This window comes from Girardinichthys multiradiatus, chromosome 10 (assembly GCF_021462225.1).
Source record: "Girardinichthys multiradiatus isolate DD_20200921_A chromosome 10, DD_fGirMul_XY1, whole genome shotgun sequence".
Classification (NCBI taxonomy): Eukaryota; Metazoa; Chordata; class Actinopteri; order Cyprinodontiformes; family Goodeidae; genus Girardinichthys; species Girardinichthys multiradiatus.
Window position 1 is genome coordinate 30,371,166 of NC_061803.1, and position 72,089 is coordinate 30,443,254.

Below are 72,089 nucleotides of genomic sequence, written 5' to 3' on the forward strand. Positions count from 1 at the left end.
TATTCCTAATTGGCGATCTAGTTGCCTTGGAGACCTGGGAGATTATTTCAGCCACCGGCATTCGTAATCAGTCATCTACCACATATGATGACTATAGAAAAGGGTTGGAACATGGATCAGCTCTGCATTTGCTGCACCATGATAGACTGAATTAGTATCCACATAACTGCACCAATCTGCCTTTTACTCTCCTACTCTGTCATACCTACATTCTTGAAAAACCCTTAAACCCCTTTAGTTGGAGCTTGGAGTGGAAGCACTGATTATTCATAACGAAAAGAGTCAGTTCAGGTGAATTAAGCATCTGATCCATATGGATCCATGGTTTTTCCCTTTAGAGGTGCTTCACGAGGTACTGCTTGACCCAGACCCTAAACCAGATCCAAAAATCACAAGAGGGATAATTAATTCTGTATATTTTAGAGGGATAACTTTGTTTCCCTCCGGCATTTCTGCAAATCGATTTTAGCTCTGCAAGAGTTACCATTAATGTGCCGCTGACAGACCTCATGAAATAACAAGATGCATCAAGTAAGACCTAAAAAGAACCCATTGACAATCTTTACCTTGGATCAACCTGAATATGTATAAGTATTCATATTTTACCTGGCCAGATCGTAACCAGGTTATGACTTGAGCTTCAAAATGCAAAGAAACAGGAAGAGACAAATGAAATGGGCAATTTATTGAAAATGAAATTAAACTTAATTGGGGAGTCAATTGATTAAAGGTTTAAAACCATTAGCCAAAAAAAAAAACACACAAAAACTGAACATGAAGCAGAATAAAAATTGTCAGAAAAGGAGTTAGCAGACCCTCTGCTCTTTTTGATCATTCAAGAAAACTGTTCGATGCTTGCTTAAACAGTTTTAGATGATTGGTGAAACGTTGCTCCATGTGATGCAGGTGGCTTTACGAAGGCCTTCCACAGTTTGGACCAGAGATCAATTTCTGTAAATCTGTCTTTCCATCCATCCCCAAATATCTTCTATGGAGTTTAGGTCAGAGGAACAAGGACGAACATAATTTCCCTGGAGGAACTCCTTTGTCAGAGAAGTGTTTTGTACGGCAACATCGTCCCGTCGAAAAACCCAGTCATTACCACACAGACGAGGGGCCTAAGTCTATAAGGATGCACCATCTCAACATGGTTTGATGACTCTGCTCAACCAGAGCCCCCTATTGTTTCACTGAAGTAAAAAGCTTCCCAGATCATAACGTGGTCTCGTCATCTATCCTGCTAGAAAACATCTCAAGTAGGATGTCTTTGTCGTGCCAATAAAGCTGGAAGCCACCAGGGTCGTTGAGATATATATATATATATATATATATATATATATATATATATATATAAATTTTTTTTTCAATTATAAGTGTCTAAAGACAATCACTGAACTTTAAAAAGAAAGTTTGCTGAGAAATACTTCTGGGTACTTGTTCTCCTACACAAATCACATGCCAGCAATGGGATAGACCTTTGTTATTTAGTAAACCTGGCAGTTTTGACAACTATACTATTTCATACAGCAAATGTGGTGGGTGGATAAAGCCTGTCTTTCTTAGACATTCTTTTTTGTTCTCTGCAGAACTCCATTTATCTCCTTCTGTGTGTGCACAAGGAGTGTGAAGCACAAGGAGAAATAAATGTGTCCAACAGCCATTTAAACAATTACTGTATTGCATCTATCACTCTTCTATTATGGAAGGCATTCTTGCACTCATGTGTGATCATTTTTAATAGCCTTGAAGCACTGTTGGATGATACGTTGCACACTGTTTTTTCAGCATGCTCCTGGTTTTAGGCTTATCCAAAAATAAGCTTCTTTTCCACTTTTTTGTTTAGTCCAGTGATCCAATTTACAATAAAAAACCCCAGGCTTCTCAATCAAACAGAAAAAGTGCAGCCTTAATTGTTTTGTAGTTACGATAGCTTCAATTATTGTTGGGCAAACCCTCTCTCTCCCTTTCTCTCATTGAGACAAGCTCTGCCTCCAGAAAAAAAAATCATTGAGGTTATTAGAGTTGCCTTGGCTAATATAAGGTCAAGTTATCTGCTGGAAGTAGTTAAAAAATTCTGTTTTTCTTCTTAGCTTTTGATTCTACACTATAATCGACTGGATTTTTAAGACATTTTTACAGAGCTTACACAGCAGGAGATTTTAGAACACCCCATCTTTTGAATAATTTAAGTGACTTAACTCTGTATTATCATACGGAAGACAGGCTTCTTTGATATCGCTTCTGTAGAAGGACCGCTCCTTATATAACTCCTCTGTCAAAGACAAAGTATGCCCATTGGGCCCAGTGACACCAGCATAAAATGATTAATTAAGAAACATCTTTCGGTGACAGACATTTCAATTATTGTTTGCAAACTGAAAATGTTCAGGGTAACATGGTGCAGTGAGATGTAATCTCAAGATAACACACTATTTTTTACAGAACTTCAATAAACACCTTTCTTTTTTTAATTCATAGTGTATGCTTGAGTTTTATAAAACATTTACATTTTCTTTTTAAGCATCTGGCATCAAGCAGTCTTTTGATGAAGAAATACCCGTGTTGTGCCAACTGCAGTAAGAAATGTTTCTTACTGCCGGGAGAACTTTTTTAATCAACTGAGGATGACCTGTGCAGTTTAAAATTTAAATAACAGAAATAATGGTACAACAGTAGTACCAATAGAAATCAATTGAAGAGTTTTGCCAAATAGCTTTCTTTATTTCTGGTTTTCAGGGTGTTTTTTTTTTTGGTTTGTCAGCCTCTAAGTAGCTCCTCACCACTGATGCAAAATAAAAATACTTGAACTAGTCCACTCTGTGATTAGGTTGTATATCTGAAAACCACAGTAAATATTTTACTCTTCTGCCTTGTCATCAGGGGTTCTGCAAGTTTGCAAGACTTTTTAAGACCTTTCTAATACTACGATGAATAAACAGAGGAACATAAATTACAAAAAAAATTTGAAGTAACTTAATAACCTTAATAATTTCAATTTTATATACTTGCAAACTGAAGTAAGTAAAACTTTTACATCAAGGTTATCAAACACTGTATGACACAGTACTCAGTGAAGTTTTACCTAAGTTTTAGCCAGCTGCTGAAATTGCTGTATTTAAACCTAACGTGCTTTCCCAAAGAAACTCATAAGTGGAACATTTGGCAATAAATTCCTTCTGACACGGGCCTTGTAGATTGCCCACAACGTAACATCTGAATTTCCCAGCCAGAAATACAGCACAAGGAACAAATAAATCCTGATCTAAATGCATCACTAAGATTAGAGCTATCAACACTGACTCTTTGACCAAAAACTCAGTGCACTGATACTGTAAACAACAACTAAGGTTGAAATAATTTTTTTAATTAGTCCATTGCCAAAATATTTAAGATAAAATCTTTAAACCTGGGTGGCACAGTTGGTAGCACTGTTGCCTTGCAGCAAGTAGGTTCTGGGTTCGACTCCTGGCCGGGGGTCTTTCTGAGCTGTCCACTGATCACCACCTGGTGGTGAGTTGGATCCGCTGGAAGAGGAGAAAGCCAGACATACTTGGCAGGCCCAAGCACATAGTGAGGGTCTGCTGGGAACGTCTGGCAGAGCCCTTGGCCAGGGATGTATTCAACTCCCACCTCTGGGAGAGCTTTGACCAGATTCCGAGGGATGTTGGAGACATAGAGTCTGAGTGGACCATTTTCTCCACATCTATTGTCGATGCTGCTGCCCGTAGCTGTGGCCGTAAGTCTGCGGTGCCTGTCACGGCGGCAATCCCCGAACCAGGTGGTGGAAACTGGCAGTAAGGGACGCTGTCAAGGTGAAGAAGAAGTCCTATCGGCTGTGGTTGGCTTGTGGGACTCCTGAGGCGGCTGACGAGTACTGTGAGGCCAAGCATGCCGCGGCCCGGGCGGTGGCAGAGGCGAAAACTCGGGACCGGGAGGAGTTCGGTGAGGCCATGGAGAAGGACTACCGGTTGTCCTCGAAGCGATTCTGGCAAACCGTCCGGTGCCTCAGAAGGGGGAAGCAGTGCTTTGCCAACACTGTTTACATTGGGGGTGGGAGGCTGCTGACCTCGACTGGGGACATTATCGGGCGGTGGAAGGAGTACTTCGAGGATCTCCTCACTCCTGCCATCACACATTCCCTGGTGGAAACAGAGGCTTGGGACTCGGGGTTAGACTCTTTCATCACCCAGGATGAAGTCACCGAGGTGGTTAAAAAGCTCCGTGGTGGCAGGGCTTCGGGGGTGGATGAGGTGTTCCCTGAGTACCTCAAGCCTCTGGATGTTGTGAGGCTGTCATAGTTGACACGCCTCTTCAACATTGCATGGCGGTCAGGGACAGTGCCTCTGGACTGGCAGACTGGGGTGCTGGTCCCCCTTCATAAGAAGAGTGACCGGAGGGTGTGTTCCAACTACAGGGGGATTACACTCCTCAGCTTCCCTGGTAAGGCCTACGCCATGGTACGGGAGAGGAGAGTCCGGCCGATAGTCGAACCTGAGCTTCAGGAGGAGCAGTGTGGTTTTCCTACCAGCTGTGGAACATTGGACCAGCTCTATATAGTCTGGAGAGTACTCGAGGGTTTATGGGAGTTTTCCCAACCGGTCCACATGTGTTTTGTGGACCTGGAGAAGGCATTCGACTGTGTCCCTCGGGATGCCCTGTGGGGAGTGCTCCAGGAGCATGGAATTGGGGGCTCTTGATTAGGAGCCATCCGGTCTCTGTACAAGCGGAGCAGGAGTTTGGTCCGCATTGCACTAAGTCGAACCTGTTCCCGGTGCATGTGGACTCCGGCAGGGCTGCTCTTTGTCACCGGTCCTGTTAATAACTTTTATGGATAGGATTTCTAGGCACAGCCAAGGGCCGGAGGGAGTCTGGTTTTGGTACCAGTGGATTTCATCTTTTTGCAGATGACGTGGTCCTGCTGGCCCCCTCTGGCCAAGACCTACAACATGCACTGGGGCAGTTCGCAGCCAAGTGTGAAGCGGCTGGGATGAAGATCAGCTCCTCCAAGTCCGAGGCCATGGTTCCTGACCGGAAAAGGGTGGCTTGTCCTCTTCAGGTTGGAGGGGAGTTCCTGCCTCAAATGGAGGAGTTCATGTATCTCGGGGTCTTGTTCACGAGTGAGGGAAGAATGGAGCGGGAGATCGACAGACGGATCGGTGCAGCTGCCGCAGTAATGGGGGCGCTGTGCCGGTCCGTTGTGGTGAAGAGAAAGCTGAGTCTTAAAGCGAAGCTCTTGATTTACTGATTTACCGGTTGGTCTACGTTCCTACCCTTATCTATGGCCATGAACTTTGGGTCATGACCGAAAAAACGAGATCCTGGATCCAAGCAACTGAAATGAGCTCCCTCCGTAGGGTGGCTGGGCACTCCCTTAGAGATAGGGTGAGGAGCTCGGCCATCCGGGAGGGGCTCGGAGTAGAACCGCTGCTCCTCCACATCGAGAGGAGCCAGTTGAGGTGCATCTATACTGGATGCCTCCTGGACGCCTTCCTCGGGAGGTGTTCCAGGACACGCTGGGGGGACTATGTCTCTCGGCTGGTCTGGAGGAGATGTCTAGGGAGAGGGACGTCTGGGTGCCTCTGTTGAGTCTGCTGCCCCCGCGACCCGGTCCCGATAAAGCGGAAGACGACGACAAAATAATCTGATAGTAGAAGCTTCAAAATTACACCTTGTTGGGACCCCAGTCATGGGTTACAACATTAAAGGCCAGTAAGAGGTTCGGCTGGGCCAGCTAAAAGCCCTTCCCCACAGCTGCAGAGTTTAGCTGCAAGTTAACCCTTTGTTTACCCACACATTAATGTTTTCCTTAACGCCCAGGACAGGTTCTCCTCAGCATGGTTCACGTAAGGCGTAGTGTTTGGGCAGAGAAGATTAGTTTACAGTTAAATAATCTAAATAACGTTCGTTTAATGACCTTTGTTTTTGTTTGTGTTGAGAAACTCAGCTAATGTGTTCTGTGTTGTGTTTTTAAGTTAAGACAAAATTTATTTAAAGGGTGGTTTTTAAACACAGACCAGCCAAAACGCACCGTCCACGCTTATGCATTTAAGCTCTTTTATTAGTGGTATTTTAAAGGTATGTGTTTGATTCTAATGACAAGCTCTAAGCTTCTTTTGTTAGCTCCAACCGCTAACGGCTAAGAACACATGCTCGCCCACTTTATGAGTCAGCTGAAGATCATTTATCCAGAAAGGTTGTTAGGTTCCAGTCTAGGAAATAATATTTCCCTAAATATTGTTTTACTAAACGTGATAACTAATTAAACACCATTAAGACCCATTTATCCAAAAGTTAAAATCATATAGAAATACAAGAGCAGCTAATTGAGGAGACTGTAGCATACCATTTAGGAAAAGCTCTTTCGGTCATTTTGCCTTTTCAGTTTGTACATCGCACTCTTGGAACACAGTACCATTAGAACTAAGGAACATTTATTCACTGTATGTTTTCGGTAAACCCCTTAAACAGTGGCTTTTGAATTACCAAAATTGCACTCATGACCAAAATAACGTGTTTTATGAATTAACTGTCTTGTTGTGTCTATGCAAGTTTTGATTTTTTATAGAATGTTTAGAGTGTTTATAGAATGTTCTTAAATTAGCTAACCTGTTTTAATATTAACTAACCTTGTTATCTTTGGCAAATGTTATGTCCTGTTGTAAATGTGTGTTCATGTGCTCGTCTTTTGTGGTTTTTTTTTTTTTTACCATCAACCTGCCACGGGACTGCAGATGAAAATTAGCCCTTGTAGTTAAATCTGGCAAATTTACATGACAGTCTAATGCACTCTTGTTAATTAATATGGGCTGTGCCTTATTAAATACAAATAAACATAAATAAACATAAACATCATAATGCTTCTGTTTACATTAGTGTGGTTGGTATCTCTGCTTTGTAGTCAATACAATACTTATCTTGCTACACCGCCCACAATCCAATACATTAAAATGCATGAGCAACAACCACTAGCTTGATATGATTTAACTGATTTGCTTATCAGCTATTCAGTAACTCAGTAAGTAGAAAATGTATTTTCTAGATAATGAACATTGAGAATGATCTTAGCTAACAGAGAGCTGTCTTTATAATGACTCACAAATGGGAAAATCTAGTTTGACTGGATGCAGAAAGTAGTCTCTAGTTCTTAGCAATCTGCCATTTTCTCAGCTCTACTACATATTGTTATAGCTCAGTTTTATTCGTATCAATGTGACTGTCATTCCTTGCTCTCATTTGGAGCACACAACAGGCTAGCTGCCACACATCAGAAAATGGCTAGTTGTGGTTAAATAAGATTCAGAGGCAGTGGGTGTCCATGCATCACAGGTTAAATCTATCCTACCTGCTTTTAATTATCCCATCACTTTGTTTTAGTCTCAGTTTGTGAGAATTTCTGTGTTCTGAGTGCTCCATAACACAAACACCCTGCTTCTTAACAACTGTCGGTGATGGTCACAAATCCTTTGCAGGACAGGTTGCCGTGAACTTTTTAATTAGCTTCCTCTGTTCCAAGAGAGTTAGAGGGGAGCTTAGATGTGACTTGCTCAATGCTACTCCAGTTTACGATGGCAGGTAAGATCAGCTGTTTTTCTGAAAGTACAAACAAAAAACCGAACTTGATTATCCTCTTCGTGTCTCCATTCCACCAACATATAATTCTAATTTTCTTTAGTGAGTAAAAGTTCTAAAGTAAAGTGAGTACCTTGTCCTTAAAGTTTTATGATTTCAAAATCAGTCATAATCAGTTTTAAGTAATTTTTTAGAGACGCCAGAGAATGATCCGGCCCGGAGTAGTCAGAATTTTGGAATAAAGCATAAAAAACCACCATACCACCACACCGCATTCCGCCAACCATTGACACCAGAGAGAGATATTTAGCTTTGTGAAAATATTTTTGGACTTTTTAAAGAAGTTCATACTCTTTTAAAACTACAGCTGGCAAGCTATGTGCCGCATGTTTGTCAAAACACATTAATACATATTTTTACCAGAATTACTACTTTTAGGACATCGCGATCACTTAATTCTTGAAAAAATGTTGATCCACTAATAATCTGAAATTTGTAAATGTGATATAGGCATTTATTCTTCACTGTGGCAAAACTCTTCCTCCCAAATGGAAATTGTTTTGTTGGGGATATTTTGCTGTTTGTTTTTGGATGATACAAAACACCACAAACTACCCATTGTAGCTGCACCTCTAGCTTGTCTCAACACTATGAGGGATGCAAACTTTGACGCTGGAAACAACTGACATTTTTATTATGCCAGATATGCTGGTTCTCCTCAGGTTCCCCAGCTTCCTCTTGACTGATAGGCTTATCGGTCACTATAAAATGCTATAAGTTATGGATGCATGTTTGTTTGTCCTGCGTGTCTCTGTGTTCTCCTGTAATGGACTGGTAACCAGTCAAACTTGAAATTAGTTGAAATCTGATTGTGGTGCTCAGCGATGCACGGGGTATTTATTAAGCTGCTCCAGACAGTAGTAGCTGGTAGCTGGTCAATATGAAAAAAGAGCTTATTCACATCCCCGCTCTGCTCTCTGAAACATGGCATATTTTAACACATTTCTCCCCCTTGTTATTGCCCTCCTCTGTCTGTTACTAGTACATTTAGTTGAGAAAGATGTTTTACCATAGCTTATAGCACTGCAGCTTTGTACATAAGACAAATCCATTTTCAAATGTTTTTGAAATAAATATTTTTTTGGTGCACATGATTAGAACATTAAAACATTAATCTGCAGTTTAAAAGAGGTTTGCCTTCTTTAAACCTCAGATGCTTAGTTTGGTGAGCTCCTGACTGTTGAAGTGAGACTGAACACAATGATGAGATCAAGAGCTATCTGAAGCCTTCAGAAAGAAGAATGGAGCAGAGGCCAAAACGTCTGGAAAAATTACATCTAGGCAGATAAGACTAGATTTGAACGGTTTGGAAACCAGAGCAGATGACATGTTTGGCATTCCAGCAAAATAACTTTACCATACTAAAATTACATGGATATGCAAACATTTTCTCATAAAGAATTAAATATTTAAGGGCTTCACCTAATTATGCAACATGACTGTATCTATCCCTAAGGCCTGCATCAAGCTGTACTCAGGCCACAGTCATTTTCATACACCACACCCTTTATTCCTCTTAAGAGCCAAAACAATGTTGTTGTGTTCAGTTCCTTTAAACAGTCAGCTATTTTTAATAACTGTACAGTATTATGTTTTTATGTAATACATTTCCCCATATGCACAGTTTCCTGTTCTCTTGTTTTTATATTTTCTTTACCTTGTGTGTAATTTTACCTTGTTTTCTGCATGTTTGCATTTGCATTTCACTTTCCTGCTGGTACACCTAAATTTACCCACTGTGGGACAATAAAGGATAACTCTATTCTATTCTATTCTATTCTATTCTATTCTATTCTATTCTGAGTTGTACTTTTCGTGGAGGCAGGGAGGTCAGATTTTGAAGCACGACAGGAATTTCTCATTCGATCAAACCTGTTATAAAAGAGACTCAATCCGCAATGGCCTTCTTCAAATCACAGTAAATAACCTGCTGTCTCCCTAAGACATCAAAACAATGTCTAAATGAAAGCCTCCTGGCAGCTCAAAGAGGGTAAAATCTGTTCTCTACATTATATTTTTTCAATGAGAAATATTTTCCCATAGGGATGTATTTGTTTGAATTAAATTATATTATGGAAACCTTTTCTGACAATTAGTGAGTAAAGCAAACATTTGAAATAAGATGATTTAGGCTGGCTTAATCGGTGTAAGACATGATTGTGAGTGTTTTTTAAATGAATTTCAGGATTTGGAGATATAAAGTTTAATCCACAATACCTAAAATCAAAACAATAGAAAATATTCCCCACTGGTGTTTCTAATCGGCCAAGAAAAATATCCAACACAAATTCCCTCATTAGTTACTGTGGTTTTCTCTCTTTTCTTCTTAGTTTAATAGGGTATCCTGAATATTTATATCTGAAGATTTGGAATTTAGACGGATGAATTCTGAGGATCCCAATTAAGTGTTAATTGAAAATGAATTGAGAATAAACAGCAACAGAGGGCTGGGCAACAGTCCACTTTAACTAAAACTGGCTTTAGCTACCTAGAACATCATTGATCAGTAAGGAAATAGTGCTAGCTTAAGAGATATTAGTTAGATATAGTCAGGCTACATTCACAGCATGAGCTTTGGAAACAATCTCATAGAGAGGGTTTTGGCTGTGTTCCACTGTGGCATTCATTGCCTTTGGATGAGTAGTTTCAAGCAGGGGTAACTTATTTGTAGCCAGGCAGCTCAACAACCAAATTTTACTTGATGGGCAAGGAGATGTTTTTCCTACAACTTTGTGTGAGGGACAAAGATCTAACTGTTGTTTGAGTATACATTATATGCACCTAGCAACAGTTCAAAGTACCCAGATTTCTTGACGTCCCTAGGGAGATTTCTAAAAACCACTCTATCTGAAGACTTTATTGCCATATTTGGGGATCCCGGCAGTGTTGTCTTTGTCACAAATTTTATTTATAACTGCTATGGACAGGGATGTAGTTTATTGTGAAATGGCTGGCATGGATATTCATTCCTCCAAGTCTAAGGCCGTGGTCCTCATCTGGAATAGGGTGGATTGGAAACTTCAGCTTGGGATTTTAGTTATTGTCCCAAGGAGAGCAATTTAACCATCTCAGGATCTTGCTTATCAATTGATAGGTAAATAGACACTTTGCCTGTGAGACATGAGGTAGTGAGAGCTGAGCTGAAAAGTGAAGGTTTTAGTTTCCCAGTTGACCTATGTTCCAATGCTAACTTGTGTTTTGGTGTAACCAAATCAGATTTTCAGGCCAGCTTGTCCTTTTCGCCTCTGCTCACAAATTTATTATGAGACTGAGATCAGACCCCTTGTGATGGCCACATTAAAATATTGACTTTGTTTTCCTTAAGCCACTTTGTAATTTGTTATGTGATATGCTTTGGCTTAATGTACCTTTAGAAGACCCAAGCTTTATCTTCATTTAAGGTTACCTATCCTTTTAAATAGGTTGATACCGTATCTCTATATAACTTAATTATGTGTATAAAAACATAATCTTTGGCATAACCTGTGGAGTAAGCAGGGTTTCCACTTACAGCATGAAACCGGTAGAGCACCAGAAACGTACAAAAGTAAGAGACCACTCCAAAGAATACAAAATAGGTAGGTTGAGGTAAATCAACAGGTGTGCATCTACGGTCATATTCAATAAATTAGAGTATCATCATAATTAACAGAAGGCTTCAAAGGTTTGAAAATATCAGTCTGTGTGTAACTAATCTAATGTGTTTTACTGAGGTAATTGAGTTACTGAAATAAATTAATGTTACAGTCATATTCTAATTTGAAGATGATTGTATTTAACTCTAATGTTTTGAATTAACCTATCAGAAGCTCATAGCCATGGCATCATCATCTGGGCTTTCCTAAATTGTTTTAAAGCATAGTAATGTTAGTGTATGCAAACTTCTGAATTGGAAGAAAGTTAAAAAACTAATTATCTGTGTCATTATTTTGGCAAAGAGAAAATCTTGTAATAATCCCATAGTGATCCAAAGCAGGCCAAATCTAGTCTTATTTGACGTCAGAGACTGAAGAAAACAACATATGCATTTTCTAGACAATGTATGTAAATACACCTCCAGCAGGCCACAAATGTGCATTTGTCTGTGTAATGGAAATTCTTGCAGTAAGCATTCCAAAGTGTATGACCTTTGGGTTACCTCACTCCTCTGAGCATCTGTGTTAGGGGAGGAAGCTGTAAAAGCCATTATCAGAAGTTTAATGGTTAAAACCCAGTTAGGATGATGTGTTGGGAAGGACAGATGGGTTCCTAGATAACTTTGTCTCCTCTGAACCCGAGAAGGGTCTGGGGTCATAAAACACAGACTCTTTGAAGTTGAGATAACACTGTCATGTTCTGGTATAAATACTGTGTGTAAATGTTAATCGGGGCTCTGCTTAACTGACTTGCTCGGTGACAGAGTCATTCAAACGCTGAATGCCTTTGAATAAAACTTATAAAGACAAAGTCTGGATTTTCTCTTGTTATGAGTCAACTTCTACCCACTTTGATAAGAAAATTCCACAACATCTGCACAAACGGTTACAAACCGACTCCATGAGGATGGTATGAGGGCCCGACGTCCACAAATGGGGGTTGTGTTCAAAGCCCAACACCGTGCAGGACGCTTGGCACTTGCCAGAGACCAGGATTGGCAAATTAGCCACTGGTGTCCTGTGCTCTTCACAGATGAAAGCAGGTTCACACTCAGCACATGTGACAGATGTGACAGAGTCTGGAGACACTGTGGAGAGTGATCTGCTGCCTGAAACATCCTTCAGCATGACTGGTAATGGTGTGGGGTGATGTGGGGTGGCATTTCTGTGGAGGGCCGCACAGCCCTTCAGGTGCTCGCCAGAGATAGCCTGACTGCCATTAGGTACTGAGATGACCTTATTTCCTTGGGAAGACAGTAGGTTGCGAAGCTATTATATCTGTTTCATGTGCTTTAATCAACAGACATAAATTTGAGTCATGTCCTATCAGAACTGATCCTTATACCATTTCAGGATCTTTGGTCCCAGATCCCTTTGTGTTAACTCTAAATCTTACTGCTTTATCTGAGGAAGGTTTCACTGTTCTGACTACGGAACAGCAGGCCATTAGAACGATGAGTTTACAAATAGAATTGCTTTGGATTATCTGTTAGTTGAGAGGTGTGTTGGTTTTGCAGAATTTTCCTTTAGTTGTGATTATCTTGTAATCAGAAGAAAGGAGTTGTAATGGAAATTCTTGCAGTAAGCATTCCAAAGTGTATGACCTTTGGGTTACCTCACTCCTCTGAGCATCTGTGTTAGGGGAGGAAGCTGTAAAAGCCATTATCAGAAGTTTAATGGTTAAAACCCAGTTAGGATGATGTGTTGGGAAGGACAGATGGGTTCCTAGATAACTTTGTCACCTCTGAACCCGAGAAGGGTCTGGGGTCATAAAACACAGACTCTTTGAAGTTGAGATAACACTGTCATGTTCTGGTATAAATACTGTGTGTAAATGTTAATCGGGGCTCTACTTAACTGACTTGCTCGGTGACAGAGTCATTCAAACGCTGAATGCCTTTGAATAAAACTTATAAAGACAAAGTCCGGATTTTCTCTTGTTATGGGTCAACTTCTACCCACTTTGATAAGAAAATTCCACAACATCTGCACAAACGGTTACAAACCGACTCCATGAGGATGGTATGAGGGCCCAACGTCCACAAATGGGGGTTGTGTTCACAGCCCAACACCGTGCAGGACGCTTGGCACTTGCCAGAGACCAGGATTGGCAAATTCGCCACTGGTGTCCTGTGCTCTTCACAGATGAAAGCAGGTTCACACTCAGCACATGTGACAGATGTGACAGAGTCTGGAGACACTGTGGAGAGTGATCTGCTGCCTGAAACATCTTTCAGCATGACTGGTAATGGTGTGGGGTGATGTGGGGTGGCATTTCTGTGGAGGGCCGCACAGCCCTTCAGGTGCTCGCCAGAGATAGCCTGACTGCCATTAGGTACTGAGATGAGATCCTCAGACCCCTTGTGAGACCATATGCTGGTGCGGTTGGCCCTGGGTTCCTCCTACTGCAGGACAATTCTAGACTTTATGTGGCTGGATTGTCAGCAGTTCCTGCAAGATGAAGACATTGAAGCTATGGACTGGCCCGCCCGATCCCCAGACCTGAATCCGATTGAGCACATCTGGGACATCATGTCTCGCTCCATCCACCAACGTCACGTTGCACCACAGACTGTCCAGGAGTTGGCGGATGCTTTAGTCTAGGTCTGGGAGGAGATCCCTCAGGAGACCAGCCGCCGTCTCATCAGAAGCATGCCCAGGCGTTGTAGGGAGGTCATACAGACAAGTGGAGGCCACACACAATACTGAGCCTAATTTTGACTTGTTTTAAGAACATTACATCAAAGTTGGATCAGCCTGTAATGTGTTTTCCCACTTTAATTTTGTGTGTGACTCCAAATCCAGTCCTCCATTGGTTAATAAATTTGATTTCCGTTCATGATTTTTGTGTGATTTTGTTGTCAGCACATTCAACTTTGTACAGAACAAAGTATTCAATGAGAATATTTCATTCATTCAGATCTAGAATGTGTTATTTGAATGTTCCCTTTATTTTTTTGAGCAGTGTACATTACCTTGTTTCGCCATAAATTAGTCAGTAGATTTATTATATTATACACAACCAGTCAAAGGTTTGGATGCACCCTTGTCATTCAATGGCTTTTTATAGTTTTTATTACTTTCTACATAGTAGATACATAGTGAAGACATCAAAACTATCAAGCGAGTATATATAATTATGTAGCAAACATAATTCTATATACTTGCTTGATAGCAAGTATATACCCCTTTGCACTGATTATTGCTTTGCACATTCTCGGCATCCTATCTTTGAGCTATAAAAGATAGTCACCTGTAATGGTTTTTTTTAAGGAGTTCCCAAATGTAGTAATACAAATATACTAGATAAACCATTGAATGAGAAGGAATGTCCAAACCTTTCACTCAGTGCATGATCAGCACTTGTGTTTCTATTAATTGCACCCAACTATTTTCCATCTACTTCCTTTCACCTCAGTTGTATTTGTGTTCCTGTTTTCTGTCCCTTTGTTGTCGGGTGGTCTGCTTTAGTCCCTCATGTCATCTCCCTGGTCCCTGTGTATCCTTCTTGGCTGTAAGTTTATCATCAGTTTATTAAAAGATATCTTTTCCATCACGCCCCTGTCGATGTCCTGTTACTGCTTTGGTCCTCCACAAACCCAAAACATGACACTCAGCTGCCTACATATGTATTTTTTATGCAGGCAGCTGAGTGTCATGTTTTGGGTTTGTTTGTTTGACTTGGTTTTAAACAGTTTTGATGTCTTTTTAACACTTTTCCTAATGTATATACCAAATATTGTTTGAACTGTTCCTCTGGTGAAGTTCAGTTTTTAGAAATGGAATTATTGTAACAATATTAACCCACCAGAAGCTTAAGAAAACTTTAGTAGGATTTTTGTACATGCCACTTATTGCTAGCATGTACAACACTTTCTAAGTTAAATATGATTTTTTAAAGTAGTTTTAGTGATGCAATAGTACAGTTGTTATTACTTTAATGCCTTTTGTATTTTACTCCTAGCACAATTCCTTTTACATTTGACATTTTGCTGAAAGGAAACTTCTTAAAAGATGTTAGATAACATGCTTCTGACAGAAAACATCTTTCATCTTCATTTTCTTGTGACCTCCTGCTGGTTTTCACAAGAAACACTTACCAAGAAATGTGGTCGGGACAGCTTTAGAGTGTAAACACTAAGATGCCAGACTATCGCCCTGTTAAATTTTTAGAAGATCATTTGTAATATATTTATGTCCTTTAGTTGTGTTCTTCCAGATGGCTCAAGTAAAGATCATTTTTATGTTGCTTCTTAAACTAATTTAAACTAAGCTGCTTCCCCTGTCGCCACATCCTTATAACAGATTTTGCTTTGTGAAATGAGGCCTCACTGCAGGACTTGGCTCTTTAGAAAAGATGCTCACATTTGAAGCTGTTTTGTCTCACTCAGAACATTGTGAAATGCAAAAAGAGCGAAATTTGGAGTGGAAATGTTTCACAGACAGTAACAAAGCTGACCATTAATACAGTATCAGTACTACTACTAGCATAAAAGATTTCATATTTCAATATTATACATGATATAAAAAGGAACAATTCTTTGAAATACAACAAATCTGCAAGGGCTAAGGAGAAAACTCAAAACATTTGTGGCTTTTTGCTGGCGTTATTCACTCATTATTCTGCAGGAAATAGCTCTTATAAAGCAAAGTGAAACCTTTAAAAAATAATGAGTGACACAAGTCCATGGGTCAATAGCTGTTTTAGTATTAAATTAATTACAGTAAGGTTTCTGAGTCACTGGTATTAAGTCAACCAAAGGGTGAAATTTATCAAACAGCATGAAGCTGGGGGATTTAGGAAAGCACAGAAGTAATTACACGAGATGCTCTAGTTCATAACTTCATATTTTCTGGGCACCGGAAAAGTAAAAGAAGATGAGCTGTTTAATTCAAAGGATAAAGAGATAGTTGTATTGGGGGTCACAGGAAGGTCTTCCCACACTTCAGCTAGCTTCTCTAAACGCAAACAATTTAAGATCTTTTTCATAAAATCCAAGTTCAGGCTATTTTGGAAATACACTGACATCAATGGCATTCCTTTTCAAGCAAACACATTGATTTGTTTGCAGTGAGGTTCATAGTTGTAGTCAGATAAAATGAAAACAGCTAGCTATGGAGTTTGTGTTTCTGGCTTAGCTGAAGGCCACTGCAGGGTTTGTTGTTAGTGAATATTACATTGGATTTTGAACATTGTTAGAAGAAAGGAAACCTATTTCATAGTCTCTGATGGTACAGAATTCTATATCAGCTAAAGGCTGACAGGAGAAAAAATTGTTACCCAGGTATACCCAGCCCTGATCATTATGACGCACTCATTTTGTTTTTCTTTCAGCATCAAAATGTATCCCTGTCCAACATGCTAAATTATATCCTCAGCATGCAAACAAGTTTTCCAAGTTCTACAAATGTCCTAATTATTTAAATAAGTTTTGTTTACAGCAAAAACACATCGAAAAATTAAGGGCTGCTAAAAGAATTGAATTTTGACCTTAATCCAATAGAAATATTGCATTGTTAATTTGTAGCCTTCCAGTTATAGCGCTCTACAGTTCAGAACTAACAGCCTCCTACATGTAATTTATCAACACTAGATTCAAAACCACATCTCAAGCTGTTTCAACATCCTATACTTTAGTTGTGACCTGTGTTCCCCAGTGAGTTGCGGTTTTCCCCCAGCCACATTTTTTAAGTTTCTTTGAGCAAGACACTGAACCCCCACATTGCTTACCGATACCGTGTTGATGTCTGCATGTGTAAATGTTGAGTGCTGATGAATAAATATGACTGATGGTGAATTAGTACATTTGGCATGGGGCTGCAATAAAACTAGTACTTGAATTGAACAAGCTGTCTTTACTAAAACAAAGTGGTTTGTACTAAAAATCTCTATGTAGTAACTGAAACAAAGATCGCAGCCAATAACTTTTCTTAGGTTCTGTTTGTAGTTGCATCACAAGGCTGGAGTTTTACAAGATCTCCTGGTGGGCCTTTTGCATCCTAAATAGTAAAGTCATGATTGTGATGGGATTCATGTTTATTGTTTTAAAACTTGTCGCTTGTTCTTACTCAAACTGCTCTGCATATTGATGCTTAATTAGAAGCATATTACATCAGACTTTTCTTAAGATTACTAAGAGTGCTCCAATCTTAAATGTGCAAGGATCCATGAGACAGTTATGAAAACTGGATTTGTCACCCCAAAAATGTAACAAATGCCAGCAAAGCTTTGTGCAATAAGCTAGGTTCTAATACCTAATAACCAAGTATCTAATCTGTATATTTTAACAAAGACTTTCAGGAAAGACCATGGGAAATGGAATGGGAAACAGAGCAGTCTTGGCATTTAACTCAACATATTCCAACATCAGGTGTAATGTCTTTATTTAGTCATGTGGAAAATTAACACAACCCAATAAATATCCAGTTGGATTTGTAAAAGCATCTTTTTAATTTCATGTTTTTTTATCACTGAAAAACACTGATTTAAGTACATTTAAAAGAACAAAAAGTAACCTTGTCTACTTACAAACTGTATTTTCTTGCTGAGGAAGCAGTCTGTAGGCTGCCCCTTCTAAGAACTAGTCTTACCCCCTTTGACTGAAATAACTTCAAATGCTTCTTCCATCCATCTACCTGTCTCTGACATTAGTCTAGGGAAGGTCTGCCCTACTCCTCACTTTGACCTTGGAGATGTTTCTTTCATGTAGAACCTGTTTCTAGTCACTCCACATTTTTTCAGTGGGATGAGGATCTGGGCTTTTTCAGTTTTTTCCATATTTTAATTCTCAGCCAGTCCTTGATGTATTTAGTGGTATGTTCTGGGTCAGTGTAATTTTTGAGGACCCAGTTTTCCTCAAGCATTCTCGGATACACAGTAGAATTAATGGGGGATTCTATGATGGTGAGCTTGCCAGGTGCTGTGGCAATAAATCATTCCCAAACAATGTCACTTTTAGCTCTTTGCTTCACAGTTGGTGTGAGGTTCTTTTGCTTTATTTGGTTTTAGTCAAACATTTCCTGTGTTCTGGTGTCCAAATAATTACCTTTTAGACACTTCCGTCCAAAGAACATTCATCTAATGTCCTTGTCCTTGTTTAATGTTCTCTCTGGTAAAATTTAGTCTGGCCTTTGTGCTTTTGTTAGAAAATGTCTTGTACACTCTCCCTAAAGTTAAACTTGTTCCGGTCTTCCTCATTGTACTAGCATGCACTTTTATATCAACACCACCAAGAGCATACTTTAGATTTTCTGATGACATGTTAGGGGTTTGGAGACTTCTTTTAGGATGTTGCTTACTGCTGTCCGGGCAACCTTGCAAAAACTGCCAGACTAGATCACGTGGGCAGTCGTTTAGAATTTTCTCTACTTGTAGGCTTTTTCCCCACAATTAAAATGGTAAGTAATACAAATTACTTACATTTTCCCGTATAGCTAAAATGTATATAGAATTTAAAGTTTAGAAAACCACATTATTTCAGAGCGTTTCCTATTTTTTTCCTTACATAACTGTAACTTTTCTCTGGCTGGACTTCATTGTAAGATCCTTATGTCTTACTGCCTGTGCAGTCAGTGCATTAATGTCTGCTGATAGAAGACAAGTGTCTATATGGTATAGACTCGATGTCCATACATTAGCAAGTGATATTAAAATGTTGTCAGTTAAAACTGACTTGCAAGGCTTTTGACCAAGTACTAGAAAGCAAAACCTGGTACATGAAATTGTTCATTTTTTATCTTCTGCTTATCATTCATATAATTGTATATTTATTTATAGCACTTTTACACCCTTTTATTGTTGTTTTGCAGGCCTTTCGGAATCTTCAAGTACTACTTATTTTTTTATCTTTCTCTGGTCACTTATTCAGATTATTAATGTCATTGATTGTTTTCATTTTCCTTCTTTTTGGATGTAAAAAAGTGAGGCCCCCTGACGCTTCAGGCTGCTAGACCTCAGCCAGATTGTTCAATTGAGCAAACACTTACCAGACTTGCAGTAAATCTGATGCTGGAAGTTACACATGAGAGACAAACTGAGTGTTTGGCTGAGAAGTGGTGGAGACTGGAACATTCAGATAAGACTTTTGTGCCTGCTGTTACGTACAGTCAACCTTCATATCATAAACCATTTGTGCCAAGGGCAAACGATGGGATCACAATGCCATACCTAGGAGATTACCACAACTGTGATGTGTGTTGACCTAAGTTATGATAACCTTGTTATCAGTGCTAAGGTCTATAAACCTTATCTGTATTATATTTCTTCCAGGCATTGACAATGCTGGCAGTTAATGGAGATTTAGCCCTTCGGTGAGCCCTTATCTTCTTAAATGCATCTCAGACCAAGCTATTCCCCTGCTGTTCACTCTATTTGCCATTTGTTTGAGAACCCACATAATACATAATAACTACAGTGTCTGATCGGATTTGATAGGACATATTACAGAGGATATCATCAGCTGCTGGCATGTCCTAAAGGAGTGCTTGGGAGACTCATGACATTACTACTTTGAAACTTAAAACCTGCTCAATAAAACTTTGTGTTTAGCAATCTACTGATCTACAGAGACAGATTAAGTCCTTGCAGAAACTGTATTGTGTGCACAATATTATATGGCTCATTTGTTATGAGATTCTTTATTTTTTTCACAATAAATACTAAGACATATTCTATTCTTTTTGGAGAGATAGTAAACTTGAAGTTATATAGAATTCACATCATAATGTGATTATCATAATGCTTCTCCTAGATTAGTTGCAGCACCTCTCTAGAGAAGGATGTTGAAAAGGTAGTCATGGCAACAGGCAGTAGTTCAAAAGTATAACATGTTGAAATATAGATGTATATCTTGTAAAACAAACACAAAATATCCATCAACACTATTCAGCTTTTAATATGAAGAGTTACTCTTCTAAAATTGAATTAAAAGTTTCACAATCAGTTGTCTGATGTAACTTAGGCAAACAAAACCAGAGTCCAGAATGAGAAAGATCAAGGTGTAGTTGTCATATATTGGGGTTATTGAGGACTCAAATGCAGGGAGGAGGCAGATGATCTCATATTAAGGTGAGTTTAATCAATAACAGTAAAAAAACTAAACCTTCCACAGAGCAACAGGAAAACTTGGAGGCTAAGAAAAAAATTTGAACAGATACTGGTAACAGGAGAATCTGACAAAGCATGGCGGTTCCAATGGAGGATAGAAACCATGAAAGAAGATTCCTTGGATGACAACAGATGGGATGAAGGAGAACAGATAGCTGAAGAGACTAGAAAACACACAACTAATAAGATGGAAATAATGTGGAATAAGGTGGAGACAGATGCAGACCCTCATGGGCCTCTTTATCAGACACAGGAACTTGAAATGGAGGTGAACATTCCTTGACCCCCTTGGTGAAGACAGGAACCTGCTTGGGGCACACCCTCCCGAGCTTCCTTGTTGGAGACACAAAACTGAAATTGAGGTGGACTGTCATCAACCCCGTCATCTGAGGCAGGAACCTGAACAGAAGGCATACCCTCTTGGGTGCCCTTGGTAAATAGAGGAACTTGAGTTGGAGGAAGACCTTCTTCAGCCTACTTGGCGAAGACATGAACGTTGGTAATAGGTGGTCCTTGAGCCCCTTAGCGAAGACAGAGTGCTGAGCTCGAAGAACGTTTTAGGCCGCCTTGGTGAAAACAAACCTAAGCTCAAGGGGGGTTGTCCTTCACCCCATTGGCAAAGACAGGAACCTGTGGTGAAGGAAGATCTTTCAAGGCCCTCTCAACAAAGACTGGAACTTGAGCTTCATGCAGGTTGTCCTCAACCCTTTGACAGAATGGGTAGAGATGTCATGTTTTGCCTTGCTTGTCAGGATTTTCTAAAAGGAGGGCACAGATTTCACCTGGAGCTAGCATTTACCGCTTTCAGATTTAATAATTGGCAGAAAGCAGCTGCATTGTTGAGGAGTCATCATGAAAACGCCGGACACAAATTTGCAATGGAGGCATGGAGTGAATTCAAGTTAAAAGAAAAAAAGTGGCTCAAAACTACCCAATATGCTCAGTAAAGGACACTCGGTGCTGGTTCAGGAGAACTGGAGGCACATGATGGGTGTTGTAGAAAGTTTGCGCTACACAGCTACACAGCACGGTCACATTGAGGATGAGGATTCAGCCAACAAAGGTAAATTCTGTGAGATGCTTGATGTCATTGGAAAATATGATTCCACGTTCAAAAGAAGTTGACCACTAATCCATCAAATGCTAAGTACATTCACCGTAATATACATCAAGAGATCTTTAATGTAATGGCTGAAATGATACAAAGAAAAGAAGAAACAAATCAGCAACAAGGTGAAGCAGCTGAACATTTTGCTATTTTGGTAGATGGAAGTAAAGATATAAGCAAAAAAGAACACATTTCTGCGATCGTTCGCTATTTGCAGCCAGATTCAGAGAAAGTGGTGGAGGAACTTTTACATTTGACACCAGCAGAAGGATTAGAAGGAGACTCAATTTTTGACAGCATCAAATTGACACTTAGTCGTGATATCGATGTTAATTGCTGTTTAAGGCAGTGCTATGATGGTGCCGCGGTTATGTCAGGATGCAACAACGGTGTGCAAGAAAAGTTTAAAAAAGAGGTGCCGCAAGCAGTGTACATTCACTGCACACATTCACTGTACATTCACAGTCTGGATCTTGTGTTGGTAGACTGTGTACATAATGTTGATGCTGCGGCAGATTTTTTTGAGACATTGCAAATGGTTCACAAGTTTTTCGCCGGATCAGTTGTTCATGATATTTTTCTGAAGAAGCAGGAGGAACTTGTGTCAGTAAGGCAATGCATAGAACTTTAAGACACTTTGTGACACCCACTGGGCTTGCCAGTATGAGTCCATACACGGTGTCAAAAAAAACCACTCCCAGCAGTTATGGCTATGTTGCGCGATGTTGTTCAGCAAAAAAGTTCAAAATATAGGACAGAGACTAAAGCTCTATGTAAACGTAAGGATGAGAAGTTTGTTCTGCATCTTACAACTTTTGAGGATATTTTTAGAACAACCAAATTCATGTCTGATCAGCTCCAGTCTCCTAATTTAGATTTAGTAGCTGCATATGACCTGGCTCATTCTGTAAGATGAGCCAGATGAAAAATGGGAGACACAGAACAAAAGCAGAAGACCTTTGCGTCAAAACAGGAATTGCAACAGACACTCCAACAACAGAAAAGGCAGACTCAAACAGCTGTACACCTAAAGCCTTTTTTTGTGGACGCCCCAATAGAAAGAAAAGGCGCAGACAGCATGGATGACCTTAAAACACAGTCATTCTATCCTGTTTTAGACAGGATGCGAATGGAAGTGAAACTTTGTTTTTCTTCAGAAACAAATGAAGTACTGAAAGGTTTGCCAGCTCTAAGCCCCAAACACTCATCGTTTCTCAACAAAAAATGAATACTGCCCATGGCCTGTCATTATGGAATTACCAAGGAGAACTTGTCAGCAGAGCTCCACCAGGTTGGCCGGCTGCTGAAAACGAAAGAAGAACAGGGACATACAATTAACAACACGCAGGACTTCCTCTCTCTAATGCGGCCCTACAAAGACGGATTCCCAGACCTGTATAAACTGATATCCATATCTTTAACTCTTCCAGTAACATCAGTGAGCTCTGAGCACTGTTGTTCTTGTTTGCGTCATTTGAAGAACTATCTAAGAAACAGCAGTGGGGACAGTCGAACAAGTGACCTGGCACTTCTTGCTATCAACACTTTAAGGACCCTGGACAGTGACAGAATTATTGCTACTTTTGCCCTCAACCACAACAGGCGGATTGTCCTGTTATGAAGACTTCTGATGGTGAGTGAATAATTTTGACCTTCTGTGACTTTGTAATGCATTCAGCGCTGTGAACTGAAATCGTCCACTTATTCGCAGATACATCTGGGGGAACAATACAGTGGATTTATTGTAACATTTTACATTCTACACTATACATATATATGTCATGTTTGTACATGCTTTAATTATATTAATCAAATGCAGAATACCACATAATTACTATCCACTTTATTGGAGTAAGGAGTAAGTAACTATATTTTCATCTTATCCAATTTTTTTTAATGGTCCAGAGAACATCAACTCAGTATGTAGCTTTGCACTTTGCCTCAGGCAGGTTGCTGGTGTTCAAATTGATAGTTGGTAATATAGTATTGGTAAGATACTCCTGCCACTACCATTTGCACATCTTTTCAGTTTTTTACTCCTGATACTATGTGGAGATCAGAAAAATCTTCTACCAGAACACATAAAACAGCAGCAGCATAAAAGTATGTTAGGCACGAAAATGTTTATTATATTTAGAAGATGTGGACAGTACAATTCAGCTGTTTATCTATTAAGCTGAGATTTATTTACTCACCAAAGGTAGTTGTGCAGGCATTCTGCAGCAGGGATGCAGCGCCTGCAGCTGGTGTCCCGGAGGCTGATTTGTCACCTAACATGGGGCAGCAGGTCCTCAAATTGGGTCCTCGATAGACGGAAGTACCGCTGAAAGCGACCGTGATCTAGATGCTGCTCGTGGAGTAGGTATTGGTACTCTCCAAACTGGTTCAGTCTGTGGTGAGCCCAGGGACGTCGACGCTGGCGCCGTTGTTCAGCTTTCCATAAATAAAGCACCGTGACTCGCTTCATGTTGAAACCGGCAAGCAACAGATCAAAGCTCCTCCTATTTGATGATGCTTTGAAGGGAGTAGAGTGTTGTTTGCCTTTGGCCACTGAATTGCTGGCAAATGTCAGGCGAGCAACAGCACACACGAGGCGAAAATATCGCTGAAATCGCGGTCGGTCTGATCGCATCTTTAGAGCAAGATGCGATTTTCTGTTTTGTTGGTTTGTGGTCCTAAACCCAAATTCTAAGATTATCCAAGTATAGAAGAAAACTATAAAGTAGCATGCACAAAAAGCTTTAAAGGCAGACTGACTAATCTTTCATTCATCAATTTATTGTTTGTCTACCTGGAAGTCTTTTTCTGTATTGGGTAGAACTTCTACAATAATAATCCACAACATATGTAGAGATGTATAACAGACTGTAAACACAGCAACCAACAGGTTAGCTATAATCAAACTCTCCCTGACACCTTAAACGGTTTCTTTGCATGCATTGACTCATCCAACAGCAGAGCGACTGTACATCTCCCCCAGCTGGAGGAGCAGCACAAGCCTCACATCCTGCAGCTACCCCAAATGAGTTCCAATCTGAGGTGGATTAACACCAACAGAGCTGCAAGACCAGATACGGTGCTGACCAACTGACAGCTGTTTCTGGAAATCTTCAATCCTGTTTCTGCAGCATGCCACAGTCCCTGTCCTACCCAAATCTTCTATCATTGTACATGTACCATAAATATCCGCTTTCTCCTGCCTCAGTGATTACCGCCTCGTTGCCCTGCTGGTTTGGACAGCCATCAGGAGAGCCATTAGTTTTCATAAAGCATTAACAAATATATAGTCATGAGGTTTGCAGATGATACCACTGTGTCTCATTTCAGATAAAGATGAGACATGCTATAGAGAGAAGATCCAGCACCTGACACAGTGAAGCTTAGACAACGACCTGAACACCAGCAAGGAGGTCATTGTGGATTACAGGAGGTCCAGGAAGGCAGAATACACTCTTCTACTCATACACAGGTAGGTGGTAGAGTGTATGGACAACATCAGGTTCCTGGGTATCCACATAACATCTGACATGACCTGGTCGCTGAACGTACCTAATGAATAAAGCCCAAAAAAGGTTCTTCTTCCTCAGGAAGCTAAAGTGTAATGGACACTGATCTCTGAGCCCATTATAGAAATCCACAATATAAATCATCCTCTGTCTTAGTTTGACAGTGTGGTATGGCAGCTGCACAGTACGAGACAGATATAGCTTTGGTGGTGAAAACAGCACAGGGGATTGTGGGAAGCCCAGTCCCACATCTGGACATCTGGACGGTATACGCAGGATGGATCCAGAAGAGGGTGAGACAAATTACTGCAGACCCCACCCACCCAGTTAATGGACTATTTATACATCTTCCTTCTGGAACTTCAAATCTTAAATCTCAGCTGTCCTAGACATATGCTTGCAAAATAATGAAAACTGATTAAATTTGCTTAGAAATCTACTTTAGCTTAAGTGATTTGTGACATTTTCTTCTTAAAGAAATTTTATATCCCTGAAATGGAGCCATAATACTCTACTTGTGAAAGTAAATCTGTTGGGCTTTTTCTTGGCACTCAGACAACAATTCTGAGTGTTACTCTGCCGAACAGGACACAGTAAAAAAAAAAAAAGAAGAAATTTAATGTGATAAAACTGAAGTTGAGATTTTACAATAAATAAAAAATTGTACTATGAAATATTTTCGACATCACCCAACCCTGATTTTGTTCTAATTTAATATGGACACAATTACATAAAGGTTGAGATAGAATGGCCTTTCAGTTGAGCTCAAAGTGGATAAAAAAGTGGAACAAAATACCTGACTGAAATTGTGAGTGAGCCATTTCTAGTGCATATCTGCTGGAAGCCCATCTTCCTCCCAATAGTAACCATGATTCAGTATAAATCTTCAGGAAGCAGATTCTTTCTGAATCCTAGCAGTTTGTTACCTTAGCAAACGATCGCTTCAGCCTTAAAGTGCCCTGAAATCCTGTGGCGATCAGACACCTCCACTAAGGACATGACTCCTGTATAAAGTAGATGTGAAAACCATCTCTATATTGTGCACACATGTCCAAAACATATGAAGAGCACAGTTTGACATCAGAGGAATATTGGTAAATTTGCCATGTCTGATTCAGCTAGAGAACCTACTCTGGTTCCAGCTGTGTGGCAGCTGTGCACCACATAGGAATGTCATGTCCTACATTCTCTGAGCCATGCAGCTGTTTTTTTATACTGTGCACCACTGGCTCAATAATGAGGATAAACTTGTATTGTAAAGGAGTGTAGTTACCTGCATTGAGAGGCATACATAGAGAGGGATTCATTTCTGGAGCTTCAGCAGTATTATATTTATGTATCTGAAGGTTAGAATGACTTTTTATACTAAAGAGAATGTGTTAGCTCTTAACCTGTCAGTTATTGTTTTTTTTAATACCTGCCTGGTGAGGTGTGTTAATGTGGAACAATGGGAGTGAATGACGGAGTAAATGTTTGTACTGGTGTTCTCAAACAGCAAGCCCTACATACATATTTAGAACAAAAAAACTTCTCTAAAAAATACAAGAATTTATCTACAAAATACCCATTCCAATTAAAATTCTCATACTTGTACTCGTCGTCTTCCGCTTATCCGGGACCGGGTCGCGGGGGCAGCAGACTCAGCAGAGACGCCCAGACGTCCCTCTCTCCAGACACCTCCTCCAGCTCCTCCAGGGGGAGCCCAAGGCGTTCCCAGGCCAGCCGAGAGACATAGTCCCTCCAGCTTGTCCTGGGCATCCGGTATAGATGCCCGAGCCACCTCAACTGGCTCCTCTCAATGTGGAGGAGCAGCGGCTCTACTCCGAGCCCCTCCTGGATGGCCGAGCTCCTCACCCTATCTCTAAGGGAGTGCCCGGCCACCCTACGGAGGAAGCTCATTTCAGCCGCTTGTATCCGGGATCTCATTCTTTCGGTCATGACCCAAAGTTCATGGCCACGTAGACCGACCGGTAAATTGAGAGCTTTGCTTTTCGGCTCAGCTCTCTCTTCACCACAACGGACCGGCACAGCGCCCCCATTACTGTGGCAGCCGCACTGATCCGTCTGTCGATCTCCCGCTCCATTCTTCCCTCACTCGTGAACAAGACCCCGAGATAATTAAACTCCTCCACTTGAGGCAGGAACTCCCCTCCAACCTGAAGAGGACAAGCAACCCTTTTCCGGTCGAGAACCATGGCCTCGAACTTGGAGGAGCTGATCCTCATCCCAGCCGCTTCACACTCGGCTGCGAACCGCCACAGCGCATGCTGTAGGTCTTGGCTAGAGGGGGCCAGCAGGACCACGTCATCTGCAAAAAGAAGAGACGAAATCCACTGGTCCCCAAACCAGACCCCCTCCGGCCCTTGGCTGCGTCTAGAAATCCTGTCCATAAAAGTTATGAACAGGACCGGTGACAAAGGGCTGCCCTGCCGGAGTCCAACATGCACCGGAAACAGGTCCGACATTGTGCCGGCAATGCGGACCAAACTCCTGCTACGCTCGTACAGGGACCGGAGGCCCCTAATAAAATACTTAAGTTAACAAACTATTTAACTAGGCTAGTAACATTCAACTAAACTACTAAGTGAAAATGAAGGAAAACTACTAAACCAAGAAAAAAAATTTAAACCAGAACAAATCTGAAATCATTATCCAATAAAACAATACAGTGATATCACAGATCAGTGTGAATACAGTATGTGTGTCAGGACCAAGGTTTGTTACGAGTAATGGGGAATGAGGCCAAATTAGCCTCACAAAGCTAACAAAGAACACAATAGGTTTGTGTGCAAACAACCAATTTGCAAAGCAGAATTTGCTGAATTAAAAATCAATTACATTTTGGATAATTGATTTTTAATGGCATGTTAAGTAGCCATTGCAGTGACTGATTGAATTGAGTCATGGATTATCAAGAGGGTTGTAAAAACGGATGTGAACTCACAATTTGGTGATGGCAAGCATGATGATGTTATACCCGGTATAAGCAGTTCAGATGACAAAACAAAATTAATTGCTGTGGTGCAATTTAACAACCCCTCTGAGTCCGATGTGTACCTTTGAATACCACTAATACAAATACTATTGTGTGTATCTACGCGGTTACTGCTGATTGCAGCATGAACAGAGTGAGTAGTAAGCACTAATGGTGGCTACCATCTTAGCATTAGTGGAGCTTTAAGCATAAGCAGCTGGGATAATGGAGACAATTAAGTAAGTTTATACTGACTATACAAACATATTTTTATGTGGCTTAGTGAGCGAAGATGAAGGGAAAACACAGACAAAAAGGAGCAAGCTCATGTTTAAATCACTCACTCAAATACAGTTTGTAGCATCAGGCTCAGTGGCCTGTTAGCACTCAAACAGTTAAGCACCACAAACAAAGGAAAACACAATGAAATAAACAATATTTAGAATGTTTTATCCTTAACAACTTTTCTCTGCCCAGACTGAAATTGACAGATTTTATTTTCAGTCACTACCTATATATCCTGATGGAAAATGTAGCATCCACCATGACTGCTAAGAATGATTGGTTAGGCTACACACCGAACATGATTCTAGGTATGATATAAATGACAGCTTATAGCAGACACATTACCTGATTCAGTTATGCACAGGTCACACAAGTAAGTCCTTTGCTCTGTTTATGCACTTTGTAGAGTGTTAAATGCATTTAACTGTGGATTGGTATGCAATCTGTTTGACTGCTGGACTGACATGTCACATAATTTGGCCAACATCAGGAGAATCGGACATTTATGAACGATGAATATATCAATTAAATGTTAAACATAAAAAAGACAATATAAATAGATTGATGCCAGTTTAGATTCTGAAGGCAATTATTATCCTCATCACTTGTTTCAGCTTCAGATTCCTTTTAGGATCCATCATGTCTCAAGGTTTATAAGAATCATATTCAGATCCAAGCATATAAGACTGAAGCCATTGGAGCAAGAATGATTCCTCTGCAGAAGTGATATATAGCAGCTATGTTATTGTAAAAGATCAGTCTGATTGGATGAAAATGCTTCAGAAGCTACAGTGGTATTTCTACAGTTGTTGAAAAGTAGACTTATTTCTACTTCTGTGATATGATTTATTTTCAGCCAGATATAAGAACATATCCAAACACTATGAGAAAAATTCAGACTGAGCTACCAATTAAATTGAAATACATATTTATTATCAATCAAATTAGTATATATTTATATGTATTTAAATTAGATATAAAAGTAATAAGCACAAATATAAGGACAAAAAACATAGAACAAAAACTGCTTGTACAAAAAAAAATAAAACAGAGGTTTAAAAGTAATAAAGGAACATTGGGCCATTTTATTAGGATTACTAATTAAGCTCAAATGGTCAATGGATTTGATCAAATTTCCACCAAGCCTTAAATGAAAAGATCTCAATGTATCTGACTGCTATTTATCTAATCCTATCTGATATAAGGAGAAAAGGCTTTGAACTTTTCACTCTTCCGCATCCACTTCAGGCCCCTCATGAAAGTACAGCTTTTCTCCGATAACAAGACCTAGATAAACCCTGAAATAAAGGCCTTCCTCAAGGAGCAGAAGAAACCCTTTAGATCAGGAAAGAAGAAGGAGCTGAGTGATGTGCAGAAGGAAGTGATAAGGAAGATCAGGAATGGAAAAAAAACCATTTACAGGAAGATGATGGAGGACAAGCCTCATTAACACAAGATCAGTGGGGTTTGGAAGAGCCCGAAAACAATTTCAGGTCACAAACCAAGCTCCCAGGCTGTAGATCGAGGGTGGGTAAATTATCTGAACTAGTTCTTCAGCAGGTTCGATCAGACACTCACCTCTCCCCTGCTCCATCCCTCCTTATCTTTGACGACTGCTTGCTTTATTTCCCGAACTTCACACCTCTCATCTCTTAGCCAGAACCTACCCACTCCACTTCAGCCTTTCAAAACTTCAAGGGGTGGAATGAGCTGTGAAAGATCAAGGTGCAAAAGGCTGTAGGTTTGAATTCAATGCAATTAGCTCCAGGCTACTAAGTGCTGAGCAGATCAACTCCCCTGGCTGCCATATTTAGAAGTTCACAGATGACTGCCATAGTCGGCCTCATCACAGGTGAGGGTGAGTACAGACAGTTGAAACAGGACTTTGTGGACTGGTACAAGCAGACCACCTCCTGATCAATAGGGGGAAAACCAAGGAGCTGGTGGTGGAATTCTTCAGGTGCAGACCCAACACATTGACACCAGTAAACATCTAGGGAACTGACATTGAGATACTGTAGTGGACTCCTATAAGTACCTGACTGTTCACCTACACACTAAACTGGATTGGAGTCACAACACTGATACTCTTAATAGAAAGGGTCAAAGCAGACTCTACCTGCTAAGGAGGCTGAGATATTTTGGAGTGCAGGGGGCACCCCTAAATACCTTTTTTGACTCTGTGGTTGCATCAGCCATCTTCTATCATGCTGTCTGTTGAAGCAGCAGCTGAAAGGAAGCAGTTGGATAAGCTCATTAGGAAGGCCAGCTCTGTCCTAGGATGCCCCCTTGATGCATATGGCGGGGGACTGAAAGACTCTATTAAAAATAAATTCACTGTTGGACAACGTCTCTATGCATGGAGCTGTTGCAGAACTCAAGAGGTCCTTCTGTGAAAAAAACTGCTGCATTCTAGGAGAACAAATGACCGTTATTACAAATCCTTCCTCCAGCAGCTGTTAGACTTTGTAACTGTTACTGCTCCCAACAAACTCAAAAAGTGTTTTCCTGCTGTTTTTCCAATTTTTGTAAATAGTCTACTGTTGTTTTTTATGCTCAAACATGCACATCTTGTTCATTTTTAAAATTGCCATCTAGTTAGTTGTACATTTCTGTTTATCTGAGTAAGCCATTTTTAATAACTGTACAGTCACTTTTACTTATGCTGTACATTTGTCCCTTAATATACAGTCTCTTATTCCACTTTTTTTGTTTTTATATTTTTTACCTTTGTATGTATTTGCATGCTACCATTTGCTCTACACTTTGCTGATGGTACACCTGAATTTGGGACAATAATGGATATATTATGCTATTTCTATCTGTTCTTTTTCAGTTCCAACCTAGGAGAGTAACAGGGTCTAGCTTTTAAACTATATCTTTCTATGTGTAAAATTAGTCTAGGCCCATCCTCATCATGCCTTGGGCCCTGGTTGCTCCAGAGAATAAAAGGATGCAACAGATGTCTCTGTCAAGCAGACTATAACATTTGGAAGGAATTTGTCTTCTGGATACTGACCAGATGTCAGTATAAAAACTGATAGATAATAGATTACTTGAGTCACAGGAGGTACCCCCACTGATGATTAGGGAATACAGCCTTTTTAGGTGTCAAACAGAAACAAACTCTCAGAAAGGCTTGTAAGAAAAACGGTCTCAGGAATGTTCCACAGTAAAAGTATCTGCAGTGTAGCAGTCGGAGAAAAAAAAGCAAATAATTTTAAGTGACACTTTGCCCAGAAAAAAATATTTATTTTTTATTTATTTATTTATATCTGTATTTATTTGTGGCTCTAGTGGCCTTTATTTTGTAAATTGACTGACAGAACAGGGGGTGGAGAGAGAGGGGAAGACATGCAGCAAAAGATCAACGAGCCTGGACTTGAACCTGTGACAGCTATTTTGAGGACTATAGCCTCTGTACATGGGTCACTCGCTTTACCCCTGCACCACCACCGGTGCCCATTGGCTTATTTTTTAGACCATCAAGCCTACACATCTCTCATCCTTATTTAATTAGTTGTTTTTTTCTAAAACGTTTTTTTTAAAATATGTTTTGTAAAATGTGTTAGACCCAGTGATGGCATAGTTACTTTCAAATAGTAACTTTAATCTGATTACTGATTACTCCTTGAAAAAGTAACTTAGTTACTTTACTGATTACTTGATTTTGAAAGTAATTAAGTTAGATTACAAGTTACTTTATTAGTTTCTTTCAGCAGCTGCTGACAACTGTCCCCCACCATCTCAACATAAACATTATGAGCTTTGCCAATACTTACTTTTTTTAAAGTGCATTTTATTGGTAACATCAACAATGTATCTCCCAACATATAAAGCTGAACTTAAAAACCATTTCAGGAAAAAATACATGTTTAAAAAGAAAAAAAGTCTTTCTTGACTTCATTAAACATAAATACTTTTTATAAAAAATGAAATAGTATTTCTTGACATTAGTATCATAAAAAACTTGCTTTACATAAACAAAATACACTGACTTTCTTGACTTCACTAAACAAATACTTTTTTAAAAATAAAATAGTTTTTCTTGAACATAAATACTTTTCAAATAAAAACAATATAATGAAGACAGTCTTTCTTGACCAGACATGTTTAAATATTAACACTGTAATGACAAAACTAAACATGGAACCTGTTCACAGCATTGGAGCAGCAAGGAGTGGCTTTAACAGTTTACAGTAGTGTATAATACCACATATAGGCTGACATTTCTGCTTTTGTTACTTTGGCTTAATCTTATGTTATAATCCCATTTTATGAGTGAAACAATGGAGTGGGACGAGTAAACCAGTGGTTGTATCTCATTAACAGAAGCTTTTCAAACCTCCTGTCAGAAAGTCTATTTCTTCTAGGTGTGAGCACCAAACCTCCCAGACTAAAAAGCCGCTCCACAGGAGCACTTGATGGGGTTGGAGTGTTATACTTCAAGAACAATTTCTTTATGTTTGTAAATTGATGCAGAATTTGAAGGTCATAGGCTGACCTAAGGTAGTCCATGACTTCCTGTTCTGCCTCAAAAGTGAAAAAGTCCATCTCACCTTGGCTAGCAGTTGTAGTGCGGGCCTGTGGTGCAGGAGCAGTTGTGCGGCACTCTGTTATCAGAAGCTCTTTCACTCGCTCCCTCCTACCTGCGTCTCTTAGCCATCAAAGTTTGAATTTAGGACAACTGACAGCTGCGAGAAGGGCATCTTTGTCGTCCAGCACACCAGCAAAACGAGTCTGGATAGCCTGAAAAATATAATTTATATGTTTTGATATGTCTACAAGGCCTACTGTTTATTATGTAATTGAATTACCTGCAAACCATGCCTAATGTGGGATCAATGTTATGGATTTTTTGTTTTGTTTTAGGATTCTTATTGACATTTTCATTTGTTTTAATCTTTTTTGCCACAATATTGAAAATACTGTCCAATGTACAAAACTCCTGTGTAAGAAATGTTAAGTAGCTTACAGGTGGAACATACCTGCACTATAGCATCTGGAAGGCCTGCAGTCATCCTGGGGAGCGAATCTTTCACAGCCAGGGTCTTCTGCATCAGAACTTCAAGTGTGGGTAGTAAAGTCCCATAAGGACAGTCACCTTGTAAAATGTCAAAGAGCTGCAGTGAGGGGCTTCATGAAGGTGCAGTACTCATGAAGGAACTGGTACTCTCGGTCTATGAAGCACTTAACTCCCAGCTTGGTGCATAGAGTATTCAGCTCACTCATGGGAATTTCTGCAATTCTCTTTACAGCATCAAAAAATGAATTCCACCTTGTGGATGTTGGTACCAGGAGCTTTCTTTTGCTGACTTCCTCCACTGCTTCTGATGCAAGGGTAGATCTGCTGGATTTGGTCCATAGCGCTGTGCATTTTGCTGTGCTGCTCCTATAAACGGCCTTCTCGGACTCTGTGACAGGCTGGAAAACTTTAAACGCCTTCACAAAGTTGGATCCATTATCAGTCACTGTTGCAACTACTTTGTTGAGTAGTCCATACGAAGAGTGAATGTTTTCGATTTCTGCACCAATAACATCATATGTGTGTCTACCGCAAATTCTCCTACATGCCAATGCAGCCGTGTTGCGCTCTAATGTGGATCTATGGATCCAGTGGAGTGTTACTCCCATATAGCTTCTATTGTTGCCATTAGCAGTCCATATATCCGCGGTAGTTGACACAAAGTCGACCTCATTCAGTGCGGCCTTCAAATTTCTCTCCATCTCTGCATACTCCTTCTCCAGATATGCAGAAAAAGCTCCTCTGTGAGGCAGCTCGGCATTTACAGTAGTGGGGATTCTGTTTATAGTGGCACGAAACGAGGGCGAGTCAATCGTGTTTAAGGGCAGCATTTCTTCTACTACATACCGTCCGACAAACTTCTTTAACTCTTCCCCACTTGCTGGTTTTGCACCGAAATCCAGCTTTTATTGTTTGGTTAGTGGAGGGCCCGTCGCATCCCTCTGCTTCGAAGCACCTGGCGGGACTTGCTCCGTCAGTCTGACTGTCCCATGCTGCGATTCCAAATGTTTCTTCAGATTTGATGTAGTGTTTTTGAAGCTAGACAGCACTTTCTCGCCAGCACAGAGGGTACAACGAACCTTGATATTGTCATCCTTCGCTGACAGAAACTCAAAATAGTTCCTGTATTTCCAGCTACAAAATGCGTATCTCTCTCCTCCCTCCATTATTTACGTTTCTGTGATGGCGTAGTATCACAGGTGATGATAACGTGACTGAATTATCGCATAGACCAGACGTCACTCCCCGAGACGCAAAGAGGAATAAAAATTTTATTACAAGAGAAAATGACAAAAATAGTAACGCATAGTGATTTGGATAAGTAACTTTAATCTGATTACTGGATTTGAAATAGAAACGCGTTAGATTACTCGTTACTGAAAAAGTGATCATATTAGTAAGTAACGCGTTAGTTAGTTAATTTAAACCCCATATTAAACAGGTTTCTAGGATTTACTTATTTCGCCTCTGGAACATTGCCAAAATTACAAATATCCTGTCCAGGAGTGACGCTGATAAACTAGTCCAAGCATTTGTTACTTCAAGGCTGGACTATTGTAATTCATTACTATCAGGATGTCCACAAAATGCAGTGTAGCGCTTTCTTGTATCTAAAGCTAGATTTAGCGCTCTGGGTTCTACTTATTTAAGGTCACACCCCAAGAACTGGTTCTACTACACCTCCCATGAACCACCAGGTACTGAGTTGTCATAAATAATTAAACTTAGTAAACTGCCTATGTCTGACCCATAAATAACGATGCTTTATAAGTTTAAAGTATTTATTTCCCAAACTTCGAAATGAAAATTAAAGTAGACCACATGTGAACTAGTGAAATATACCATCACACTGTAGTGTAACCAACCTTAGGTTGGACTGAATGCTTATAAATCAAAACAGGTACCATCTGTTTGCAGTTTTCTTTAACCTCTCCAATACCCCAACAGAAAATGCAAATAAATATACAACAAACTTTGTCAACCACCTGAGTTATAAATAGGGACTTTCCCGCTCGTTTAAATGCTTATTGAGCTCTAAATGAACTTATTTTGAACAGTCCCGAACACATAAGAATCCTTTAGTCTTAATTCAATACACAGAAATTACAGGATAATTTTAATTAGTGGGCCCACAAAAAAAAAAAAAAACATATAAAACAAATAGAAGCCGGCAATATAGTCCATAAACCCCCGGTGCAGGCCTGTTACTGACGACACTCACCCTTGGTCCTCAATCCACAGTGACGGATTTATATAAGGTCCTGACGACTCATCTCCGCCGGTAACCCGCAGTTAATCCCCGCCTTCCTCGGTAAAGGCGGAGGAAACTGCGGCCAAATCCAAACAGCGGGCCCAGCATGGGTGCAACACCGCCCGCTTCTTCCTCGATCCGTCCACTGTCCCTCGGCGCTAGTGTACAGTTCAGTTGTTGCACTTTTTTCTGTTGGTTTCCCCGGCTTTTCCCCAAACCGGCTCACAAAAAGTTCCCGCTAACTCCACCCAGACACCTCGTCTTGAGCTGTGCTTTTTTTTTTTTTTTTTTACAAACTACACTATATCGTTCGTTCTTAAAGTGACAGAACACAATATTTTAATAGACTTCTTACTTCAACTGTTTATCTTCTTTTTACTGGACTCTTGCCCATTTCAAACTCCTACCAAAAGACTTAGAAATTCTTATATCTTATTTTAAGATATTTAGCTGCATACATTAAATTTGTTATTTTTCAAAACAACAATAACATATTTATATTCCGAGGAACCCAGGGGTTACACCCTCCCCATCCTAAATGTCTAGATGTCCCCATCAGACAACTCTCTATGTGGCAAACTCTCAAAGCAGCATCTTGCTGCTCGGTGAACTGGAACATTGCAGGGCGGCTGACACACAATATTAGGATCTTCCTCAGTGTCTCTGGTTATGTACAGGTCCTTCTCAAAAAATTAGCATATTGTGATAAAGTTCATTATTTTCCATAATGTCATGATGAAAATTTAACATTCATATATTTTAGATTCATTGCACACTAACTGAAATATTTCAGGTCTTTTATTGTCTTAATACAGATGATTTTGGCATACAGCTCATGAAAACCCAAAATTCCTATCTCACAAAATTAGCATATTATTAAAAGGGTCTCTAAACGAGCTATGAACCTAACCATCTGAATCAACGAGTTAACTCTAAACACCTGCAAAAGATTCCTGAGGCCTTTAAAACTCCCAGCCTGGTTTATCACTCAAAACCCCAATCATGGGTAAGACTGCCGACCTAACTGCTGTCCAGAAGGCCACTATTGACACCCTCAAGCAAGAGGGTAAGACACAGAAAGACATTTCTGAACAAATAGGCTGTTCCCAGAGTGCTGTATCAAGGCACCTCAGTGGGAAGTCTGTGGGAAGGAAAAAGTGTGGCAGAAAACGCTGCACAACGAGAAGAGGTGACCGGACCCTGAGGAAGATTGTGGAGAAGGGCCGATTCCAGACCTTGGGGGACCTGCGGAAGCAGTGGACTGAGTCTGGAGTAGAAACATCCAGAGCCACCGTGCACAGGCGTGTGCAGGAAATGGGCTACAGGTGCCGCATTCCCCAGGTCAAGCCACTTTTGAACCAGAAACAGCGGCAGAAGCGCCTGACCTGGGCTACAGAGAAGCAGCACTGGACTGTTGCTCAGTGGTCCAAAGTACTTTTTTCGGATGAAAGCAAATTCTGCATGTCATTCGGAAATCAAGGTGCCAGAGTCTGGAGGAAGACTGGGGAGAAGGAAATGCCAAAATGCCAGAAGTCCAGTGTCAAGTACCCACAGTCAGTGATGGTGTGGGTGCCGTGTCAGCTGTTGGTGTTGGTCCAGTGTGTTTTATCAAGGGCAGGGTCAATGCAGCTAGCTATCAGGAGATTTTGGAGCACTTCATGCTTCCATCTGCTGAAAAGCTTTATGGAGATGAATATTTCATTTTTCAGCACGACCTGGCACCTGCTCACAGTGCCAAAACCACTGGTAAATGGTTTACTGACCATGGTATCACTGTGCTCAATTGGCCTGCCAACTCTCCTGACCTGAACCCCATAGAGAATCTGCGGGATATTGTGAAGAGAACGTTGAGAGACTCAAGACCCAACACTCTGGGTGAGCTAAAGGCCGCTATCGAAGCATCCTGGGCCTCCATAAGACCTCAGCAGTGCCACAGGCTGATTGCCTCCATGCCACGCCGCATTGAAGCAGTCATTTCTGCCAAAGGATTCCCGACCAAGTATTGAGTGCATAACTGTACATGATTATTTGATGGTTGACGTTTTTTGTATTAAAAACACTTTTCTTTTATTGGTCGGATGAAATATGCTAATTTTGTGAGATAGGAATTTTATGTTTTCATGAGCCGTATGCCAAAATCATCCGTATTAAGACAACAAAAGACCTGAAATATTTCAGTTAGTGTGCAATGAATCTAAAATATATGAATGTTAAATTTTCATCATGACATTATGGAAAATAATGAACTTTATCACAATATGCTAATATTTTGAGAAGGACCTGTATTTAGTGAGAGGGGATCTGTTTGTCTCTTTTCCGTGTTGACTTTTTCTTCATCCATAGGCCCATGCAATGTCCACAGCTCACCTCCTTCAATAGGTGGCACATCCAGAGGTATGGTTGGTGTGTTGGTGTGTCTTTTCCTTTTTCAAACTACAGATTCACCTTAACCAAGATAGCAAGGTGGGTCAGACATTCACATCAATACCAGCTTAACCAAATAAACCTTAGGGTATAGCTTTCATATATCAATTTATTTTATTATTTACATTTTAATTTTTTATCTTTTATTTTTTTATAGGTCCCAGCGGTGCCTCCATTTATGTAGCGCTTTCTTGTATCTAAAGCTAGATTTAGCACTCTGGGTTCTACTTATTTAAGGTCACACCCCAAGAACTGGTTTTACTACACCTCCCATGAACCACCAGGTACTGAGTTGTCATAAATAATTAAACTTAGTAAACTGCCTATGTCTGACCCATAAATAACGATGCTTTATAAGTTTAAAGTATTTATTTCCCAAACTTCGAAAAAAAAAAATGAAAGTAGACCACATGTGAACTAGTGAAATATACCATCACACTGTAGTGTAACCGACCTTAGGTTGGACTGAATGCTTATAAATCAAAACAGGTACCATCTGTTTGCAGTTTTCTTTAACCTCTCCAATACCCCAACAGAAAATGCAAATAAATATACAACAAACTTTGTCAACCACCTGAGTTATAAATAGGGACTTTCCCGCTCGTTTAAATGCTTATTGAGCTCTAAATCTTATTTTGAACAGTCCCGAACACATAAGAATCCTTTAGTCTTAATTCAATACACAGAAATTACAGGATAATTTTAATTAGTGGGCCCACAAAAAAAAAACATATAAAACAAATAGAAGCCGGCAATATAGTCCATAAACCCCCGGTGCAGGCCTGTTACTGACGACACTCACCCTTGGTCCTCAATCCACAGTGACGGATTTATATAAGGTCCTGACGACTCATCTCCGCCGGTAACCCGCAGTTAATCCCCGCCTTCCTCGGTAAAGGCGGAGGACACTGCGGCCAAATCCAAACAGCGGGCCCAGCACGGGTGCAACACCGCCCGCTTCTTCCTCGATCCGTCCACTGTCCCTCGGCGCTAGTGTACAGTTCAGTTGTTGCACTTTTTTCTGTTGGTTTCCCCGGCTTTTCCCCAAACCGGCTCACAAAAAGTTCCCGCAAACTCCACCCAGACACCTCGTCTTGAGCTGTGCTTTTTTTTTTTTTTACAAACTACACTATATCGTTCGTTCTTAAAGTGACAGAACACAATATTTTAATAGACTTCTTACTTCAACTGTTTATTTTCTTTTTACTGGACTCTTGCCCATTTCAAACTCCTACCAAAAGACTTAGAAATTCTTATATCTTATTTTAAGATATTTAGCTGCATACATTAAATTTGTTATTTTTCAAAACAACAATAACATATTTATATTCTGGGGAACCCAGGGGTTACAGCAGTTAAAAGCCTTCAGCTGATCCAAAATGCTGCAGCAAGAGTTCTGATGAAATTTAAAAAGAGAGATCACATTTCTCCTATTTTAGCTTCCCTTCATTGGCTCCCTGTTAAATCCAGAATATAATTTAAAATTTTCCTTCTCACATATAAAGCCATTAATGATCTAGTTCAATCATACATCAGAGATCTGATTGTTTCATACATTCCAAACAGAACACTTCGTTCTCAGACTGCAGGTTTACTAGTGATTCCTAGTCTCTAGAAGTAGAATGGGAGGCAGATCCTTTAGCTATCAAGCTCCTCTCCTGTGGAACCAGCTCCCAGTTATAGTCCGTGAGGCTGACACCCTGTCTACTTTTAAGGCAAGGCTTAAAACTTTCCTTTGATAAAGCTTATAGTTTAAGTGGATTAGGTTATCCTGATTTATCTCTGTAGTTATGCTGCTATAGGCTTAGGCTGCTGGAGGACATAATGACCACTTTCACTTTCAATTGGCACTATATAAATAAAACTGAATTGAAAGTCTAGGAATTCAAAGTTGTACTAACTTCCTGGAATTTCTTTCCATATCTAAGATTGTCACTGAGGTGACATCAGGAGACATTTAATATGATGTGTTGGCAGCAAGTGTCTAAAAAACTGCAGTAAACTTTATTGAGGATAGTGATATCCATTTTCTATAGCCGCTTCTTCCATGCTGGGTCGCAGGGGAGCTGGTGCCTAACTCCAGCAGTCTACTGGCGAGAGGCGGGGTACACCCCGTACTGGTCACCAATCCCTTGCAGGGCAACACAGAGGTACAAAAAAAACATGCACACACCCATTCACACTTAAGGGCAATTTAGAGATACCAATTAACCTAACAGTAATTTTTTTTTTGGACTGTGGGAGGAAGCCGGAGTACCTGGAGAGAACCAATGCATGAATGGGGAGAACATGCAAACTCCATTCAGAAAGACACCTGGCCAGGAGTTGAACCAAGGACCTCCTTGCTGCAAGGCAACAGTGCTACCAACTGTGCCATTTTGCAGCCTAAGATAGAGATATATCCACTAAAAATCCCAGGAAAATCCTCCGATGTTGTCATACTCATCAAAACTCTTTGGAATACCTTACATGTAAGAATAATCATTTTTACTATGCCAACATTTTAAGAATTAAATTTGGAATATTTCAGTAACAGTATTCATTCATTTTCTACCGCTTACTCCATAGTGGGTCGTGGGGGAGCTGGTGCCTATCTCCAGCAGTCTATGGGCAAGAGGCAGGGTACACCCTGGACAGGTCGCCAGTCCATCACAGGGCAACACACAAACAACCATGCAAACACTCAGTCATACACCTAAGGGCAATTTAGAGTTACCAATTAACCTAACAGGCATGTCTTTGGACTGTGGGAGGAAGCCAGTGAGAACCCACACATGCACAGGGAGAACATGCAAACTCAATGCAGAAAGACCCCAGGCTGGGAATCAAACCCAGGACCTTCTTGCTGCAAGGCAACAGTGCTACCAACTGCGCCACCATGCAGCCCTCAGTAACAGTATAGTCAGTAACTGGTGACAAGCATAACTGTCAAGGTGCGGTTTTGGTGTGGACAAAGTGCAGACAAGGGCTTGGATGCAACATCTCAAAAAAAGCCGTCTTCCGCTTTATTTAAAGGATTCCAAAAAACAAATAATGACAACACTGCAGGTACAAACATGAGTAAATCCAAAACTTACATGTGTACTCATTGCAGGAACGAAGCAAACACCGAACTAAGTACTGGTGTAGCGAACGGGCAGAACTGAGTATAGACAAACAGAGGAACCAGCAGGGAACAATGAAACAAAACCAACTAATATGCAGAGAGAGAACAAAGGCAATCAAAGGAACTAAGGACAGGTGAGGCAAAGAGGTAGGAAGGCAGAGGGAACAGGTGAACCTAATAAAACCAAAGCATGAGGAGAGGGACTAAAGACGAGTAATTAACAAGACACCGAGCTGCACGGTGGTGCAGTTGGTAGCACTGTTGCCTTTCAGCAAGAAGGTCCTGGGCTCGATTCCTGACCGGGTGTCTTTCTGCATGGAGTTTGCATATTCTCCCCGTGCATGCGTGGGTTCTCACCGGCTTCCTCCCACAGTCCAAAGACATGCCTGTTAGGTTAATTGGTCACTCTAAATTGTCCTTAGGTGAATGAGTGTGTGCATGGTTGTTTGTGTGTTGCCAGGCGATGGACTGGCGACCTGTCCAGGCTGTACCCTGCCTCTTGCCCATAGACTGCTGGAGATAGGCACCAGCTACCCCGTGACCCACTATGGAATAAGCGGTAGAAAATGACTGACTGACCAAGCAAAACTATATATAAATAAAACATAAGAATCAAGGATAAACATGAACTGAAGGAAACTGAGAAACTGGAGGGAACACAACAACCTAAGCACTTAGCAAAACAGAAACCATAAGGAAACCCTGACTACAAAAGTAAAGAAACCTTAGTAAACAATAACTAGAGCTAACCTATAAAGGAGAGGATGGAAAAACTAGAGGAACAAAGCTATGAAGAACTGGATAATAAAGGAAACTTAAATTGAGTAATAACTAAAAAGGGGAAAGCAAATGACAAGAGGAGTAACAGAAAGGAAACTAATAAATGAGAGCGTAAGGGAACCAGAGAAATATTAATAATAATCATAAGAAACCCATTCTAAGAAAATAAACAGGAAGGCAACACCAAGGGAAATAGGAGAGCAAACTGGGGGGCAGAATATAACCCAAAACAGAAACCACAACTAACATGAATACAAAACACAAGTAAGAACATCTAACTAAAAGGTAAACAAAAACACAAAACCACAAACAGAGTCCAAAACATCACATCCTGACAATTACGCTGTGAAATAATGAGAAACTAATTTAAACTCCAGCTTTCTAAATTAATCTTTCTTTATAACAGAGAAATTCTACCAGCCAGCAGCCTTATCTAGGCCTCAAGGCCATCAGCTGTGTACTTCATTATGAAAACAACTCACTCCCTGCAAACTGAAATTAGCAACTAACAGTCTGAATTGACCTAAGGAGAAACAAATAACTTATGGAACTCTCACAATTAACAGTATTTTATAGTCACAGCCACAGATTTAATCTGATTAACCCAAAATGACATTTTTCCAGAGTTTTCCACTTACACATCCTTTGACTAAAGTCATTATATGCAGAGCGGTCACAAAGGATTAGAACCATCTTTAAATTTTTGGACCACAATTCCAGATGGTTTCACTATGATTAGTATTAACAAAACCACTCATAGTGAAATATGGAGGTGGCAGCATCATGCTCAGGTGTTACCTTTTTGATGGAACTAAGGTTTTTACCAAGGTAGAAAGCATGTAGAAAGCTGAAGATGAGGATGGATTATATTTTTCAGGGTTAGGGTTAGTCCAAGCATAGATCCAAACAACCAACCAAACAATTAACATTTTAGAATGGCTGTGTCAAAGTCCAAAACTGAATTTGACAGACAATATTGTATGTAGAGTCAACCCGAAGAGGACTCTGGACAAAAGATGTGCTCACAGTCTAATAGATTTGCCTTTTTGAGACAGAGTGGGTAAAACTTGCCAAGACAAGCTGTGGCATGGCGATCGACTTCCACCAAAGAAGATTAATTGCAGAATTAGAAGCAGTAGGGGCGTAAACAATTTATTAGTTCAAGGGGTGTACACACTTAAACAGCTAAATTAGAGCACTTTTTTCCATTGAAAATCTTTGTATGTTTTCGGTTGAGTTGTACAGAATAAATGTCACATTATATGTCAAAAAATCAAAAAAATAATTATTCATGAAGGTTATGAATAACTACTAATGAGTGCCAAAAGCAATTATTAGCAAGATTAGTAATTTTGATCAGAATTTCCAAATTGGGGCATCACCTGATTATCAGGAACTAATTTTAAATCCAGCAGCAGGACAGACTGGTGGCCAGAGTTTGCAAACCCAAACGAGTAGTGTGGGTGTCCTGGAAACATCTGGCGCAACCCCGTCGGTGAGTTCTTTAACTTCCCAGTAGGAGTTGGGCACACCTTAGGGTCAGGGCACAGTCACAGCTGTTAGCCACAACAGGTAGCTACATCAGAATCAGAATCAGAATCAGAAAAGCTTTATTGCCAAGTACGTTTTTGGACATACAAGGAATTTGTTTTGGCGTAGTCGGTGCAATACAATACAAATTAAACAGTATAAACATATCTACAATATGTGCACAGTTTTAAGTGAGTGAGAGTAAATGACTCATAGGCCTTATTAATCTGTGCAATATACCAAATAATTCAGCAAAGACTTCAAGGGTGCATTCACACTGCTGATCCTGTCCAGGAATCGGTCCAGGGATTGGTAAAAGTGAGAAAATTCACACCTGGAGTTGGCCTGGTTGGCTTTCACACAGAGCTTTTTAAAACGGGCCAAACAATGTCATGCAGTTGCAATGGGGGCAGTGTTGTGCTGATTGAGAGAAAAAGTAGAAATTTCGTCTCATGGGTTTTCTGTTTCCACTTTGGTGTTCAAATTTAGTTGTGCGCCTTCACTGCTCCATGTAGCAACACGAGACATTTTCAAACTCCTTCTGCTTTGCGCTCTTACTTTGTTTTTGCATCTTCTTCTAAATGCGCTGCTCTTATGTCTCATCCTCTCTTCCTGCTTTTGGTAGGGGAAGTAGCAAGCATCACCACAGCAAGCGAACTTCTCCTGTGTACGGATAAAGCATGCCAAGACCGGCAGTTGTAACCATGTCAGGGTACAGTTCTCTGGTCCATTTTAGGGTTCAGGGTGGGTTCACACCAGCATGATCCACTCCAGACACCAGACTTAGGCATGGTACAAAGCTTTTCAAAGGTTTGGTTTGAAAGCACTGTATTGTAACTTAAGACATAGCTCTGTAGATGCACAGCAACGTACTAGATGATCACTCTGAGTAGGTCATCCACTATGTGACAATTTACAGTTCGTGTAGATGCTATTTAATACAAAATAGTATACAATATGATTTTAAAATGTAGTAAAGACTATTTGAACAACATTCACCTTATTGTTGCTAATTTTCAAAAAACAGGAAGGCAATTAAGTTAAATCCCAAACGCTACATACATACATAGCAACAACATAAGGCACTGAGAACTTAGAACAGAGTCTACCTCAAAAATATTTGACTCTCAATTGGAAAATTAAATAAACATGGATTCACATTCCAATAAATTAGAAATATTCAATTTACTTATGCCAAGCCGTGTTGTGAAACTCTTATTTTTTAGCTCACAAAAACATACCAAAACAGCAATGTAAGTACACCTCCCAGTCAGAGGAATCAGTATGCAATTTGTAATTCTAAAGTTGCCTCTTAGCCTTGGCAGTTTATCGTAACAGACCCAGGTGAAATATCGAGGTGTACAGCTGGTTGGCAGAGGGGGCAACTCAGAGAGTGAAGCGAGTGGAAGAGAACTGGTTGAATCCCTAAGAGATCCATCAGATGAGAGCAATGTAACACATCTGGTCTGTAGGAAGCTCCTAGGTATTTAATATTCACAGTAACTCCCAGGAATCTGGTGTGGAAAAAAAGGCTACAATGAATAATTGATGCAGTGTGGAGCCACAGAGCTCCCTGTTCCTGTTAATTGGATTTCCTGAAGATCAACAGAGGAAGAAGAGTTAAAATAAAATTTAAAAAAATGAATAAAACTTTACAACACTATTATCATGCTGCTGGTTGGTCTATTACAGTATTATCGGTATAAGGCTTTAATAATTGTATTCTATTAGAGACATACTGTCCACTGACTGACCTCAAATCTTGAGGAAATCAGAGATTGGTTCATGGTTCCCAAGGGTGCTTTAAAATATGACTTTATTATTTAGATATTTATTGAAAATGAGAGGTGAGAGGAACACGTTATATCCTTTTTAAACCTTTATTCTGCATTTGAAACTACATGACAATTTAGTAAATAAATAGATATTTTTGATTAATTAATTATATATTTTCAAATCAAGATTTTTCAATCCAATTCAATTCTGTTTTATTTATATAGCACTAATTCACAACACATGTCGTCTCAAGGCACTTTACAAAGTCAGTTCAATCAAATCATACAGATTTCAAGTCCGGTATATACATTGCAGTCGGATTCAGTTTATTATTCAAATTGGTTTCTATCTAAGGAAATACGGCAGATTGCATCAAGTCAGTGACTTGCAGCATTCACTCCACCTGGATGAGGATGTAGCAATCCCTCATACTGAGCATACATGTAGTGACAGTGGAGAGGAAAACTCCCTTTCAACAGGAAGAAACCTCCAGCAGAACCAGGCTCAGTATAAGCAGCCATCTGCCACGACCGACTGGGGATTTGAGAGAACAGAGCAGAGTCAGAAAAATAACACGGAAGCACTAATCTAGTAGTACTTTCTATAGGAAGTACTACTAGATTAGATTAATGTTTATAGTAGTTCTATGAACATTAATGTTTATAGGAGCTATAAACATTAATGGTTATAGCTCCTTTAAAAGGCTTTGTCTGAAGAGAAAGACAGCTAAGCAGGTGATCTCTGAGCCAGTTTTCAACTCTCGAGTATGAAAGAGAGCACATACAGTTAGTCACAGTGGAAGCTCAGCCAGTAGCTATGTCTAGGAGAGAGACAGGGTTAAACACTGAAAGACAGGTTTACCATCTATAGAAGGTAAGTTGTTGGCAGCAGCAGCTCAGACGATACCCCACTCCAGGAAGGTGCCACAGCTAAACACAGAGCCAAGTCAGATTTAGCTCCTAGAAAGAGTAAAAACAGAGAGAGAACATAGAGTTAAAAGCTGAAATAAAAGCCAATAAGAGAGTAGTATGAGAATGTAGCAGAGAAAGTGGTCATTATGTCCTCCAGCAGCCTAAGCCTATAGCAGCATAACTACAGAGATAGCTCATGATAACCTAAGCAACCTAACTATAAGCTTTATCAAAAAGGAAAGTTTTAAGCCTAGCCTTAAAAGTAGACAGGGTGCCTGCCTCATGGACTATAACTGGGAGCTGGTTCCACAGGAGAGGAGCCTGATAACTAAAGTCTGCCTCCCATTCTACTTCTAGAGACTCTAAGAAGCACCATTAAACATGCAGTCTGAGAACCAAGTGCCCTGTTAGTAATATATGTAACAATTAGATCTCTGATGTATGATGGAGCTAGATCATTAAGGGGTTTATATGTGAGAAGGAGGATTTATAGTTACACTGTTTAAATCTTATCATCTCACCGGAGACTAAAACTAGCCAATGATTTAATGTGGCTTTAACGAAGATATTAATCCATTATGAATAATGGCATTGTTTGGTACTTATAAAATTAATTAGAAAAACAGAATTTTAAATGTTCTCGTACTTCCTGTTATGCTTACAGAAATAGCTAAAGGCAGCACTGACTGAGGTGTTTGCTGTGGCCCTTTAAAGCATTTGCCATATTGGAAAGGAAAACCATTCAAGTTGTAGTTTGGTTGTAAAATTATTAAAAGCCATTGAGAGGTCGCCTTTCATAAAAAAAAAACAAAAAAACAAACAAATACTAGTATTTAAAATTATAGTGTCATTTAATTGGTGTAAAAACATTTTTTTTTGCATTTGACTTAAACATTTACAGTTTGATAGTTAGAAAATGACCACATATCTGAATACTCTCAAAGGTTTCGTTCAAGAAATGTTTAAATACACTAGGAAATGGTAAAAATGCTATATCTAGGTCAGAGGTTAGGTTTGCTTTCACCAAGTTACGTATGTATGTAGATTAATATATTGCACAAATTTCCAAACTAATTACTAAAAGTCTGATGACATGTTCTGCAAAAACAACATTTTAATGCAAATAAAATAAAAATGTGTCAGACTACTCCTACTCGTCGTCTTCCGCTTATCCGGGACATGGTCGCGGGGGCAGCAGACTCAGCAGAGACGCCCAGACGTCCATCTCCCCAGACACCTCCTCCAGCTCCTCCGGGTGGAGCCCAAGGCGTTCCCAGGCCAGCCGAGAGACATAGTCCCTCCAGCGTGTCCTGGGCTGGAGTTCCTCCACTTGAGGCAGGAACTCCCCTCCAACCTGAAGAGGACAAGCAACCCTTTTCCGGTCGAGTACCATGGCCTCGGACTTGGAGGAGCTGATCTTCATCCCAGCCTCTTTACACTCGGCTGCGAACCGCCCCAGTGCATGCTGTAGGTCTTGGCTAGAGGGGGCCAGCAGGACCACGTCATCTGCAAAAAGAAGAGACGAAATCCACTGGTCCCCAAACCAGACCCCCTCCAGCCCTTGGCTGCGTCTAGAAATCCTGTCCATGAAAGTTATGAACAGGACCGGTGACAAAGGGCAGCCCTGCCAGAGTCCAACATGCACCGGGAACAGGTCCGACTTAGTGCCGGCAATGCGGACCAAACTCCTGCTCCGTTCGTACAGGGACCGGATGGCCCCTAATAAAGGGTCCCCGATTCCATACTCCTGGAGCGCCCCCCACAGGGCATCACGAGGGACACAGTCGAATGCCTTCTACATGTCCACAAAACACATATGAACCGGTTGGGCAAACTCCCATGAACCCTCGAGCACCCTGTAGAGGGTATAGAGCTGGTCCAGTGTTCCACGGCTGGGACGAAAACCACACTGCTCCTCCTGAAGCCAAGGTTCGACTATCGGCCGGACTCTCCTCTCCAATACCCTGGCGTAGGCCTTACCAGGAAAGCTGAGGAGTGTGATTCCTCTGGACTGGCAGACTGGGGTGGTGGTCCCCCTGTAGTTGGGTGTGTTCCAACTACAGGGGGACCACCACCCCAGTCTGCCAGTCCAGAGGCACTGTCCCCGTCAAGAGGCGTGTCAACCATGACAGCCCAACAACATCCAGAGACTTGAGGTACTCAGGGCGGATCTCATCCACCCCCGAAGCCTTGCCACCGCGGAGCTTTTTAACCACCTCGGTGTGTCAGACTATTAAACACCAAAGAAAGAACTCAAATACATTGACTCAGAAAACTATAGCTTCCTTTTAGCACTACAGTTACTGCTTTTCTATATGTGTTTAGCACATGCAGCCATAAAATCTTACGGTAGCCAAAAGCAATTTCATTGATTTATCATACAACCTGCTTTTGTCCTTGTATAGTTTCTCTTGCCAGATGTGGTTCATACATTTCTGCAGTTAGTTTCAGAGTGCAGACTACCAAAGTCTTCATTGAAAATAACTATTCCTATATAAGCAATCTAATACTGAAAACACGACAGCTGTTTATGTTGTATAAAAGAATGTTCCATAAGGTGCAATAATTTTTTTTTAACTTGGAGTTGTTTTAAGATGAATGAAATCATTATACTTTCTATTTTCTGGAATTTAGTAGAATTTAGTATTTTTGAGATATTTATAAATATGGCGAAAAAAAACCCAACAAAAACTGGAGGACAAACATTGGCGTTATCTGATGTACTTTAAAAAGCAGAATAAAATAAATATTGCTATTTCTTGAGATTTGTCTAACACCTTCTTCTTTTGTTCTAAAATGTTTTAAAAATATTTAAATTCCAGCGGGGAACTTGACTTTTCATTGTTTTTGAAACATAGAGATAACGGGCTACAATACCATATAGCCAGAAGTGGGTAGTAACTAGCAACACTTACCCAGTTACATTTACCTGAGTAACGTTTGAAAAAAAGTACTTCTAGTAGCTGCACCATAATTTTTACTTCTACTTGAGTAGTATTTTTTTGAACTAATGCTAGGCTATTCTACCCAACATTTATTATATATATATATACAGGGGTTGGACAATGAAACTGAAACACCTGTCATTTTAGTGTGGGAGGTTTCATGGCTAAATTGGACCAACCTGGTAGCCAGTCTTCATTGATTGCACATTGCACCAGTAAGAGCAGAGTGTGAAGGTTCAATTAGCAGGGTAAGAGCACAGTTTTGCTCAAAATATTGAAATGCACACAACATTATGGGTGACATACCAGAGTTCAAAAGAGGACAAATTGTTGGTGCACGTCTTGCTGTCGCATCTGTGACCAAGACAGCAAGTCTTTGTGATGTATCAAGAGCCACGGTATCCAGGGTAATGTCAGCATACCACCAAGAAGGACGAACCACATCCAACAGGATTAACTATGGACGCAAGAGGAAGCTGTCTGAAAGAGATGTTCGGGTGCTAACCCGGATTGTATCCAAAAAACATAAAACCACAGCTGCCCAAATTACGGCATAATTAAATGTGCACCTCAACTCTCCTGTTTCCACCAGAACTGTCCGTCAGGAGTTCCACAGGGTCAATATACACGGCAGGGCTGCTATAGCCAAACCTTTGGTCACTCATGCCAATGCCAAACGTCAATTTCAATGGTGCAAGGAGCGCAAATCTTGGGCTGTGGACAATGTGAAACATGTATTGTTCTCTGATGAGTCCACTTTTACTGTTTTCCCCACATCCGGGAGAGTTACGGTGTGGAGAAGCACCAAAGAAGCGTACCACCCAGACTGTTGCATGCCCAGAGTGAAGCATGGGGGTGGATCAGTGATGGTTTGGGCTGCCATATCATGGCATTCCCTTGGCCCAATACTTGTGCTAGATGGGCGCGTCACTGCCAAGGACTACCGAACCATTCTTGAGGACCATGTGCATCCAATGGTTCAAATATTGTATCCTGAAGGCGGTGCCATGTATCAGGATGACAATGCACCAATACACACAGCAAGAATGGTGAAAGATTGGTTTGATGAACATGAAAGTGAAGCTGAACATCTACCATGGCCTGCACAGTCACCAGATCTAAATATTATTGAGCCACTTTAGGGTGTTTTGGAGGAGCGAGTAAGGAAACCTTTTCCTCCACCAGTATCACGTAGTGACCTGGCCACTATCCTGCAAGAAGAATGGCTTAAAATCCCTCTGACCACTGTCATTCCCAAGACGAATTGACGCTGTATTGGCCGCAAAAGGAGGCCCTACACCATACTAATAAATTATTGTGGTCTAAAACCATGTGTTTCAGTTTCATTGTCCAACCCCTGTATATATATATATATATATATATATATATATATATACATGGAGGTAGTTTCTTGAGGACCAAAGAGCAAACTGGAGCATGTGATATGCATGGTTGGTAGTAGTCTTTGATAACAAAAACTGATAACTTAGGCAATTAGGCAAAGAACAGGCATAGAACGAGCAAGCAAACAGTGAATGCCTGTAGTATTGAACAATGAAACCAGAGAGTTTAAATACAGAGACAGGGTGGAGAAAAGACCATTGAACCAGAAAGAAATAATCAGATCAAATGTGGAGCAACTGGGGCAAGGAGAATGCAAGGCAACTGAAGGAGGGAGGCTAATTAACGCAAATGAGCAGGAACACAGGAAGTCCAGGGGAGTAACAGAAATCTAACAGGAAATTAACTCTAGATGGTTTAGAACACTTAGACATAGAATAATAATCTAATAAGGAAAACACATAACAATAACAAGCATAAAGAAAAGAAAAAAAAGAAGACAAAACCTGAAGTACAAAGTCAACAGTAAAAAAAATTGACAAAAATATCCACAAAAGGAAATCAAAACTCGCAGATTGACACTGACACAAAGCTACAGCGTTATTGTTCTGATGTACTTTTCCATCTGCAAACCTGCTGTGAGGTTAAATGAATAGAATAAACGGTATATACTGTCACTGAAAATACTGTGTTCTAACACAATATGTACTGTTAGGATTGCATTTAAAAGCTTTATAGTGTAAAGAAAGTGATGGATTTCGCTGACTTTTTTTTGCTGAGTATTTTTTTTGGATGACTATTTATTTCTATACTTCATAAAAGAATGATCGAAGTAACGCTACTTTAACTTAAGTAAATTTTTTGGCCACTTAACCCATGTTTGCAGATTGTACTCGACATTAATTTTAAATCTTTACATTTGGATGTAAATATGCCCCCCCCCCCCAAAAAAAAAAAAGAAAAAGTAAACAAAAAAATCCAAAAAGATTTAAAAGAAATGGAAAGAAACTCTGTAGATAAAGCTACAAATCCATTAAAGTCTATTGTCACTCATAATGACAGTAATGGGCTCAAACATCATAAAATATAATTGGACCCTTTTTAGCATTAACAATTAAATGTAAACTGTCACACCACTGTTCATCATCAGTTTCTTTAAAGTAGACTGGGGAGCAGTTATCCCTGTGCAGCAATAAGAAAAAACCAGTGGCTCATCAGAAAATTTGATGATCTAATTATTAAGCAGGCTGCTCCTGCATTCATTAGTGAAAGTTTTTAAAGGCAGGCAGAGCCAAAAGATTTTTGCTACAACGATGCAAAACAACTTTACCTTAAAAAGTTTCCATTTACCTTTAAATTGTCAGGATCTGCCATTCTAGGGTCTTGGTGTTTGTTTACCTTTTTAGTTAGATCCTTCTCTTGTGCCTTCTGTTTAGTAGTTATGCTCATTTATGTTTTTCTCTGCCTAGGTTCTTGTATGTGTTTCCCCAGGTTTGTTATTTTAGTGTAGTTCTCCTTGTTTAGTCTCATGTTTATTTCCTTTCTGTCAGATCATTAGTTGCAGTCAGTCACGTAGTGTTTATGTTTGTTCTCTTTTTCCCTCATATTGGTTAATGCCAAGTTTTGTATTTCCCTCTGCTTGCTGTAATTAGTCACATTCCCTCAATTTCCTAGCTGCTCAGTTCCTCACCTGTTACCACTTCCATCTGATTGCCTGCCTTCCTCTCTCATTGGTCCACACTCCTCCTCCCTCTGTTTATAAGCTGGTTTGTTTGCACAATTCCTTGCTGGTTCCTCATGTCTCATCCTTGGCCAAATCCCTTGATGTCTTCTGGGCTGTTGTGGCAGTAAATTTAAGTTTTCGGTTTGTTATTATTAAAGAAGAAAGAATTACCTCACACAATGCTGCTTCCGGAGGTTTGTCTGAATTTTGGTCCAACCCAAACTCACACCTTGACAGTAATGCCATGTCCAGTTTATAAAAAAGTATATGTACAACAGAGCTGACACTTCCTCTGCAGCTTTGGCCTAATAATGGTGTTTTCACTGTGTAGTTTTTAAAGTTAACCTGGGTTCCAGTGACTGGTTCTTAAGACAGCCACTGAATTAAATTTTTTTTAGTTAGAAGTTTATTTTGGGATAATACAACAGTCCCGCTTATAATTAAATAAAAAATAAGAAAAAGGAAAATTCAGGGGTTTTAAGCAGGCACACAGAATACAGAAGTAAAAGGTAAATGAAAAATGTAGATAAAACCCAATAGTCATGTTTAAGTGTGTTAGTCATGCTTAAGAAATGACTGGTTGGATTATTCTTACATCTACAAAGCTGCTGCCAGATGCACTGCAATTTAATTCATGTAACAAGGACTATCCCTCATACTGTTGTGCAGGACAAGAAAGTCTTCTTTTCAACCACATTTTTGCTACGACACACAGAGCCTTTTGAAAGCCTCTGGTGGTAACATTACTTACACTTTATTATGTCAGCAATGGAACCTCTTGGGAGGTACGCCAACATCTTAGATTTGACCATTACCCTACAAGAACAACTTCTCTCAATGTTAATTTCAAAAAGCTTCACTATGACTTTTAGGTCAAACTTATTCAATTCAATTTCAATCCAGTTTAATAATATAATATATGAATAATAAATATGTCATCTCAAGGCATTTTACAGAATAGTGTGAATACAATCCAATCATACAGACAAATTTCAAGTCAATTATATACATTCTAAATTGGTCGTGGTTATCAAACAATGCAGTTAATTTCAATGTATTGTTCAAATAGGTTGAAAAGCTTTTTTATCTAAGGAAACCTAGCAGACTGCATCAGGTCGCATCAACAGCGTACTGTTGCTTGCACTGTGTTGTTGACTTTGCAGCAGTCCCTCATACTGAGCATGCATGTAGCGACAGTGGAACGGAAAACTCCCATTTTGTCATGATTTGGAGGGGCTGGTTATAGTTTTTATTTTCCGGTTCATGTTTTTCACTATTTTTCTTGTTGTAGTGTTCTATTAGCTTTTGCCATATCAGTTCACTTTTCTGTGTTTTTCTTTCATGTATGTATATTTCTTGTCATTTAGCCTTTTTTGTTTATTCTTGTGTTCTTTATTCTTTGAGTTATCTATTTGATTATTCTCAGTATCTCTGTTCGACTCCAGCTACGTTTTGTTTCCACTCCCAGCCTTTGCCACCTTAATCGGCTTCATTCAGTCCACCTATTTCACACAAATCAGTCTTCTTGTTTTCACCTGTGCCATCCACTATATATACTCTTCTCATCTTCTTGAGAAAACTGTTTGGTCATGCTATGCCTGCTCATGTTTGACTTTTTCTGATCATCTCATGTCCAGATGTAAGGTTTTCATTTTTATTAAATTTTTGGATGCATTGTTCTGCTGCTGCCTGTCTGCACTTGGTTCTGCTTCAAGAACCACTTTCTTGACACTATTAACAGGAATAAACCTCCAGTAGAAACCCTCCAGAAGAAACCACCAATGTAACCACTTTTTCCACATGTGGCAGACCCAAACTATCAGTATTTTCATGAACTCATCAGCTGTTTAAGGGTTTATTTGATGCTCTGGGGTGAGATTAGGTAATGTAATTATTGGGTCATTGCTGTGATGTTTGAATTGAAGTTAGGATTTTTTTCTGTAGGAGTGGTGTACATTTGCAGACTATACGATGTTTGAGAGCTACAGTACTAGGTATCATATGTGGTGAAAATTGGCTGGTTTATGTGGGGGATCCACAGTTTGCATATTTAGGTGTTAAATGAGAAGGATTGTGATGTGGGAGCTTCAGTTCCTATGGCATCATGTCTTTTTAGATCATCTAAGTCAAAGGCTGATACCCAATAGTGTGGTGGTATGAGTGAGATTAATAAATTAAATAATTTTTGATTTTGCTGATTACCACTGATGTTTTATTTACGGACTGTAAATAAATTCATATTCTGACAAAAAACACCTTTTTTATTTGTGATAAAGGTCATGAATTCATCCTGCAGATTGATTTTGAGATTGACAGATTTTTGACAGACTGTAAGACTGATTGGTACATTAATATAAGTCTTATTTAATATAGCCAAATCACACTGCTGTTTTTGACTTAGTAATTATTGAAGAAACTTTAAAAAAAACCAAAACACACCGTCAGGTGTCAAATGAATTTCTGTGTAAGACTGAGACTTTGTGATTCTTTGAACTGTGTACAATTTCTATGCTGCCTAGTGTAATACTAGTGAAACAGCATATATAGGGTAGTCCATCTGTTGGCTAATAAAACCAAGTTAAAGCAAGCAGCCTGGTCATGATGTAGGTATCAGTCCTTCATGTTTCACTGGCCCTCTGCAGCCTTATACCTCTGGTTACTTGCAGCCCAGAGACACTCACTGAGCTGTTAAAGCAGCCGCACAGATTGCTTGAGATTTATGGCTCGCAGTTGTACTATAGGCTGCTTTCAGAAGGCTTTTTGTGTGTGTGTGTGTGTGTGTGTGTGTGTGTGTGTGTGTGTGTGTGTGTGTCTGTGTGTGTGTGTCAGAGGAAAACGTTCATTGGTTATCAGACTGTGCTCAGTGACACAATTCAGTTTGATAACCCGTCACATGTGTTGTACAAAAGTTTGAGGTCAATGCATTGTTAATTTGTTCTTAAATTAGCCCTAGCATATGAGCCCCTGTTGTGTCACAGGGTTTATTACCATGAAAGACCACTGATGCACAAATGTTATACTGGAAATATATTCAGTTTCACCTGCGCATGTGTACTGGAGCATTGTCATGGGTTGCATCCACAAAGGAGAATTTTATCTGCATCTCAGAGGTGCTGCCAGGCAGGACATCCAAAAGTATGTTCATGAAAGGGTCCAAGACACAAAGCCAGATCTGACTTGGATGATGAACAAGAATCTGGCACTGAATAAGAAAACCAACTGATTAAAAAGAGGGAGCCGGTGGTAAAAGGGCTAGATAGAACCAAAATAAGTGTTACTAATGATATTTAAAAATTATAACATCTAACCACAGAAACGAGGAACAAACAGTTGAACAGAACACAGCACATACAAATCTTACTGAATAACAGTCTTGTCTTATGAACTGAAGTAAAAACTAACTAAAAAGAGAAGGAAGTTCACTGAATTTCAGAAAAGAAAAAGTAGTGCTTTTGGATGACCCAGCTGCAACCAGCAGGCAGAACAGATTTATACGAGTTATTCAATAAACAACAAAAGGTACACAACTTTCAGAAAAACTGAGACACTGACGAGGAAGTGCAACCAGGAAAACAAAGTGTTTAAATTTTGGTGAGAAGTAATTAATGGGTTGCCTTACAGGTGAGTTAAACAGCTATGTGGCTATAGCTGTGAGGATAACAGTTGTGTGGCTGAGGTACAGTGAAAACCTAAACAGAAAGAATGCACAAGGACACAGAAACTAGATAAGAGCACAAACCAGAACACCACCACATGAGCAGAAACCAGCCAATAGGTGAACAATAAATAAAAATTGGCAGAGAAACAGAACCAAAGGGAAGTCAGATAACCAAAACAGGAACTATGGTCTAAAAGAGGGGGAAAAAAAACAAAAACTAATAGAGAACTCAAAATGACCAGCATTCTGAAAAACAGGAGGCTGGTCCAGACTTCTCAAAACATAAGGATAAACTAAATACCACATGAATCCAAAGTCCTCAAACTGCAAAGCTTGCATTTGAATTGAATATGGAAAGCCTGAAAGAACCATAAGATTTCTTAACAGATATTGTAAACCATGATCAACTAAGCAGAGACAGTTTAGTAAGATGTGTTTGGCAAGCATTCATGTAGATTTGCTTTTCTTCTATATAAAGATGTTAAAGAGGGCATGGATGAACAACTTCCCACAACCAACTTAAATGTTTTAGTATAACAACTATGACATCAGTGGGACTGGCTATAGTATGGGGTCACACAAGATTCTCACAGTATAACTTTGATGGAAAATATTACTATGAAATATTATTTGCAGAAAGATTTTAAACAATGTGTACCCATCCCCCTATAAGCATTCATAGATTAAAGAGGCATAGAAGATGGATGGATGGATAGAAGTATAACATCATCAAATTGCTTTTGTATAAAAAAGAAGGGCAAGAATAAATCGTAATGCTGACAAAATGATACAACATATTAATCATTACAGTTTTAATCATGTAATCTCTAACAATTATTTGTATTATTTTGAATGTGAAACATAGACTCTAGCAAACATTTTGACCAAAAACCCACACAGTTTTTGCCTACTGCACATAATATAGTTTTTGGCAGTCCCTCTCTTTATAGGAAAACACAAGCATAACATGCTCACATGACCTGTTTCATCATTGATGTAGCTTAATAGATGTGCCACTCACAGATGACAGCTGTAGTTTAAAAACAAGCACTTCCATAATAACGCTGCTGAGTGGCACTCCTTTCCAAATCTGCAACCAGAATTATTTTCAAAGGTCAAATATGTCTTTTTTTTTTTGTAAGCGAGAAGACAATCTAGGAGCCGTCTTTCAGCTTGCTGACTGGTAGTAGGCAGCAATAGGTAGGGGACAGCAGCTCTGGATTGTCTCATTCTACACACAGCCAGATAAAACTACCTAATGTTCAAATGTAATAAAATGAATTTGATACATAGGAACAGTATGCCAGAACCTTCTAGCAGTTTTGAAACAGCAATGTTTTAAATCTTTGGCACACCTTGGTAGCAGTAGCTGACCAGTACCAGGTTTGCTACCAGAAGTTGCAAACATGTTTGAAACTGATTTAATAAAATATAAACCATCAGAAATCCTTATAACTTACTTCAGATGGGCATTTTGGTTGTTTTTCTGACCTAGAACTCTCAAGGTCTGAAGACAAATAGAATGCCCAATCATATTTAGAGGTGTACATCTTCACATTATATTCTGTTGCTTACAATTTGGAGACCCACTCAGAAATATGTGGAAGAATAATAAACCGCTTTATTCTGTTCAAATAAATTAAATGGAATTGAATTAATTTGCACAAGCAGCTTGTAATCAATTGCACTGATTCAGAGATAATGCAAAATGAATTTTATTTTGTTGAGTTTCATTGAGACAAGATTACCAGGAGCTTGTTGTCCCCATCTTTTGGGGCAAAAGCAGAATGAAGCTGCGAAGTCTTTCAAAATGTAAATTACAGTAACTATTGAAAGCAGCAATCCTTTATGATCTAGTGTCCCTGATGTTTTGTTAAATAAATTAATGCCTTACAAAAAATCAAGCATGTGGATCAGACTGATTCTTTTGCCGCTAAATCCCACTTTTAAATAATCTTTTTCCAGTATTCCATTCAGCTACAACACCATCTACCATCGTAATGAAGATCATTTATCATCTGCCTTTACGGTTCAAACTAATTACATATGTGATGCCTCTATACCCTTGCATTCTTTATCATTGAACATAAAAAGAAAACATAATGCCTTCAAGGATAACAGCTTCTAACTTGTAACAAATGCCCAAAATTAATTAGAATAATTGAGTGCAATGATGTATGTTTGTGGTGTCTTGCAGACTCTTCTTTGGTTCAGAGGTCCTGAAAGAGGTGAGTGATTACATTTTAATTATATTACATGGCTCATCCACGCATAAGGATAATAATTCTGTATGTTTTTAAATAATCTCTTTGATAATTTTTTCTAAACAATTAAGTAAAGAAGTGATCTGAGCAAGTCCAAAACATTTATAAGGAATTTTACAATTCAAATGGCACTGTAACTGTATCATACACTATGCAATGTATACAGTACATGTATAGAATGTATACTGTGAACACAATGTAGTCAATTAAAGAATTGATAATTTCAACATCAGCATTAAATATTACATTTAGCTAAAGGTCGACTGAGATGTAAGCAACTGTTAAAATATTGCTGTGCAACAACTTTAACTCAGACACATGGCAGAATTTCAAACTTCCTCCTGACTAGCTTTAAAAAGACTTTTGCATGAATGTGTGCTTTTTTCATTTTTCAGGAAATAGGGATCTTTGAACTTGATAATCTGAACCTGCCTACATCTTCTTCCAGTTGCAGTTTAGCCCACCTGCACACCATCACAGAGAAAATGTAACTAAACTACAGTTTACTGTAAGCTTTTCCTCTGTGTGACTGAAACTAGGCTAAATCCATCAGAAAGTTCCTGAAGATAGGTTCATCACAATAGATGCAAACAGGGAAAATTTTTCAGTGTCACAGTACCTTGCTTTCCAACAGTGCCTTGCGAAAGTACTCGGCACCCTTGAACTGGTACACCTCTTGCCATATTTCAGGCTTCAAACATAAAGATATAAAATTCTAATTTTTTGTGAAGAATCAACAACAAGCAAAGAGCATCATGAAGACCAAGGAACACACCAGGCAGGTCCGAGATACTGTTGTGGAGACGTTTAAAACTGGATTTGGATGCAAAACGATTTTCCAAGGTTTAAACATCCCAAGGAGCACTGTGCAAGCAATCATATTGAAATGGAAGGAGTATCAGACCACTGCAAATCTACCAAGACCCGTCCGTCCCTCTAAACTTTGATCTCGAACAAGGAGAAGACTGATCAGAGATGCAGCCAAGATGAACATGATCACTTGATGAATTGTAGAGATCTACAGCTGAGGTGGGAGAGTCTGTCCATAGGACAACAGTCAGTCGTACACTGCACAAATCTGGCCTTTATGGAGGACGGTGGGGGGGTTTTGTGGGCCAGAAAACTGAATCAAACATGTTGTCAGGTCCATACTTATTGAAGTATGGTAGCTAGCCAAAACTTGATTGGTACCTGCTATCATATGGGCTATTCTTTGGTGTGGTCTCCTGATGTGCACCTGAAGCACATCTGCTTATTATCTGCAGTGTAGTTAGAATCCAGCCTTTTCTCCCTGCCTGGTCATCCATTTTGATTGTGGTAAAGTTTCCTAGTTGGTCTTGTTAGTTAAAATACTTTAGTTTAATTCCCCGAGTCTGGCTTTCTAGAAGTCTGTGAACTCTCTTCTAGGATCCACCAGTGCAACCTAAGGGATAATCAATTCCCTTCTGGAAAGTATAACCAACACTGACTTTCATAAAGGAGTTTCTTGAGCAATATACTTACCAACAAGATCACAGTCATTGGTTTATCCCACAGTTTAATCTGAAGAATCCATCCACCTACCTCATGGGAGTAAAAACTAAGAACAGACCTATCTTCACCCTGACTGTTGGCCATCATCTGCTCTGTCTCTCAGCCATCCACTTACTTCAGTTTTTGTTGTTGTGCCCCCAGCCATGGATTAAAAACATCCAGAAGGTTGATTCTTTAAAATAGTATTTCAATAAAATGATGTTTTATCTACTCTTCTAATTGTGCATTGTGATTGGTTGTTTGAAAAGATACCAGTGATTGTTCTTTAGTTCTAAGACTAATTGTAGAACTTCTAAAACTAACTAACTAACTTCTCAAACATAGATAACACTCAATGGCAATATTGTATAATTTTATTGGTTATGGTTTTAAACCATTTATCTTGGGTTTCTTGTTCCTTCATTTGTATAATGTTCAATAGTTTTTGTAATTCCTTCATTTTGCTTGATAGTTTAAGTTGAATTGTTCCAGCCTAAGGAGTTTGAGAGAGAGACATCCCAAAACCAAATTTACTCAAGGTTGCAAACAAGGTTTTCCAGTTAATTCTATTAAATGTTTCTTTTCTGCATCTAGAGATAGTATATTAGTCTAAATGTTTTTACTGTAGGAATACTCTATTAAATTAAGTAATCTGCGTGAATTTGTGGATGAATGCCTCCGTTTTATAAAACCAGTTTGGTCAGGAATGCTTTATGAGAGGAGTTACCTATTTTAGTCTTTTCCAGAGGGCTTTCCAGATTATTCTGATATTGTTGGACCACTTGTTTGCTGAGTATTGGACTATCTGCACGTTGTTGGACGTCACTGTGCCTCGCCAATGGCATCGGCCATTTTGTATCCAGGACAGCCTGCTACTACATATCCCGTCGAGAACTGCGACTGATATGACGAACGTCCCAAGTCTGACGTCACAAGACTCTATATAGGAAGGCCTCCGTTTTGAACACCCCGCCTTCTGCTGGAGACCGGACTAGCAACTGAAGCGCACCATTCAAGAGAAGAGTTCCTTGCGGAATTCATTGATTTCATACATCAAATCACTGTTGCACATAATAAACAATTGTGATCTCCATTAACTAGACATTTTATTGTGAGATTTTTGAGTTTCGCACAGAACGTTTGTGAATTAGGGGATATTTTGACTAGGGTTTGCTCAGTTCTGCTGCATCGGATAACAGTCTTTCAGAGGTGTTTGTTGTGGATGCAAGGTGAAAGTTGGTTTAACTTGTGGAAAAGTTAAAGTTAATTTCCAGCCGCCAGTTTGCTGCATTCAGCTACAGAAAACCAGCGCTGTTAAGCAGCAGACCTGCCCCCAGTGTCCGCTGGGCGTAATTACAGTTGTGACCAACATCCTCCCTGTCAGGTAGAGAACAACACCTACATCTGGTGGCCATTTAATAAATTACAGATTGCAGCTGAATTTCCCAAACCGCAGACCTGCACTCGGTACCATCTTGTGGTCACTAGTGCGAATTGCATTTCCTACTATGAATTTTTTTTAAATCACTCAATTCATTAACACAGGCAGATAATTCCATCACCTATGATCAAAAGGGCATAACTTAAAGTTGAAAGTTGAAGTTACAAATCATTCATTACCACTTTTGGATAAAATTTAAGCATTTTTGCTGGGTTTTATTGTGTGAAGCATGTTTTGATCTGACTCATAAAACTAACTTAGCTGTCTAACAGGAAGGTAGGTGATTAATATTAGAGAACACTAACATTTATGTGAAACTAAGAACAGCATTGAATGTTTAGTTTCGTTTCCCATTTTTTAAATTTTATTTTTGAATTTGGTTTTGGGTTATTTCAAAATTCTTTCTCTTCTTCTTTCTTGCCTTTTTTGTGTGTTTGCTTGATTACCCCCATTAAAGCATAAGCCACAGTTTGAACGGTCAAACCTGTGTGCCCATTTTAAGCAAACCCATACACCTGGAAGATACATGTATGAATCAGACAGCTAGCTGAATAGCTTAGCCTGTTGTGTGCAGCTAATTAATTTTAGCAATCCTTTAATCACTGAACAGCTCAGCCTGTTGTGTACTGCTAATTAATTTTAGCAATCCTTTAATCACTGAACAGCTTAGCCTGTTGTGTGCTGCTAATTTCTTTAGTGGTGGTTCATAGATAAACAGTTTTGTGTGTGTGCATTGTGGCATTTTGGGCCAAAGATGGAGGGAACATCCCAGACTGCAGCTGGAGATGTGTGTATGGTGGAGGACCCCATAGGAATGCAGGCACAAGAGGTGATTGGGTCATTGATTCTGTTGTCCCCAGAGGAGCGTAAAGGCCTCAATGAGTATGGCATTGAGCAATGTGAAGCCAGGATTCAGGAGTTGCTCCACGTCATTAAAAACCCACCGAAGGACAGACGGGTCTCAGATGTGTTAGGACAGCTCACTCTGTTATATCAGCGAAGGTTAATGTTGGAAGTTCACCAGCGCGTTAAACTGCAGTTCGAGCTGAATGATACTTTGCAGACAGTGGATGTCCTTAGAGGTGAAATAACAGAAGTTGGAAATAGATTGGAAGAAATAGAGGGTAGCCATGCCACCCCTCCACCCCTGGAAGAATGGGGGGACGAACCGAAACCCACCTCACAGGTTGAAACCTTTGGAGGTGAGCCACACCTGCGAAACCCTGAGAGAACCTGCAGGTCAGATCTGGAGGATGTAGAAGCTGCTCTCCAGAGATTACCTTTCCAGGCTCATAGGGTTCCCCATACATCCACCGAGGCAAGAACAGGTGTGAGTAGTCAGAATCGATTCAGTGGTGCGGTGCCCCACCCCACTGCAATCAGCAACCATGAACGGTACCTGGCTGGGGACCCAGCAGGTGTAAATAGTTCACGGCTCAGATGCGAGCAGCCTTCAAACTTGACTCGCAGTACGGTCTTCTATCATCCCTCACCTCCGCCAAGGCGACAGGAGAGCTGCCCCTGGGATTCAGGTGGTTCCTACTGCCCTCAACCACTGCCCAGGACCCGAGTCCGGGAAGCAGAGGGCCCACCGTTGTACCGGGAGCAGCCTCCACTGCCTCCTCCGAGGATGAGGCGTGATGCACTGATACACCCTGAGTGCAGCCGGAGTGAACTCTCCGATGATGACTCAGATGGGCCGGCACCAATCCCTGAGAGTCGATTGCGCACCCGCCAGCCTGAGTCCCTTGCCAAAGACATAGAGCGTTTCGACCCTAATAATGCAGAATCAAACATTGATGATTATCTTAGGGAAGTTGAACGCTGTCTTCTAGATTTGTATTGCCCATCAGCACGGGAAAAACTGAAGCTCATCTGGAAGACAACATCCAGGAGCATCCATGTTTTCATGGAGGGCCTGACACCCGCAGTCAGAGACCATTATTCAACCCTTTGTGAAGCTTTAAGGGAAGAATATTCTGTGTACACGGACCGGGCCTCCGCCACACTTGGTGCTTTCACTATCCAGCAAAAGAAAAGCGAAGCACCCAGAGAGTATTACCGGCGCTTGAGAGCCGTTTACTTCCAAGGATGCAATGCGCCCGGCATTGAGGAGGAACATGCTTTTAAATCCCTGTTCCTCCACAACCTTCATGAAAGTGTGCGATACGATGTTACTATGTATTGCAGAACCAAGGCCATGAGCATGCAAGAGATCCGCCAATATGCTCAGATAGCGTGGGAAGCACGTGCTCGCCCGACCAAGGGATCGGAGAGCGAGGCTAGAGTTTTACGGATACATGCAGAAAGGAACAGTCTTGCGTTGGAAGATCAGGAAATGCCTTCAACCAGAACCCATGTGAAGAACAGGTTCAGGGAACAACGTAGGTTTGGTCAGCTGGACTGGGGGGGTGGTACTGAATACCAACCACAGTCAAAGTTGCCGGACCACTTCCGGTCGAACAGACGACCTGACCATCACGTGAAGCCTAAATTTTGGAACCGACACTCAGAAGGGATTATGGGGAAAGAGATGGAGGAGGCCTTGCGTAAGATGGTGACAGAAGCGGTGCGTCAGGCCACCACGCCCCCACAACCCTTGAAACAGGAAACCGACCCTCCAGTTAAACCAGACCCAAACTTCCCGTCAGCATGACTAGGCGTGGACCCAGTCTCCACAGCCATCAGAGTCTACCTGATCGGATGGGGAGACAAACCTGGGAAACTCCAAGTACCCCTTGGGACCTCCCCAGGAGAAACACCACAAACCATTTTTCCAATGTTCTCAGGTGAACTGAACCGAAATGGACATGCACGTCGTCTATACTGTCTGATCATGATAGGAGGACGTTTCCCACTGAGTTTCTATTTTAAAATAGGATCAGAGATCAACCTGATGTGCTCAATCATGTTTGAGGAGGTGAGTAGAGCCATGCTCTCCTTCAATGAACCATTTCAGGCCGACGCTTGTGATGTAAACATCACCAGCTGCACCCAAAACCGATTAAGCATCACTAGTTGGGTGGAGCTGGACATCACACTCGAAGACACGGCTCTGGTGCACCCCATCTATATGTGCACATTGAACAAAGAGTTTTTCCTTGGTGGCCAGGACCTGCTGGGCAGGCTGGCCCCACTCATTGACTGCCACCAGGACCTACTCTGGGTCCAGGCGGAGGTATAAAACCCACTGGGTTTAAGCAGCAAACCACTCTTTGTGGCCAACCAGATCACCAGCTTAGAGGAACCCGAAGAACCTCTCAGCCCCTCATCAGAGCCGGTCATGTGCACCTCTGAGACACAGCTGCACCCAGCAACCCAGAAAACTCCTCCCAGATGCAGTCATGCATCCTTTCTTTGCTCTTTAAAGAACCCAGGTGTGAAAACTTACAACCCCAAAGTGTTGGAAGGTGTACACCTGGAATCCATGTTCATACCAGAAATGCTTCTAGCATGCTGGCTGGGAAATCCATCAACCATTAGAGAGCTGTATGACTGTTTGTGCCAAAAAGACCCCCTTGTAACTGAGGCACAACACAGCCACACACTCCTCTTAGCAGACAGGCTCCGCCCTCTCCTCAAGACAGCCAGAGTGTGCACCTTCAGTGTGCAGATTGGCATCAAACAGCTCTCCCATGCTGTGGACATTGTTCCAACAGACCAAAGGGGGGTCACGTTATCCTACGCATTACTCTCCTGTAGGGTGCCATAGGAGCTACAAAGCCACACTCCACACCCTCCAACGGATGGCGCACTGGCCTCCAACGTCTTACGACACCAAGGTCTACATCAAAGGATGTTTAACCTGCCGCCAGTTTCAGCCATCCCAGCCAACCAGTCAACCTCCGCTTCAGCGAAGGGGGGTTACATTACCTTGGTTCCACCTTCAGACCAACTGGGCCGAACCAGCTCCAAAATTAACAGGAGGTAACAAATTCCTCCTAACTGTGACATGCAGCTTCATTAAGTGGGTTGGATGCTTGTCAGAAAAGGTTGACACCATCATCCCAGCTGCTGCGTTTTTGCTGAACCTGATGAAGTCCTACATCGAACTCTCCTCCCCAAGAACAGAGCTTGTCTCCATGTCCGGGAAAGGCGAGACCAGTGCGTAGGACCAGTTAAATAGGTGCATGTTTCATGAACTCACACTAACATGCACTAATCACTAACAACTTTCTTCAACAGAAACAGTTAAAAATAGAACTACCTTCTAGGACACAGTCTTAAACTGTAAGTTGGCACGATAATTTTCCATAACACTCTGCATGCACAGCAGACCTCACAAAATGATTAAGAATGATGTAATGGACACCCACATTGCCAGAGATTTCATGCAAAATCTTATTAAAGGAGGTTGGTTCATCTGTAGACAGTCCCACCAAGGCACAGATACCCACTGGCCTAGTTCTGCTGAACTTAGTAGAGAAATCCTAAATCCACCACAGCAGACACCTTGCGACCTCCACAAACACACCTGGCTTATAGCCTAGGTACTGCAATTCATTTATTCTTTTTCTCCCTCTTTTCACATCTAGATAGTTTAGAGACAGGAGTCATATTAAAACCCATCATCATTCGGAAGAGCTAATGGTTTAAGCCTAAACCTGTTTTAAACATTCGTTTTTTTTTTTTGGATTATACACCGCAAAGCAGCAGGTTAAGCATTTACAGGTCAGGATTGATTCCCTCACATTCATTCCCCCACGATTCATAGCACCGCCTTTGCCAATGACACAGCCAGGTTCCAGTGCCTAGTAGAAGTTGGACGTATAAGCTATGAACCATGATTTTGTTTTCTTTTTATATATATACATATATATGTACGGTATCTTTTATTGCTGTTTCATTTTGTCTCAGGGTTACCAAAGCTGATGACCAAGGAATGTAATGATGATATGAATGTCAGTCAGTCAGTCATTTTCTACCGCTTATTCCATAGTGGGTTGCGGGGGAGCTGGTGCCTATCTCCAGCAGTCTATGGGCGAGAGGCGGGGTACACAATGTATTGTCCTGTATTTTCTCATTGAACAATGTAGAAAGGTATGAGTTAGTCAGAGTTTAGTCCTGCCCAGGCTAACCTCTACTCTGCCCAGTCATAGGTTTTGAGGAACACAGAGACAGTTTTGTTTTGTTCTGCTTCGTCACGGATCACTGATTGTTCAGCAAAGGACAGAATGGTCCCAGTAGCTTCAAACACTGCGATTCATCTCTCCCTTTGAACCTAGGGGGGAATGTTGGACCACTTGTTTGCTGAGTATTGGACTATCTGCACGTTGTTGGACGTCACTATGCCTCGCCAATGGCATCGGCCATTTTGTATCCAGGACAGCCTGCTACTACATATCCCGACGAACACTGCGACTGATATGACGAGCGTCCCAAGTCTGACGTCACAAGACTCTATATAGGAAGGCCTCCGTTTTGAACACCCCGCCTTCTGCTGGAGACCGGACTAGCAACTGAAGCGCACCATTCAAGAGAAGAGTTCCTTGTGGAATTCATTGATTTTCTCTCGTTGGACAACGAACAATTCCTAACTGAGGTTTCTGGAATGAGAATGCCAGAAATTTCACTTTGCCGATTGAAGACATGAGCTTAACACGTAACTAAGAACACGGAGTTTCGAGGAGTCGAACCGCTACCGTGTTTCATCCCAAGTCGACTTTGATGATCAGATCATATTTTTCCTTTTCGCCAAGAAGGCCAAAGGACGAGGACTGACCGCTTTCTTGGAGTTTAACTGCGGACGCGCAGCAACGCTTCAAAACACCCCCTCTTTCCCTCTCACTCGCTGCCCCAGAAGGAAACTTTACCAAGTAAAACCCAAGTTTTATTTTAATCTTTTATTTCTTTATTAGAAGGCCTGGGCAGGGTCAGAGGTTATAGTGCGATGAGAATCGCTGGTTAGAATCTAATGTGTTCTGAATGATATGTGCATGTAACCTTGCTAATTGAACTTTGATGTGCTGTGCTGATGTCTGAAGCTGCTGCGCTCCCAGCTCTGTGTGCGTTTTACCACCTGAGAGCAAGCGCAGGTGTGCTGTGAGACTGGACTACCGAAATAACCTCATGGTGAAATTCCCCATTTTTCTTTGTCTCCAACCTCACGCTGGCTAGCTGCCGCCAAAAGTTTTATAACGCTTTGTTTGCTCAGGAGTTGGGGGAGGTTTTATGAGTCAGAATAACTGAGTTACAGTTGGAGCTGCGCCCCCCACTCTCCGCTCACCACCACACCCCTTTGTCATATTCTCATTCCTTCTTTTTGCCATAACTGCTGGTTGATTCAATACACACCCACTGCTGTTTGCTTTATTTTTGCTTAGTTAGATGTGTTACCCTTGTTATGTAGAATTTTGCATGTTGAGTAGGTGAAGATTAATAAATATTCACATAGATAAAAAGAGAGCGGTTTGTGTTCATTGTATGCAAAAGTGATTCGTCATTCAAGATAAGGTTAAAAGTTCCACACGTTTTGGCAGAAACGGTTGATTAAACAGTGACATCTCCGGCAATAGTTATTAATTATTACGGAGTATTTAACAGTTGTAATTGTCAAAGGCGTTGAGCCACAATTACAACACCAGAAACATCTCTGGTCTCGATTCATAAATGAGGATTTTGGTTAAGAAGTTGATTTTGTCAGCTTATGATTTTTAATTATAATCATTGATCAAGATTAATCAATCCATAATCATAACACCCAACAGATATCAACGTTAATTAGACTGATTATTATTATAATTTTTTTCCTCTTGCTCTCAGTGGAAGACACATGCGTTTTCTCTCCCTCCCTCTTTGCTGATCCCTGCTTCTGTCTGTATTTTTTTCAGAGCCTCGACTTGCATATCCTCCAAACATGTAAATTATGGATTTGGTCAGGTGGACTCTCAACGTAATTGATCAAATTTGTTTGACAGGAAGACAGGGTAAAGGAGACTCTCTTGTCCAGACAGGACGTTCTCCTCTGGATACACAATGGATTCTTGGCAGCAGTGGAAGATTGTGTGCCTGACTATGATGTCTGTTATACATATTTGGACTTTTGACAACAGGATTTCTGCTTTTTGGAGTTGGTGCTTACCTGGCTTATCAAGTGATTTGCAAAACGTGGGCGGCTGTTCAAAGCCTTCCAAAGCTGCCTGCGATGTTGGATGGAGTCTGTAGAGCGATCAACACTCAGACTGAAATGTTAAGAGGGCAGAATCGCAAGCTGGACACGATTCTTGAACATAATTGCAGCCTGGCAAAGGTTTGACTCAGAGGTTAAAGGATATAATCTTGGAGAAGTTGTATGCCCGAGATCTGTGGAGGTACCAGAAATTTGGCTATCTGGATTCGCATTTGAGACATACCAGTAAAACTCTTAAGGTGGTAGGAAATTCACAACTGCCTAAACCACAACATTTGTTGTTTTTCTAAATCTGTTGCCCCAATGTGTCCTTGGCAACTTCTGCTAACCGGTTATCGACAAAATGTCTCCTGGATGTTATATAAACACGACACTCTTCCACAGCACTCCCCTACCAGCTGTGTGCTGATAGAACTATGAGGCCCATTGATAAAACTTCCTCCTCTCTTCTCAAGGACAATGGCGCTTCTATCAGCGTTGACAGTCTAATTCTTGCAAACACATTCAGACTTATATATTTGCACCCTCATGATTCCACCGTACCCTTGCTAAATCTTTACTTATGTGTGTGTTGCTTACCCCTGCTGTGTTTTTTTTTGGTACTATTTCAGACTCTATTCTGAGCAGAATAGAGTCTGAAATGTATTTTTTCCCCCTACTATCTTACTTTACCTAAATGTGTGATTTCATTACTTTTCATAGATTTTCAGATTTCTCAGAAGGATTACCTGCAAAAACAAATATTATTAGTATTTGAAAATTTGACTACAGCTGTTTCTACACCAATTCATAGATTTTTAGATTTCTTAGAAGGATTGTATTACAACAATTTCAAACCAGTGAAAGCCAAACATTATAATTAAAAAGTTTGGACCTACCAGTGACCCAGCTTCTCTACTTAGACTTCAGTGAGTGCCCATGACTGTTACTTTTTGAATGATGGGACCACAGCTGCCTCATACCAGCGACCTCAAGCATTAATATTATAATTTTTCTCCTAGCACACGACAAATTCCTTACCACAGAGGACTTAATAAGCTAATTACCTCTATTAGAAAGATTGGATTAGAACCAGCTCTAACCAGTAAACCCCCAAGGATTATCAATGTCATTTGATTTGTTTTTCTGTGTTTGATTTTCTGTATCATTGTAATGTTTTTCCTCGTGTACAGCACTTTGAGTGCCCTATTGCTGAAAAGCGCCATATAAATAAATTTGACTTGACTTGAAGGAGTAGTTTTAAGCTGAAATCTTTCATGGCTTCTGTGCTTCTGATATAACTACACTGAACTGAAGATAGCTGATAATTTTGTCCCAAAGCAATAACCCAAAAACAGTTAATAACCAACAACAAGAAGAAAGCATCATAGAAAACTGAAGTATTATGAGTTGGAAATATGTAATATATATAATTACAATAAACATTGCTTGCTATTCAGAAACAAGAGGGATTTTATTATTATTATTATTATTATTATTATTATTGTGAAAGGGGCTTAACCACTTTCTTCCAATGGTTAATGGAATAGAAGCCCAGGAACAAGACTGGCAGTAGTAAATTAGAAAATGGGGGAAAAAAAAAAACAGCAACCGGTTTCTTATCACTCTAATTAACGAAATTAGCATATAAATAGATCCATGACCTTTACATTTTCCTTCTCATTGAAAATTATTCATCACAACAACCAAGATGCTGTTGGTTTTATAAAAACAAAAAACATAACACTTAGCAAGCCTGGACATCTTTTCTGTATAATCCTTTTCTGTGTTGCCTTTTCCTGATAATAAAATTTTGAAAATCTTCCATAAACACTTCATTGCTCTGTAATGAAGATGTCATGAAATTGCTTTTGATACTGCTGGGGACCTTCTATTTATCATTTCAATGCATGGTCGGAAGAATGGATGTCTATTTTTTCTTTCCTCTGTCATGTTAACTGACCCAGCTGGCATACACATATCCACTCTCCATCCCACACACACAGAATGCAGTATTATTTTCTACATCAGGAGAGAAACAGCATCCATTAACTGAACAAAACTAATACATTCATATTAGATTCCGTTTTCCCAGAGGAGCCCATCTTGGATGTTTGGTGGTTAGTATCTGCTGGTCCAGAAGTCATGTTCAAACACAATATTATAGATTTCCAGACATGGAAAAGTAAAAACTATTTTTTGAACTGTAATTTTCCCAATGAAACAAAAAGAAAAGCAAGTTAAACCCTCTGTAAAAAAAGTATCAGTAGTGTTCAGTGTAAAAAAAACAAAACAGAGTGTTTGTTAATTTAAGACAGAAGCAAACAAAGATTTAATGAAGGTCAGCGTTTGGTTGCATAAGGTTCTTCCGAACAGAAGGCAATGTTTCATACAATGCATACATATTTTGTAATAATAATAATTTATTTGTATAGCCCTGGTAGCAGGTGAGACTGGGGAGCATCTTCTCCCGATCCAGATCATTAAGTACTGGTGCCCCCCAGTGGTGTGTTCTATCCCCACTCTTCTTCTCTCTGTACACAAATGACTGCACCTCATCGGACTCGTCCGTGAAACTCCTTAAGTTTGCAGACGACACCACTGTCATTGGACTGATCCAGGATGGTGATGAGTGTGCATACAGACAGCAGGTGGATCGGCTGGTACACTGGTGCGGTCAGAACTACCTTGAACTGAACCCACTCAAGACTGTGGAAATGGTGGTGGACGTTCGGAGAACACCACCCCATACACCCCCCTCACCATCCTCAACAACACTGTATTGGCCGTGGACCACTTCAGGTTCTTAGGAACCACCATCTCTGAGGACCTGAGATGGTCTTCGCACATAGACACTGTTCGAAAGAAGGCCCAGCAGAGACTGTACTTCCTGAGGCAACTCAAGAAGTTCAACCTTCCACAGGAGCTGTTGGTCATCTTCTACACTGCCATCATTCAGTCTGTCCTGTCTTCATCCATCTCAGTGTGGTTTGGCTCATCCACAAAACAGGACAGGTCCAGACTGCAACGAATAATCAGGTCTGCAGAGAGAATAATCAGAGCTGACCTTCACTCCATCCAGGACTTATACAGGTCTAGGGTCAAGAATAGAGCTGCCAAAATCTCTGCAGACCCCACACACCCTGCACATAAACTGTTTAGAGCTTTACCTTCAGGCCGCCGCTACAGAGCGCTGTTCACTAAAACCAGCCGCCACAAAGACAGTTTCTTCCCCCAGGCTGTTTCTCTGATGAACATTCAATACAGTACAGAACAACAGCATACACATGTTGCAAATGCACCTTTTCTATTAGATATGTGTATATTGTACATTGTAAATTGTAAATTTGTATATTCTGTAATGCAGAATATTGCATTGTACACTGTATATTGTACATTGTAAATTGTAAATTTGTATATTCTGTAATCCAAAAACAGAACCAAAGAGCAAAGTGTACCAGAGTCAAATTCCTTGTTTGTATGCACGAACTTGGCAATAAAGCTGATTCTGATTCTGATTCTTTACAATAACCAGTAGATAAACCAAAGTGCTTTACAGTGACACAATCAATAAAACAGCGTTTTAGAAACAGCGACATAGAAACACAAGAAACACAAATTAGATGTAAAATGTGTCACATTACTAAGTACTGAAAGCCAACTTAGATTGATGTGTCTTAAGACTCGACTTGAAAAGGCCCAGGTCAGGGATAAGTCTTAATGTGGCCGGGAGTTTATTCCAAAGTCTAGGAGCTGCCACAAAAAAGCCTTGATAACCCCAGTGCTTATATTTAGACCTGGGTTCTTCCAACAGGTGCTAATTTGAAGCCCTCAAGACTTGGCCATGCACACGAATAGTTAAAAGATCACACAAATACAATGGAGCCAAATCATTTTGAACTTTAAAAACAGGCATTAATAGTTTAAAATCAATATTAAACCTAATGGGGAGCCAGTGAAGGGATTTAAGTGTCGGTGTGATGTGATCCTGTTTCCTAGTACTCGTTAAAAGACGGCCAGCAGCATTCTGGATGGTTTGGAGGCGACTCA